The sequence below is a fragment of the Pristiophorus japonicus genome, chromosome 12, assembly GCF_044704955.1.
Source record: "Pristiophorus japonicus isolate sPriJap1 chromosome 12, sPriJap1.hap1, whole genome shotgun sequence".
Lineage (NCBI taxonomy): Eukaryota > Metazoa > Chordata > Chondrichthyes > Pristiophoridae > Pristiophorus > Pristiophorus japonicus.
The window spans coordinates 191,025,988-191,098,076 of record NC_091988.1 but is presented as its reverse complement, the minus strand read 5'-3'; positions in this window follow the sequence as shown (position 1 = coordinate 191,098,076).

Below are 72,089 nucleotides of genomic sequence, written 5' to 3'. Positions count from 1 at the left end.
CACAACATCAACACAACATTACAACATCTTCAGCACAACAGCTGCACAACATCACCACAAATAAATGAAAGATAAATCAGCTACAGAAAATAGAGCAGTCCTACCTTGCCGACTGCAGAACACACCGGCTAGCCCTCCCGCCAGGGCTAGGGGCGGCAGGCACACATGACTGTAGGGGTGAGGGATTTTTATTTTTTACAGTTGACCCTAAATGTTGTGTGGTCCTAATGGAGGATGATTCAGTCTTGATGCAAAATATCTTTTATTGTGAATTTTACAGTGTACTTCAACGATATAAACAACAACAACAGCCACAACAGGAAAGAAAGTCTGCACCCATCCCTCACCCACGTCTCGGAGAAAGTGCACTTCCTTATAGGGTCGGTGATGGTGGTGTGGGGGTTGGGGGCCCGGCTTGGGTCCGACCAGTGGCTGGTGCGTGGAGTGAAGTGGGAGTGACATTTGAGTCTCCGGCCTTTGTGCCTTTATTGCAGAAGCCAACTCCCTCATGGCATCTGCCATCATCTGCACACCCTCTGAAATGCCCACCCTGATTTCCCGTTTTAGTGCAGAGATTTCACCCGATAGTGTGGCGACCTCATCACGTACCCCACTGACAGCCACCACGAGTGATCTTGTGAGGGAATTGGTCTCCTCACCCAATGAAAAAAACCTGATTAACTTCTGCTGAGGGCTGCCACTCAGGAGAGACTGGTCGGCTTCTCCTTCCCCTCGCCGTGGGTCTACCTAGTGGCACCCCTCCAGTGTGAGGTGCAGGCTGGGGCAGTGGGGGACTGGGTGTCCCAAAGATGCATTTCCCGACTGCCACTTGGACCCGTGACCTCGGAAGGTGTGAACCCATGGAAGGTTGCCGAGGAACTAATGGAGGGTTCTGGCTGTGTGATGTCCTATGATATGTCGTGATTGATATCGCGGTCAGCATTCTCTTGAGCACACATTTCCATGGACCCGCCTTGGTCTGGGGCACATGCATCTGGATCCTCAGGATCTTGAGGAGTGTCGTCTTCTTCTGCAAAAGACAACACAACAGTCAAATGGTTAGCAGCACAGGAGGGGGCAGGATGGGTGGCATGAGTAGTCTCACGCATAGCAGGCCAGTCAGCAGGTTGATTTGAAGGGCCACTATGCATTTTAATGACTCACACTCACCCTCGCGTGTGGGTCCAGCTTGTGCAGAGCTGATTCTTTTTCTGCCGGTGCAAGTCAGCAAGGCAGAAACCCTCTGTTCCAGGGGTGATAGTTGGTGCAGATTTGGCAGACCTCCTCCTATTCTAGTTCTCTCCCTCTTGTCGTGGGCCAATTTCTTCTGCAAAGATGAAAATATTAATTGTCAGACATGGTGCGCTTCTAATGGGTGGGACACATACAGATGCTCACATTTTCCACTGCAACTCAATTTAAAGATGAAGATATTACTTACATTCACTACTTGACCAATGTCCTGCCATTTCTTTGTGCACTGGCTTCCAGATCTTGCGGTGTTGACCCCAGCGGGGAATTCTTCGGCAACAAGGTTTCATCTTTTTCTCATTTCCTTGGGGGAGACTTTTGACAGACCACTCTTGCTGATATCCAGCTCTAGCTCCATTTCTCCTCAATAACTGTCACTAATTTCTCCATTTCCTCATGGAGGAAATTCTTGGTTCTTCTTGCACGCTCTTGCGCCATTCGTATATTGGACTCAAACGCAGGTAATGTTCAAAGATCACAGTTACACCTCTCTTACACCTATCCAGCACTCCTTTCCACTCCCTCGGCCATACAAAAATCAATATTTAGACCTCACCTTTATATATGCTCCATAGCCACTTATTCTGAAGACGCTCTCCCTTTAATTGGCCGATTGACAAGCTTCCTGTTATACTGCGCATGCGCATAGACTGAACCACTCATTGCACATGCGCGCACACTCAAACGGTCATGTGTGCCCCTGCCGGCACTGCACGACACGCTGGACCCAAGCCCCGCCCCCTGCCGGCCGTGCTGAGCAAGTGCGGCCGAAGCTCCGCCCCCCATAGACACTGCTGCGCGATGCCAATCGATCAGGATGATGAGGGAGCAGCCAAATTCAGAGGTAGATTTTTGGCGCTTTTTTTCATCCAGGAAGTTGGCGCACCACATTGAGATACGTCACTCTAAGCGGCTGGGGAAATTTGGGGCCCTAGGTGTTGCGCATGGGAGAGTGGAGAGCTACTATGTTGCAGCATTCTTTTTCATTCAATTTATGAAATAAAATTGGGCATTCTGCATTTCATTAGAAAAATGTGTAGTGCCAGAGGATTGGCGGTTAGCTAACGTTATAATTATATTTAAGAAGGGGGATAGAACATGTCTAGGGAACTATAGACCAGTCAGCTTAACGGCGGTGGTAAGAAAAATAATGGAATCACTACTGAAGGAGAAAATAGGAAAACATCTAGAAACCAAAAATACAGTAATGAATACTCAACTTTTATTTCAAAACATCATTAAATTCTTTGAAGAGGTAACAGAGAGAATAAACAAGGCAATGCAGTAGATATTTACGAAAGGATATACTTGCTTTGGAGGCAGTTCAGAGAAGGTTCACTAGGTTGATTCCAGGGATGAGGGGGTTGACTTATGAGAAAGGTTAAGTAGGTTGGGCCTCTAGTCATTGGAATTCAGAAGAATGAGAGGTGATCTTATTGAAATGTATAAGATTATGAGGGGGCTTGACAAGGTGGATGCAGAGAGGATGTTTCTACTGATGGGGGAGACTAGAACTAGAGGGCATGATCTTAGAATAAGGGGCCGCCCATTTAAAATAGAGATGAGGAGAAATTTCCTCTCAGAGGGTTGTTAATCTGTGGAATTCGCTGCCTCAGAGAGCTGTGGAAGCTGGGACATTGAATAAATTTAAGACGGAAATAGACAGTTTCTTAAACGATAAGGGGATAAGGGGTTATGGGGAGGGGGCGGGGAAGTGGAGCTGAGTCCATGATCAGATCAGCCATGATCTTATTGAATAGCGGAGCAGGCTCGAGGGGCCGTATGACCTACTCCTGTTCCTATTTCTTATGTTCTTATTATGTAATATGTCTAGATTTCCAAAAGGCCTTCGATAAGGTACCACATAATAGAATAATGAATAAGGTCAGAGCATGCGGAGTCAGGGGACAATTAGCAGAATGAATAGGGAGCAGGCTGAGAGACAGGAAGCAGAGAGTGGGGTGAAGGGTAGATAATGAGAGCGGCGGAAGATGGATAGTGGGATCTCACGAGGATCAATGCTGAGACCACTGTTATTCACAATGTATGTTGGCCCTGAAATTCCGGTCGGAAGCTTCCTTCGGACGAATGCCTGCGACCAGAGAATTTTTCCGAAAGTACCTGGTGGTCCCGGAGGAGCGTGGGATTGCGGTGAGGAGGCCTTCTCTTCCCGTGCTGCGAAGCGCACTCCCGTCCTCCAGGTTCCCACGCAGAAGGTGCAGTCACGGGTGACTGCTCAGCCAATCAGGTACAGTATCCTCAATTAATAGCAGTGGGAATTCCGTATCTGCGAGTTCTCATTGAGAAAAAAAAACAAACACAATAACACCAATTAAAAAAATAAAAAACACACCTCACATAATTAAAATGAATTGAAATTAAAGTTAATAAATATCTTACAGAAAAAAAATTCTGAATTTTAAAAAGTTTTTTTAATTATGGTTTAAAATAAATTTAACGTAGTGGGCAGGGTTTAAAAACATAAAATGTGTTTTTTAATGTAATTTTTTTATGTTTTAAATATGTTTTAAAACTCTTATGTCTTACGGCTGGAGTTTGACAGATCGGAAAAGCCGGTTTTCAGCACGTGCGCATTGTGCGCTGAAAACTGCCTTTTGCGATGCCTTCCCAGGTCCGTACACACTCCATACGGACCCAGGGAGGCCAGAATTTCTGGGCCATTAACTTTGGAATCAAAAACACAATTTCTAAATTTGCGAATGACACCAAATTACGAAGGATCGTCAATACTGAGGAGGCCTGCAACAAATTGCAAGACGACATTAACAAACTTGCAGAATGGGCATATAATTGGCAAATGAATTTCAACACAGATAAGTTTGATGTATTACATTCAGGTAAGAAAAATGAGGTGGTCGCATGTTACTTAAAAACGAAGAATCTAAAACTAGTACAAATCAGTGAAAGTAGTGACACATCCAACAAGGCCATCGCAAAAGCCATCCAAGCACTAGGGTTTATTTCTAGAGGGATAGAATTGCAAAATAGAGAAGTTATACTAAACTGGTATCGAACCTTGGAGTACTGCATACAATTCTGGTCACCATATTATACAAAAGATATAAAGATACTGGAGAGGGTTCAAAAACGATTGACAAGGATGATGCCAGAAATGCGAGGTTATACCTATCAGGAAAGGGTCTCTTTTCTCTTAAAAAGAGAAGGCTGAGGGGTGTCCTAATAGAGGTCTTTAAAATTATGAAAGGTTTTGATAGAGTGGACACAGAGAGAATGTTTCCACTTGTGGGGAAGAGCATAACTAGAGGCCATCAATGTAAGATAGTCACCAAGAAAACCAATAGGGAATTCAGAAGGAACTTCTTTGTCCAGAGAGTGGTGAGAATGTGGAACTCGCTACCACAGGGAGTGGTTGAAGCAAATAGTTTAGATACATGTAAAGGGAGGCTAGACAAACGTATAAGGGAGAAGGGGATAGAGGGTTATGCTGATAGTTAGGAGAATGACTAGGAGGACGATCGAGTGGAGCGTAAACGTCAGCATGGACTGGTTAGGCCGAATGGCCTGTTTCTGGGATGTATTTTCTATAGTGGAGAAAAGGAGGACACTGGATACAGAAGTGATAAGAATAAACTATTTAATTCAATAACTACGTAAAAGTTTGCAGGCAAATAGAATATTTAAATAATTCACATTGTTAAAAATAATTAATTTCACTATGATGCTTTTCAAATAATTTTTATACGATTAAGATTGTTTAAAAGTAGTTAGTTTTTCCCTGAAGGAAAGTCCGGTATAAATACACCCTCATATATTCTAGGTGAATGAAGCATAACAACAACAACCTGCATTTATATAAGAAAGACTTGTATTTATATAGCGCCTTTCACGACAACCAGAAGTCTCAAAACGCTTTACAGCCAATGAAGCTCTTTTTGAAATGTAGTCGCTGTTGTAATGTAGAAAATACAGCGGCCAATTTGCGCACCAGCAAGCTCCCACAACTAGCAATATGATAATGACCAGATAATCTGTTTTTTTTGCTATGTTGATTGAGGGATAAATTTTGGCCAGGGCACCGGGGATAACTCCCCTGCTCTTTTTCGAAATAGTGCCATGGGATCTTTTACGTCCACTTGAGAGAGCAGACAGGGCCTCGGTTTAATATCTCATCTGAACGAGAGCACCTCCAACAGTGCAGCGCTCCCTCAACACTGCACTGGAGTGTCAGCTTAGAATTTTTTGTGTTCGAATCCCTGGAGTGGGACATGAACCTTTTGTTTCAGAGGTAAGAGTGCTACCCACTAAGCCACAACTAACACAGAATATAGTGCCTTTAAAGTAGTAAAACATCCCAAGATGTTCTGCAGGAGCACAATCATTGACACCAAGCCAAAGATTAGGACAGGTGACCAAAAGCTTGGTCAAAGAGGTAGGTTTTAAAATGTTTTTCCATTCTCCCCCCAATTCCACAATCTAATCCCGGCCCGCCACTATCCATAGAAAACACTGGCCATCTCAACAGCATGTGTCATCTGCAGCATCTGGTTGGCTCAATACCTATTACCCTCATAATTTATCCAGCTCCTTTAGGGAGGAGTTCAAGTATAATTGCAATTTAAAAAATATATATTCGATCATGGGTAATGGGCGTCGCTGGCAAGGCCAGCATTTATTGCCCATCGAGAGCCACCTTCTTGAATTGCAGAGGGCAGTTAAAAGTTAACCACAATGCTGTCGGTCTGGAGTTACATATAGGCCAGTAGCTTTCCCTTCCCTAAAGGACATGAGTGAACCACTTGGGTTTTTACGACAATCTGGTGGTTACATGGTCACCATTACTGATATTAGTTTTTATTCCAGATTGATTTAATTAATTGAATTTAAATTCCCTCAGCTGCCATGGTGGGATTTGAACTCACGTCTCATGGAATATTTGGCCAGGCCTCAGGATTACTAGTCCAGTCAGAAAACCACTATGCTACCGTAACCCTGAATTTACCACAATTTACCAAGCTTCTCGGTAAGACCTATCTGTTCAAACTTACTCCAAGGGAAAGAAACTTCCTCAGTTGGAAATTCAGAGACACTGCAAGAACATTCCGACAGATGGATTTTACTGAAAAGCTCAGACGCCGGTAATTTCCGCATTCCGAAATCCTGCCATAACTTCAGTGGAAGATTGGCAGAAAACCTGGAGAAACGGCGTAAACAGTAATGGTGGGAGATTGGGGAAAGAGCCCCCAATCCTTCCCATGGAAATTCTACTCCAGAGAGTCGTTGCACAGTGTGTCGGTCTACAACTCGCTTCAACTGCTTTTGCTGAGAGTCTGTTTTTGCATAGCATTACTGTGGAATAACACTAGTCCATCATTTAATGCATCAGAGAATTGCAGATGGACAGCAGATCTTCCACAAGGCAGGGAGTGGAGCGCTAACTCAGGAACATAGGAACAGGATTAGGCCATTCAGCCCCTCGAGTCTGCTCCACCATTCAATTAGGTCATGGATGATCTATACCTCAACTCCGCCTACACGCCTTAGCTCCATCTCCCTTGCTACCCTCACTCAACAAAAATGTATTGATCTCAGTCTTGAAAGCTCTGATTGTCCCAGCATCCAAAGTCTTTTTCTGGGGTGAGAATTCCAGATTTCTACTGCCAGTTGTATGAATAAGTGCTTCCTGATTTCCCCCCTAAATGGCCTAGCTCTAATTTTAAGATTATGTCCACTTGTTCTTGAAGTACTTGGATGAGGAGTTAATGATGCTTAAACTAGTCCTCCGTGTTTATCTCAGGAACGCAAACTGCCTCAACTGCACCTCAACAATCTGTGCCCGTCCAAAAAGTACCACCAGAAATGTTTGTGGAAATCTCCTCTCAGACATGCCATCACCTGGAACTCTGTCAATTGTACACAGAAGTTCAAAAGCAGAGTTAACCATCACTTAGTGAAGTATGGTTATTGAGTCATGCTTTAGATTGTGAAAAAAATCTCTCTATTCGTTGATAGAATCATAGAATGGTTACAGCACAGGAGGAGGCCATTCGGCCCGTCGAGTCTGTGCCGGCTCTATGAAAGTGCCCTTCAGCCAGTCCCACTCCCCCACCCTTTCCTCATAGCCCTGAAAATGTTTTTCCTTCAGGTACTTATCCACTTCCCTTTTGAAAGCCACAATTGAATCTTTCTCCACCACCCTTTCAGGCAGTGCATTCCAGATCCTAACTCGCTGCGTAAAAATGTTGTTCCTCCTGTTGCCTTTGGTTCTTCTGCCAATCACCTTTAAACCTGCGTCCTCTGGTTCTCGACCCTTCCGCCAATGGGAACAGTTTCTCGCCACCTATCTGTCCAGACCCCTCATTATATTGAACACCTCCTCTCACTCTTCTCCGCTCTATGGAGAACAACCCCAGCTTCTCCAGTCTATCCACGTAACTGAAGTCCCTGGAATCATTCTTGTAAATCTTTTCTGCATCCTCTCTAAGGTCTTCACATCCTTCCTAAAGTGCAGTGCCCAGAATTGGACACAACATTCCAGTTGAAGCCTAACCAGTGTTTTAAACAGGTTCATCATAATTTCCACGCTTTTGTACTCTATCTGGAAATTTGGCGATTTTGCGACCGGGTTTTTGTGCTATTCCACCTTTTTTGGCGAAAACCCGGTCGGTGGAAAATTCGATAACGTTTTTCAGCAGCCATTTTCAAATACCGTTGGAGAGAGGAGCGCCGCCATGCAATATTGCCTTTGCCAAAAATTTGGCTCTGTGCATACCCGTATTTTGCGCAAGAAAGACCGGCAGGAAAAAGCTGCATTACAGCCCTTGGAGCAGGGTTAAGTATGAAGACCAGAAAAAAAGGCAAGTTAAAGTTTTTATTTTTAAATTCTTTTTGCAGTGATTCGCTAGATAAGTGTCTTGTAAATGTTTCGGGAATTTTTTTTTCCCAATTTATTTTTTGGTGTTTTTCCGCCCTCCCAAGGCCAACTCGCAGCGGTATCGGCCTAAAGTTGCCGAAATTCACGGTTTGCGCCGCGAATCCTCGTGCAATGTTGACTTTTGCCGCTGCGCAAATTAAACCTTGAATTTACAGCCTCACAGCGATAGCGATGCAACAGCGGTAATTTTTTGTGAAAAAACACCGTTATCGCTGGGAACCGAATTTCCAGATACCATATACTTCTATTCATGAAGTCCAGGATCCCGTAAGCTTTTTTAAAACCGCTTTCTCAACCTGCCCTGCCACCTTCAACAATTTGTGCACATATACCCCTAGGTCTCTCTGTTCAAGCACCCCCTCTACAATTTTGTTTAAGGTTTTCCATGGTGCCTATAACTCCCTTGGTCAAATTCAGGAAGTGTCTGTCCTTGGTTATGATGGTCTGAAGCTGTTCTGCCATTAATATTAAAGGCGCAGACTCCATCAAAACATATCACAGTCATGTGCTGTCACTCACTGTAAACTCTGAGACCAGTACCCTGTTACTCAAGTATAAACTGCAAACTGCTCTCCCCTAACCTCGTTTTATGAACAATGTATTTATGGCACTGGCTGCACTGTGTATAAAATGCGCAAAGTGTTAGATTGTGTTTAAACCAGTTATTGACATAGTGTTTGTGAGCATCCGGGAACTTGCTGACAGCTGCAAATTTTCTTCAGGTTTACACCCTGTCATCAGGTTTAAAACAGTAAAATATTTGCCTGTAAAATCTTGTGGAAACCAAGTTAATGCTTACGGAAAGGATCACAGACATATCAACAGGAAGATGAATGCTATTTCCACGCCATTTTAAACGGTTGCTCTACCTTTCGAAGAGGCTGGAGAAATTATTACCGGCTCCTTCATATGTCAGTTTCTGTGCTTTGGTCAGCAAACAATTTACCCAGTTTGCAGCATACAAATACGGGAGAGGAGGCTGAGACACTCACACGTTGCGCAGTACCAGATGGGGGTGAACTGTTAAAAATAATAACAGGAGATGTTAGAAATTCACGGCATTTCCATCTGCGTCTGAAAAAGATGAGAGGGGCTCGTTTATCATCCAGTCTCCAGTTCCAATAAAAAAAAAGAAAGACTTGCATTTTTATAGCGCCTTTCACCACCTCAGGATGTCCCAAAGAGCTTTGTAGCCAATGAACTGGTTTTGAATTGCAGTCACTGTTGTAACGTGGGCAACGCGGCAGCCAAAATGCGCACAGCAAGCTGCCACAAACAGTAATGTGATAATGCCCAGATAATGTTTTTTTAGTGCTGTTGAACAACCATCAAAATGTTGGCCTGTCTTCTGCAACGTCAGTGCTGACAGGCCTGCTAAGTTCAGTCACTAACTGCTTATACCAGGTGCATTGATGTTGCAGCGAGTAGCCCACTATAAGCGTAAGATGGTGTAGTGAGAGAGAACGGGAACAGAAAATGTCCGAGGCCGGGAGTGAAATGTCCTGCCATTACAGAAGCCGCTAAGTCTCAGGTTAATAAGGAGATTATTGGTGCTAAGATCATCCAGGCTAATGGAGGACTGAGAGCAGTGATCGGGGCGGGGCTCACTCGCTCTCGCAGACAGGGGCCCACTCCACAACAACAACTTGTAGTTATATAGCGCCTTTAACGTACTGAGACGTCCCAAGGCGTTTCACAGGAGTATTATGAGACAAAAAATTTGACACCGAGCCACATAAGGAGAAATTAGAGTTGGTGACCAAAAGCTTGATCAAAGAAGTAGGTGTTAAGAAGTGTCTTGAAGGAGGAAAGAGAGGTAGAGAGATAGAGAGGTTTAGGGAGGGAGTTCCAGAGCTTGGGGCCTAGGCAACAGAAGGCACGGCCACCGATGGTTGAGTGATTATAATCAGGGATGCTCAGGAGGGCAGAATTAGAGGAGCACAGGCATCTCGGGGAGTTGTGGGGCTGGAGGAGATTACAAAGGCAGGGATGGGCGAGGCCATGGAGGGATTTAAAAACAAGGATGAGAATTTTGAAATCGAGGCGTTGCTTAACCGGGAGCCAATGTAGGTCAGCGAGCACAGGGGTGATGGGTGAGCAGGACTTGGTGCAAGTTAGGACACAGGCAGCAGAGCTTTGGATCACCTCTAGTTTACGTAAGATAGAATGTGGGAGGTCAGCCAGGGGTGCGTTGGAATAGTCAAGTCTAGAGCCAACAAAGGCATGGATGAGGGCTTCAGCAGCCGATGAGCTGAGGCAGGGGCGGAGACGGGCGATACCCACCCGTTACAGGCTGTGCCACCATGTTTAAGGTGTGCCCACACATTTCACAAATTTGTCTCACCATCAGAAGGTGTATCCCTCCATAGCAGGTGAGATCCTCTTCAGCATGAGCGCACAGTGCCCTGTGTTTGACCACGTCCCTCCAGAATTGATCACTCTGTGCCTCTCCAACATCAGGGGGACACACCCACTCCTATATCTACCAGCTGTTGAATGAACTCTGCAACTCGGATGACACCAAATCTAAATTAATAAAGCGTCGTTCTGCGTTCAGTTCTGGGAACCACACCTCGGGACGGATATATTGGTCTAAGAGTGGGTGAAGCGTAGATTCACCAGAATGATATTGGGGCTCAAAGGGTTAAATTATGAGGACAGGTCGCATAGACTGAGCTTGTATTCCCTGGGTTATAGAAGATTAAGGGGTAATCTAATTTGAGGTGTTTAAGATGATTAAAGGAGTTGATCGGGTCGATAGAGAGAAACTATTGCCTCCGGTGGGGGAGTCCAGAGCATGGGGACATAACCCTAAAATTAGGCTGTTGAAGAGTGATGACAGGAAATACTTCTTCACACAAAGGGTAGTGGAAATCTGGAACTGTCTCCCCCAAAAAGCCGTTGAGGGTAAGTCAATTGAAAATTTAAAAACTGAGGTTGATAGATTGTTGTTAGGGGAGGCTGTTAGGATGACGGAACCAAGGCAGGTAGATTAAGACCAACCACGATCTAATTGAATGGCGGAACAGGCTCGAGGGGCTGAATGGTCTACTCCTGTACTTCTAAACCCCCCCCCAACAAACAGACACAGGCACAGAATGATCCATGGAGCGATTTAAATACACATATGATAACGAGGTGGGAAAAGCTTCTTGAACTGCCCCAAATAACAGTTAATGTTTTATCGGCGGTAGCTTATAATTGACGTCAGTGGAAATGACAAATAGTTAGCACTATTTGCCCAATATATAGGCGGCTGTCCATGATAAGCGGAGACGGAGTGAGTGATGGGGAGTGTATTATCAGCATTTGATTTTTATCATTTCAGATTTTCAGCGCTTGTAAGTTTATCCTTTTCATTTCCAGATTCAATTGTAAGCTTTTACCAGAGTGTATTGAATATCAACACAAGAGGTGAGACAAAGATGTGCATGGGCCACGTAGTACAGTACCAGAGAAAAGGTCATTGTTGGTTCTGCCAAATGCGTGTAAAACACATGCAGGAGCTGACACTGAGACATGCGTAAACTGTATCGTACCAGACAGGAATGAACGGTTCAGCTGGTGGGTACTGTGCAGGGCTGCCGGTGGCTGTGAAGGTCCTACTTCACAAGCAGAGTTTTTTTTTTAAACTTACCTATAAATTAACTCATGAACTGCTCTCGAATCAGAGAACATTAAGTTTAAAAAAGGAGCGGGGGTAACTTGTAGCTGTTGGAACGGGCTAACAACAGAACATAAATTCTTACGTCCTCATTTATTTCTACGCTTTCAGCAGTTGAGACAGAAACTGTGTCAGCACTCAAGATTAGATTGGCTAGGGGATGAAGGAAAATGGTCTGAAGGGATATGGGAGCGTGTCGGGTAAATGTGATTAGAATTATTTGCTCGCATGGAGGTTAAGGCTGACATGGACTAATTGGGCCGAAAGGCCTGTTTCCGTGTTGTAACTTTGATGTATTTCCATGTATAAAGGGCCAGCTACAGCAGGTAATAGTGAAGGATAGAGATGACGGGGCATACACTGCTTACAAGCCGATTGGTTCCTTTGTTTTTCAACCCTGCCTAAGTAATATAGTTACATTCCGGTCAACCAGTGTGTGAGATGGATGTTAGAGCCTTAGCCCAGACCATGCTGCCAAATGATATCTATAATATATTTAAAAAATCTTACAGCAGCTTGCAATTCCCGTTTGCAAAGCCTTACTTCCTGTTGTCACGTTTCATCATACCCTTGTGCCAGCCATGCCGTTATAAACTCCTATGTCCACAATGGAAACTCTCTCTGTAAACTTGTCCTGCTGTAATCATAGAAACATAAAAAATAGGTGCAGGAGTAGACCATTCGGCCCGTTGAGCCTGCACCACCATTCAATAAGATCATGGCTGATCATTCATCTCAGTACCCCTTTCCTGCTTTCTCTCCATACCCCTTGATCCCTTTAGCCGTAAGGGCCATATCTAACTCCCTCTTGAATATATCCAATGAACTGGCATCAACAACTCTCTGCGGCAGGGAATTCCACAGGTTAACAACTCTCTGAGTGAAGAAGTTTCTCCTCATCTCAGTCCTAAATGGCTTACCCCTTATCCTTAGACTGTGTCCCCTGGTTCTGGACTTCCCCATTATCGGGAACATTCTTCCTGCAACTAACCTGTCCAGTCCCGTCAGAATTTTATATATTTCTATGAGATCCCCTCTCATCCTTCTAAACTCCAGTGAATACAGGCCCAGTCGATCCAGTCTCTCCTAATATGTCAGTCCTGCCATCCCGGGAATCAGTCTGGTGAACCTTCGCTGCACTCCCTTAATAGCAAGAACGTCCTTCCTCAGATTAGGAGACCAAAACTGAACACAATATTCCAGGTGAGCCCTCACTAAGGCCGTGTACAACTGCAGTAAGATCTCCCTGCTCCTATACTCGAATGCCCTAGCTATGAAGGCCAACATACCATTTGCCTTCTTCACCACCTGCTGTATCTGCATGCCAACTTTCAATGACTGATGTAATTACACCCTCCTGCCTGCTGTGGCGCTGTAGTGCCTGAGTTTTGCATTGCCTAGTTTCTCAACTCCTCTGACTGAAGGAAAACTATCCCCAGCCAACTCTGCTTCTTAAATGGCTGTACGTTGTGCAATTTAGCTCTTAAAAAGTAATCTAAAATCAAAATCTCATCCTTGGGTTTGCTAAAAAGAAACACTTGCATTTATATAGCGCCTTTCATGACCTCAGGATATCCCAAAGCACTTTACAGCCAATGAAGTACTTTAAACAAACATTTCTTTTATGCTAATAAAATGTCTGAACATATAATTAGGTTGATCCACAGAGGCTTCACTTTTCCCCCATTACGAAGCAGATCTTTCTTTTCGTATCCTGTGTCAACAAAGTATAGGCTGCCATCTGTCTTTTCAGACACAATAATGTAATGTAATGTTGTAATGTAGGAGAACCGGCAGCCAATTTGAGCACAGCAAGCTCCCACAAACAGCAGTGTGATAATGACCAGACAATCTGTTTTTAGTGATGTTGATTGAATTATAAATATTGACCAGGACACCGGGGCTAACTCCCCTGCTCTTCTTCGAAATAGTGCCATGGGATCTTTTACGTCCGCCCGAGCGAGCAGACGGGGCCTCGGTTTAACGTCTTATCTGAAAGACGGCACCTCCGACAGTGCAGCACTCCCTCAGCACCACACTGGAGTGTCAGCCTAGATTTTTGTGCTCATGTCCCTGGAGTGGGACTGGAACCCACAACCTTCTGACTCCAGGATCATATTTAATGGGGAAGGTATGTCTTGGGCACATCTTGTTCAAAGTACTTGCCCCCTTTCAGTTCAAAAATGAATAGGGTAAATAAAATTATGCCTTGAGGTATTTTGTTCAAGCAAATGTTGAATATTTGACCTCAGATGAGCTTCCCCCCTCCCCCCTCCCCCCTCCATGTTGCAGCTCCCATAGGTCTGCTGGCAGAGAGGAGCCCCATGTGACCCAGAAGCACTCCATTGATTTGAAAGGCATTTTCAGCTTCTGATGGGCCTCGGCTCTGAGCTGGGTTAAAGCTGCCAAATTTGCTTGAATCAACAATGGGACTGCTTTTTAGTTGAAAATCCAACATTCCAGCATTGTAAGTACTCAAAAGAATTTTAAAAATGTATTATGTGTGTCACTTTTGATTGTCTAGTAGGCACAGTAATTGGCACTGCACAGTGCAGTCCGTATTAAAATTGGATAAGAGAAAGTATCTGTTACTGGGATCAGCCATAACCATGTTGCAGGGGGAGCCACACTAATCAGATATTAGAAGAGATGTCAGTCACTTTGGTAATTAGAGAGAAAGTATATTTCTCTAATCGGAGGAGGATGTAGCCATCAGAAATTTGTCACCGTGGAATTTTCTCACAACATGCACATTTTTCATGTCCTCTCATCTTTCCAAAGATTTACTTTAAAACATAAATCAGACATTTTACGGGTGAGATGTCGAACTGAAATTTTACTCATCGTCTTCAATTTGCAATAAATGCCTTGCCCAATTACAAAGAAAGGGTGCTTGGCTGATATACTCAGCAGATTATGAAAATCACTGTGCTCAGCACTGAGTTTATCTGCCTCTCTATCCGATTCCAGTTGATTGGTCCATTGCAGGCAACCAACGTTGCCTCCACTAGAACCCAGAAGAAAACAGGGGTGCAGCAGGCAAAATATGCACCTGCTCTGCATTCAGCATTAACCTCGGTTAAGAATTCTCATCCTGGTTTTCAAATCCCTCTGTGGCCTCGCCCCTCCCTATCTCTATAACCTCCTCCAGCCACACAACCCGCCGAGATCTCTGCCCTCCTCCAATTCTGGCCTTTTGTTCATTCCCCTTTTCTTCACCCCACCATTGACAGCTGTGCCTTCTGCCATCTAGGTCCCAAGCTCTGGAATTCCCATCCTAAAACTCTCCTCTTTGAAGATGCTCCTTCAATACCATCTCTATGGCCAAGCTTTGGGTTATCTGTCCTAATATCTCCTAATTTGGCTCCGTGTAAACCTTTTGTCTGATTACGCTCCTGTGAAATGCCTTGCGACGTTTCACTACTTTAAAGGTGCTTTCTAAATGCAAATTGTTATTAAAACTACCACACGGCGTTTGGGGAGAAAGAAGTATCCCTAAAAACTCGGAGTTACAGTAGAACCAGGGCAGCAAACACGGCTGGAGGAGATTGTTAGCACTCTAAAAATTAACAAAAGCATATTTAGAATTAAGCCTGGTTGAGAGTGAGTGAGTGTTAAATCTGTAATTTACTTTTAAGATTCAGATGGCAAATCCACGAGAGCAAAGCTCAAATAGTTTATGGGTGTTATGTGGACCTAGAGATTCAATTATAACCTTAAACGCAGTATCTGCCATCTATAATTTTAGATAACGTGCGTTACAGGCTCAGTAAAATGAAAGCTATGCTAAACACAGTTAACAGTAGGATTGAAATTATACCGAAGCCTATGAGAGGCTATCATGGTACAATCGCTGAAGAATGTAATAGCCACATCATCTACAACAACAACAATTTGGGTTTATATAGCACTTTTAACGAAGTGAAACATCCCAAGGCGCTTCACAGGAGTATTATGAGATAAAGATATTTGACACCGAGCCGTATAAGTAGATATTAGCGCAGGTGACCAAAAGCTTAGAGGTATGTTTCAAGGAACGTTTTGAAGGGGGAAAGAGAGGTGGAGAGGTGAAGAGGTTTAGGCAGGGAGTTCCAGAGCTTGGGGCCTAGGCAACAGAAGGCACGGCCATCAATGGTTGAGCGATTATAATCAGGAATGCTCAAGAGGGCAGAATTAGAGGAGCACAGACACATCGGGGGGTATGGGGCTGGAGGAGATTACAGAGATAAGGAGGGGAGAGGCCATGGAGGGATTTGAAAATAAGGATGAGAATTTTGAAATCGAGATGTTGTTTAACCAGAAGCCAATGTAGGTCAGCGAGCACAGGGGTGGTGGATGAGCAGGACTTGGTGCGAGTTAGGACATGGGCAGCCGAGTTTTGGATGACCTCTAGTTTACGTAGGGTAGAATGTGGGAGGCCAGCCAGGAGTGCGTTGGAATAGTCAAGTGGAATAGTGAATATTAAACCTATTTAGCTCATTTATATTACAATAAGCAAACGTTTGTGCTATTCCTTGGGGAGATTTTGTTTTATTGAATGTCAGTGCTGAGGAGTGTAACATTTTCCACCCTTTACTTTCCAGTGTCAGTATCGAGCATTACTTAGATTATACATAGTACGGGTTGGCTGCATCGTCAGCCCCTCTACTCTGACCTATTTACCCTCAACCCGAGAACACTGACTTCCACCACACAGCATCCCTGTGGCTTCATGAGAATGATATTAACAACTAGTGCCAATCTGTGCTAAACTACTGTCTCTTAAAAACAAGGCTGAGACAGCCCCACCTCATTTTACATGGAATCCTTAAAGCTGAACGATGAAAGGAGACCTTTGCCCTCTCGGCATAGGATTGATTTAAATCCAGGACTCAGATCAACCTTCTAACCGACTGCCACGCTAGTCGCTTAAACGATTATAAGAGGATGTACGTTATACTCTAACACTTTAAATCCTGAAGTTAAAGAATAAGGTTTCCTGACACCACACCATGGCCATTGGCAGGGCCTCGCATGATGCTCAGTCATTGAGTATCTTCAAGACTGAGATCGAAGATCAGCCATGATCGTATTGAATGGCGGAGCAGGCTCGAGGGGCTGCATGGCCTACTCTTGCTCCTATTTCTTATGTTTCTTATCTCTTTATGTGGGGTGGAGTTGGGGACAGGGTGAAAGGAAAGATGGATACCAAGTTTTCAGTGCATGTTTGTTTTAAGTTAGTGTTTCTGAACAGTTTGAAATATACAACGCCATCTCTAAAAATTGTTCAAACACATCCCGAAAGGCAGCACGCACCAGACTACTGATTCTATCGTCATCCAGGATTAATCTACAGTTATGTTTCTCTCTATTTCTTAGCATTTAAAAGGTGCTTTGTCATTATGGAGGAGGAGGAGGAAGGCCATCCTGTATTTCCTCTTGATGAATTTTTGATCAAAAAAGGCACCAACAAAATTCACACTGCCACATCATTGCGAATATTTAAACTGCACTTAAGAGAGGAACAGTTTGTCTTGTGAGATTTTCTGATTGGCGGATGCACATTAGCCGCAGAGCACCAGATGGAGAATTGAAACACACAAACTATTATCTTTATGAATAAAAGCAGGATAATTGCCCCGTTACGATGAAACATGGAGAAGATGTCTGGGCCATTGGTATGAACGTGCTCAGGACTTTTATGAAAGTACTAGAAAGCATCAGATCATAGAATCATAGAATGCTCCAGCCCAGAAGCAGGCCATTCTTCCCACTGTACCTGTGCTGGCTCTCTGATAGAGCTATCCAATTAGTCCTACTCCCCTGAGCTTTCGCCATAGCCCGACAATTTGTTATCCTTCAAGCATATAATCCCCAAAGATTAAATTGATAAATAGCAAGAGCTTCCTCCATTGAATTAATGGATAAATGCCTGGTGTTATGCAACCGAGGAATGTCCCTCGTTCAATCACTAGTCTGTGCTGAGTTCGGGAATCTCGGCCTTGACATCAGTAGGGGCACTGTCCACGGGCAAGGTAGGGGGACAAAATCAACCAGTGCTCCCGATTTCTGATACCCATTTCATACCCAGTAATTCCATCCAGCAACTGCATGAGCGTACATTCTTGATAAGGATTGAGCTCGACTATGTGCTCCCATGGTCAAGTAACCTGCCACATGTTGTCAGCTGTGGCTTAGTGGGTAGCACTCTCGCCTCTGAGTCAGAGATTGTGGGTTCAAGTCCTACTCCAGAGACTCCAGAACACAAATCTAAGCTGACACTCCAGTGCAGTGCTGAGGCAGCGCAGCACTGTCAGAGATGCCATCTTTCAGCTGAGGTCCTCAGGTGGACATTAAAGATCTCTCAGCACTTTTTCCAAGAAGAGCAGCAGAGTTGTTGCTGGTGTCCTAGCCAATATTTATCCCTCAACCAACTTCATGAAAACAGATTATCTGGTCGCCCATTTAAAACAGAAATGAGGAGGAATTTCTTCTCTGAGGGTCGTGAATATTTGGAATTCTCTACCCCAGAGAGCTATGGAGGCTGGGTCACTGAATATATTCAAGGCGGAGATAGAGAGATTTTTGAACTATAGGGGAGTCAAGGGTTATGGGGAGCAGGCAGGAAAGTGGAGTTGAGGCCAAGATCAGATCAGCCATGATCTTATTGAATGGCAGAGCAAGCTCGAGGGGCCACATGGCCTACTCCTGCTCCTATTTCTTATGTTGTTATGTTCTTTTTATCACATTGCTGACGTTGGAAGCTTGCTGTGTGCAAATTGGCGGCCGTGTTTCCTACATTACAAAAGTGACTGCACTCCAAAAAGCACCTCATTGGCTGTAAAGTGCTTTGGGACACCCTGAAGTCGTGAAAGGCGCTACGCAAGTGCAAGGTCTTTCTCTAACACTGTCTGGACTCATGCATGAGGAACACCGATCGGACTGAGAGAGTGAGTGGCCAGTGAAAATGTTCCCTCATCCGAGTCGCCATCTCCGGGGAGATCAGGGGTATAAAAATTGGAAGGGGTGAGAAGTGAAAAGAAGGAATAAATTGAAGCAAAGATCGCTCGATGCATGTGAGCACACGGTACCATCACGCTCATCTGCAATTTCAATGTGTTGCAAAGCCAGCTGCTGCATTAGTTTGGATAATTCTGTCAGTGTAACTTTGCACTCTCTGCATGCCTGCTAAATTTGTTAAAGAATACCCAGGGCTAATGCATCATTACATTCCCAAAGTCATCTATCTTTTAGTTCATATTAATTCTTTTTGTTTGCTACTCCCATAAATCCTTGTGCACTTAATTAATTTCAGTTACACTGTAAGGTCCTTAATACAGAATTGTTCAACCAAATACAAAATTAATTATTCTATTTACAGCCTTCTCATTGAAAGGAGCTTTTCATCTTTCATAATTACATTTTGGAAAGTCCAATTATGAATTCAGGCTAATGCTGTTTAGGATTGCATTCCTCTACACGTTGTATTTTTAAATAGAGTTAGTGCTCCATGTATTGCATTAGGTATGGCTTTAACAGAGGTGGAGCTATCTTTATAGATGCATATGTCAAATAATGTTCCCACTCAGCGGCGGAGAAAGTTCATAATTAAATAGAAACGCTTTAATTTCTGGAATAGCATAACGCAGTGTGTAACTGAGGAGCTGCTGGAAAGACAAGATAAAAATGTGCTGAGAGCTTTGAAAACCATCCTTTTCAGTGTAAAATATTGCAATATATTTGAACAATAGTAGGAGACTCATACAGGCACCATAACGCTAAAGATTCTGCTCTCCTTTTGGAGTCCATGCCATCTCTGCCAGACAAATTTGTCAAGCGCGATCCACCTGCTCGGAAACAAGGTGTGTGTGTGAGATGTCGCTGATGTGCGATGATGTCACAATACTACTTAGGCCACAGCTTGAGTACTGCGTGCAGTTCTGGTCACCACATTACAGGAAGGATGTGATTGCACTAGAAAGGGTGCAGAGGAGATTTACGAGGATGTTGCCAAGACTGGAAAACTTTAGCTATGAAGAAAGATTGGATAGGCTGGGGTTGTGTTCCCGGGAACAGAGGGGGCTGAGGGGGATTTAATTGAGGTGTATAAAATTATGAGGGACGTAGAGGGAGTAAGGATCTATTTCCCTTAGCAGAGGGGTCAATAACCAGGGGGGATAGATTTAAAGTAGTTGGTAGAAGGATTAGAGGGGAGATGAGGAAAGATTTCTTCACCCAGAGGGTGGTGGGGGTCTGGAACTCACTGCCTGAAAGGGTGGTAGAGACAGAAACCCTCATCACATTTAAAAAGTACTTGTATGTGCACTTAAAAAGCCGTAACCTACAGGGCTATGGACCTAGTGCTGGAAGATGGGATTATGCTGGGTAACTCTTTTTCGACCAGCACAGACACGATCGGCCAAATGGCCTCCTTCTGTGTCGTAATATTCTATGATTCTATGATATCATTGCACGTGCATTGGGAGAGGTCCCAGATTCGTGAGCTTGGAAGAGGAGTTATTTTGAGTGGAGCTCGACGGTGGTGGGGAGGAGGGGTGAACTGGAAACTTTCACCCTACAGAAGACAGGAATCTGTTAATATGGAACCATTGCATCTGTCGCGGAGTGAGCTTTACCCTGGAGGCAGTCGCAGCAGGATGACGTTGGCTGTTCCTGACTGTTTCAGGAACGGAGCCTAACTGTAAAAGGTGTCCCAAGCGATGCAGTCCTTTCAATCTGGTTCCTCATCCATCAGTTTGGTTATAAATGAATTCCCGAATCCAAACTTCACATTCCCAATCACACTGCCTTTTTCACTCTACATTGACTGGGGCTCCACACAACAAACGCTGCTAATTTGTCAATGAGAGTGGAAATTGCACTTGCCCGTTTCATTTGCGTGTGGCAAGTGATCTGAGGCTAATATTTTAGTTGCAAAAAAATTTGGTCATCACCAATATTGGCTTGGCGTCTTAATTCAGAAATAAGACTTGCATTTATATAGCACCTTTCACAACCAGCGGACGTCCAAAAGCGCTTTACAGCCAATGAAGTACTTTTTGAAGTGTAGTCATTGTTGTAATGTGGGAAACGCAGCAGCCAATTTGAGCACAGCAAGCTCCCATAAACAGCAATGTGATAATGACCAGACAATCTGTTTTTGTTATGTTGATTGAGGGATAAATATTGGCCAGGACACCGGAGATAACTCCACTGCTCTTCTTCAAAATAGCACCAAGCACCTTGGGATCTTTTGCATCTGCCTGAGAGAGCAGACAGTGTTAAATTTAGTGTTTCATCTGAAAGACCGCATCTCTGATAGTGCAGCAGAGATTTATGTGCTTAAGTCTCTGGAGCGGGATTTGAACCCACAACCTTCTGACCCAAAAGCAAGGGTGCTGCCCACGGAGCCACTGCTGACCTAACAGTGTGGATTTGTGAAGCACAATGGGTGAGTTGTGGCTAACTCCCCTGGCGAACAAGCTTCAAATGGTGCCTGCTGTTATTCCCAAATTAGCCAAACATAACTATCCGTAATATATACATATCCAGGAAGTTAAATATCCATGACACATACACAGTAAGCCGTTTTGTCAGCTATTCCTGCCACCTAGTTTTACCCTTGTGGTGGTTTGTGTTCACAAAAGCTGGAATTCCAGTAACCTGTTATTAATCTCTTCACACTTTTGGCCACTTAGACATTCAAGAACGAAAACAAGTCAACAGCAGATCAGTTACAAGATAAGACCATTGCGTAAATAGAACAGAAATGTGCCTACTTTCAATATATGCTATTATCTCGGCCACATCTAACAATAAGAAGAATAAAACTGGACTGACCACCCGGCATCAATCTCGACACCGGCTACGAACACGGCAATGGCACACCCAGCCCAGTCGACCCTGTAAAATTCTCCTCATCAACATCTGGAGACATGCCAAAATTGGGAGAGCTGTCTCACAGACTCATCAAGCAACAGCCTGATATAGCCATACTCACAGAATCATACCTTTCAGCCAATGTCCCAGACTCCTCCATCACCATCCCTGGGTATGTTCTGTCCCGTCGGCAGGACAGATCCACCAGGAGTGGCTGCACAATGGTATACAGTCAGGAGGGAGTGGCCCTGGGAGTCCTCAACATTGACTTCAGACCCCATGAAGTCTCATGGTTTCAGGTCAAGCATGGGCAAGGAAACCTCCAGCTGATTACCCCCTACTGCCCTCCCTCAGCTGATGAATCAGTACTCCGTCATGTTGAACACCACTTGGAAGAAGAACTGAGAGTAGCAAGGACGCAGAATGTACTCTGGGTGGGGGACTTCAATTTCCATCACCAAGAGTAGCTCGGGCGCATCACTATTGACCGGGCTGGCCGAGTCCTGAAGGACATAGCTGCCAGACTGGACCTGTGGCAGGTGGTGAGAGAACCAACATGAGGGAAAAATCTACTTGACCTCGTCCTCATCAATCTACCTGTCGCAGATGCATCTGTCCATGACAGCATTGGTAGAAGTCACCACCACACAGTCATTGTGGAGACAAAGTCCCGTCTTCACACTGAGGACACCCTCCATCGTGTTGTGTGGCACTACCTCTGTACTAAATGGGATAGATTCAGAACAGATCTAGCAGCTCAAAACTGGGCATCCATGAGGCGCTGTGGGCCATCAGCAGCAGCAGATTTGTATTCCACCACAATCTGTAACCTCATGGCCCAGCAAATCCCTCACTCTACTATTACCATCAAATTTGGGGGCCAACCCTGATTCAATGAGGAGTGTAGAAGAGCATGCCAGGAGCAACACCAGGCATACCTAAAAATGAGGTGCCAACCTGGGGAATCTGCAACACAGGACTATATGCATGCTAAATAGTGGAAGCAGCATGCCATAGGCAGAACTAAGCAATCCCACAATCAACGAATCAGATCAAAGCTCTGCAGTCCTGCCACATCCAGTCATTAAACAACTAATGGGAGGAGGAGACTCCATGAATATCCCCATACTCAATGATGGCAGAGCCCAGCACTCGAAAGACTGCAAAAGATAAGGCTGAAGCGTTTGCAACCATCTTCAGCCAGAAGAGTCGAGTGGATGTTCCATATCGGACTCCTCCTGAGGTCCCCACCATCACAGTAGCCAGTCTTCAGCCAATTTGTTTCACTCCACGTGATATCAAGCAACGGCTGAGCGCACTGGATACAGCAAAAGCTATGGGCCCCGACAACATCCTGGCTGTCGTGCTGAAGACGTGCTCCAGAACTAGCCCTGCATCTAGCCAAGCGGTTCCAGTACGGCTACAACACTGGCATCTATCCGACAATGTGTAAAACTGCCCAGGTATATCCTGTCCACAAAAAGCAGGGTAAATCCAATCCAGCCAATTACCATCCCATCAGTCTACTCTCAATCATCGGCAAAGTAATGGAAGGTGTCGTTGACAGTGCTATCAAGCGGCACTTACTCACCGATAACCTGTTCACCAGTGTTCAGTTTGGGTTCCGCCAGGACCACTCGGCTCCAGATCTCATTACAACTTTGTTCCAAACATGGACAAAAGAGCTGAATTCCAGAGGTGAGGTGAGAGTGACTGCCCTTGACATCAAAGCAGCATTTGACTGAGTGTGGCATCAAGGAGCCCGAGTAAAACTGAAGTCAATGGGAACCGGGGGGTAAACTCTCCACTGGCTGGAGTCATATCGAGCACAAAGGAAGATGATTGTGGTGGTTGGAGGTCAATCATCACAGACCCAGGACATCACTGCAAGAGTTCCTTAGGACAGTGTCCTAGGCCCAATCATCTTCAGTTAAGTCATCAATGACCTACCCTCCATCATAAGGTCAGAATTGGGGTCGTTCGCTGATGACTGCATAGTGTTCAGTTCCATTTGCAACTCCTCAGATAATGGAGCAGTCCATGCCCACATGCAGCACGACCGGGACAACATTCAGGCTTGGGCTGATAACAGGCAAGTAACATTCATGCCACACAAGTGCCAGACAATGACTATCTCCAATAAGCGAGAGTCTGACCACCGCCTCTTGATATTCAATGGCATTACCATCGCAATTCCTCCACCGTCAACATCCTGGGGATCAACATTGCCCAGAAACTTGACTGGACCAGCCACATAAATACTGTGGCAACAAGAGCAGGTCAGATGCTGGGTATTCTGCAGCGAGTGTCTCACTTCCTGACTCCCCAAAGCCTTTCCACCATCTACAAGTCAGGAGTGTGATGGAATACTCTTCAGTTGCCTGGAAGAGTGCAGCTCTAACAATACTCAAGAAGCTCGACGCCATCCAGGACAAAGCAGCCCTTTTGATTGGCATCTCATCCACCACCTTAAACATTCATTCCCTCCGCCGTACCGTGGCTGCAGTGTGTAACATGCACTGCAGCAACTCACCAAGGCTTCTTCGGCAGCCGAAACCCGAGACCTCTACTACCTAGAAGGACAAGGGTAGCAGGGGCATGGGAACACGATGACCACCACCACGACCCCTAAGTCACACACCATCCTGACTTGGAGGTATATCACCATTCCTTCATCATCGCTGGGTTAAAACCCTGGAACTCCCTCCCTAACAGCACTGTGGGAGCACCTTCACCACATGGACTGCAGCGGGTCAAGAAGGTGGCTCACCACAACCTTCTCGAGGGCACTTAGGGATGGACAATAAACGCTGGATTTTCAAGCGACGCCCACATCCCATGAACAAATAAAAAATATCTGGCTCTGGATCTGACGAAAAGTCATCGACCTGAAACGTTAACTCTGCTTCGCTCTCTGTAGATGCTGCCTGACCTGCTAAGTATTTCCAGCATTTTCTGTTTTTATTTCAGTATTTTGCTTTTGTTTGACTGCAGTTTTTATCTGAAATTCTTCGACAATCTCCAGTTTATTATTTCTTTAATCGACAATAAGGCTGAGTGGTGACCTAATTCGAGGTCTTTAAAATTATGAAGGGGTTTCAAAGAGTGAGCATAGAAAAGATATTTCCATCGGTTGGGGATTCCAAAACTAGGGGCCATAAATATAAGATAGCCACTAATAAATCCAATAAGGAATTCAGGAGAACCTTATTCGACCAGTGAGTGGTTAGAATGTGGAACTCGCTACTACAGGGAGTAGTTGAAGTGAATAGCATAGATGCATTTGGGAAGCTGGATAAGTACATGAAGGAGAATGGAATCGAAGGATATGCTGATAGGGTGAGATGAAGTAAGGTGGTAGGAGGCTCGTGTGGAACATAACTATCGCCTTAGGCCAGTTGGCCCGAATGGCCTATTGTTGTAAATTCTATGTAAATTTTATCTATGAGGAAAGATTGGATAGGTTGGCTTTGTTTTCTTTAGAACAGAGGAGGCTGAGGGGACGTATAAGATTATGAGGCGGCTAAATGGTTCGGGATAAATGGTTCATTCTCTGGTTGGCAACCAGTAACTAGTGGGGTGCCACAGGGATCAGTGCCCAACTATTTACAATCTATACTAACGACTTAGAAGAAGGGGCTGAGTGTAACGTAGCCAAGTTTGCTGACAATACAAAGATGGGAGGAAAAGCAATGTGTGAGGAGGACACAAAAAATCTGCAAAAGGACATAGACAGGCTAAGTGAGTGGGCAAAAATTTGTCAGATGGAGTATAATGTCGGAAAGTGTGAGGTCTTGCGCTTTGGCAGAAAAAAAATCAAAGAGCAAGTTATTATTTAAATAGAGAAAGATTGCAAAGTGCCGCAGTACAGCGGGACCTGGGGGTACTTGTGCATGAAATATGCAGGTACAGCAAGTGATCAGGAAGGCCAATGGTATCTTGGCCTTTATTGCAAAGGGGATGGAGTATAAAAGCAGGGAAGTCTTGCTGCAGCTATATAAGATATTGGTGAGGCCACACCTGGAATACTGCGTGCAGTTTTGGTTTCCATATTTCCGAAAGGGTATACTTGCTTTGGAGGCAGTTCAGAGAAGGTTCACTAGGTTGATTCCGGGGATGAGGGGGTTGACATGAGGAAAGGTTGAGTAGGTTGGGCCTCTACTCATTGGAATTCAGAAGAATGAGAGGTGATCTTATTGAAACGTATAAGATTATGAGGGGGTTTGACAAGGTGGATGCAGAGACGATATTTCCACTGATGGGGGAGACTAGAACTAGAGGGCATGATCTTAGAATAAGGGGCCACCCATTTAAAACAGAGATGAGGAGAAATTTCTTCTCTCAGAGGGTTATGAATCTGTGGAATTCGCTGCCTCAGAGTGCTGTGGAAGCTGGGACATTGAATGGATTTAAGACAGAGATAGACGGTTTCTTAACTGATAAGGGAATAAGGGGTTATGGGAAGTGGGCAGGGAAGTGGACCTGAGTCCATGATCGGATCAGCCATGATCGTATTAAATGGCAGAGCAGGCTCGAGGGGCCGCATGGCCTACACCTGCTCCTATTTCTTATGTTCTTATGAGACCTTATTGAGGTGTATAAAATTGAGTGGCCTAGATAGAATGGATAGGAAGAACCTATTTCCCTTAGCAGAGCGGTCAACAACCAAGGGGCATAGATTTAAAGTAATTGATAGTAGGTTTAGAGGGGATTTGAGGGGAAATTTCTTCACCCAGAGGGTGGTGTGGGTCTGGAACTCACTGCCTGAAAGGGTTGTAGAGGCAGAGACCCTCACCACATTTAAAAAGTGCTTGGATGTGCACATGAAGTGCAGTAATTTTCTGTTTTTATTTCAGATTCCAGCATTCGCAGTATTTTGCTTTTGTTTGACTGGAAAGTGGAATTAGGCTGGATAGCTCTTTGGTGGCCGGCTGGCCTCCTTCCTTGCTGATTCTAAAAAAAAAAGCACTCTAAATTGAAAATGTAAAATGCCTTGGTTTATTTGGTGCTGGTTGCCATGTGTAAAGGGTAAAATTAAAATACAGAATAAAGTTCAGGATTAAAAGACACAGTAAATAATCTGATTGAAAAAAATGATTCCAGGTCAGAAATAAGAAACAATACAAAACTGAACAACTGCCAGAGGGCCAACTTGTAAATAGTTTGGCATCAAAAGGGTGATTGCTGAGGCTAGCTTCGGAATTGCGCTGTCCACTGCAATAGTTTATTTCGCTCCATATTATGCTTTGCCACGGTGGCTTTGTACACTATGACAGCTAACACATGAGGTCAAAGCTGCCAATTCACCCTTGCATGGTACTGTTACAGCTGAGTTTAGTCTCAGTGATGACTTTTGCACATTTACAGTACAGCCGAGTAAAGAAATTAACAATCGGCTCATAACTGGTCCTGTGCAGCTCATGCCTGTCTCAATGTCAACTGGTCATCATCATCAGCATCACAGACTTGCTGCCACTCTAAAAGTGAGTTCTCAGGTGACTGTACAGTCCAATGCGGGAATTACAGTCTCTGTCGCAGGTGGGACAGACAGTGGTTGAAGGGAAGTGGTGGGTGGGGAGTCTGGTTTGCCGCACGCTCTTTCCGCTGTCTGCGCTTGATTTCTGCATGCGCTTGATTTCTGCATGCTCTTGGCGACGAGATGCGAGGTGCTCAGCGCCCTCCTGGATGCTCTTCCTCCATTTTGGGCGGTCTTGGGCCAGGGATTCCCAGGTGCCTGTGGGGATGTTGCACTTTATCAAGGTACAACTGGTACAACAACAACAACTTGCATTTATATAGCGCCTTTAAGGTAGTGAAATGTTCCAATGCGCTTCACAGGACCGTTATAAGGCAACATTTGACACCGAGTCACATAAAGAGGTATTAGGGCACAGTGACCAAAAGCTTGGTCAAAGAGGTAGATTTTAAAGGAGTGTCTTAAAGGATGAGAGAGGTAGAGAGGCTTAGGGAGGGAATTCCAAAGTTTAGGGCCTAGATAGTTGAACGCACCAGCATGATGGGGTCAGAGAGATAGGGAAGGGCAAGGCCATGGAAGCATTTGAAGAGAATGATCATTTTTAAAAGCTAGGCTGATGGGAGCCAATGAAATTCAGCGAGCAGCAGGGTGATGGGTAACATAAGAACATAAGAACATAAGAATTAGGAACTGGAGTAGGCCATCTAGCCCCTCGAGCCTGCTCCGCCATTCAACAAGATCATGGCTGATTTGGCTGTGGACTCAGCTCCACTTACCCGCCCGCTCCCCGTAACCCTTAATTCCCTTATCGGTTAAAAATCTATCTATCTGTGACTTGAATACATTCAATGAGCTGGCCTCAACTGCTTCCTTGGGCAGAGAATTCCACAGATTCACAACCCTCTGGGAGAAGAAATTCCTTCTCAACTCAGTTTTAAATTGGCTCCCCCGTATTTTGAGGCTGTGCCCCCTAGTTCTAGTCTCCCCTACCAGTGGAAACAACCTCTCTGCCTCTATCCTGTCTATCCCTTTCATTATTTTAAATGTTTCTATAAGATCACCCCTCATCCTTCTGAACTCCAACAAGTAAAGACCCAGTCTACTCAATCTATCATCATAAGGTAACCCCCTCATCTCCGAAATCAGCCTAGTGAATCGTCTCTGTACCCCCTCCAAAGCCAGTATATCCTTCCTTAAGTAAGGTGACCAAAACTGCACGCAGTATTCCAGGTGCGGCCTCACCAATACCCTATACAGTTGCAGAAGGACCTCCCTGCTTTTGTACTCCATCCCTCTCGCAATGAAGGCCAACATTCCATTCGCCTTCCTGATTACCTGCTGCACCTGCAAACTAACTTTTTTGGATTCATGCACAAGGACCCCCAGGTCCCTCTGCACCGCAGCATGTTGTAATTTCTCCCCATTCAAATAATATTCCCTTTTACGTTTTTTTTTTCCAAGGTGGCGAACAGGACTTGGTGCGAGCTGGGGTACAGGGAGCAGAGTTTTGGATCAACCCAAGTTTATGGAAGGTGGAAGATGGTACTATATGTACTGTCATGTATGTACTTTCTGTTTGTAGCCACCAGATGGCTTCATTGTTGGAGGCCATTGAGCAGCACGCACATGGTGCTGCTCAGGTATAAAAGGCCAGCCATTTTGAGAGTCAGGCACTTTGGGCCTAAATAAAGCAGAAGCAATGTTGTACCTTTTTTAGTTAAACAGTACTTAATTTGAACTTTTATTGCATACATAACATGTACGATATGTTAAAAGGTAGCAATTCATTCATGTCTTGTACTGTATGTCCCCTGTGTGCTTTAAGGTCACTTCCGATGAATACCTTTTCGAAGTACTGATATGTTCTAAGCACAATATTAAACACCTGATTGAATGATCAGTGTGCTAGCAGAAGCAGCTTCTCTGGGCTGAGCTGCACATTCTCAGGACTCCGCATGAATTCTAATAGCAAATTGCAGAAAATAATGTTTCAACCCGTCTGTTGTTTCAGCAGCCTCAAAATAACTGGCTCACAGAAATGCCTCGCTCCCATGTACTTTCTCCTTCTGTCTGTCTCCACCTCTCATCTCTCTACCCAGTGAAATAGAAAACAGAGGGGCACTTGTGCCAATGTCTTTTTATCCTATTTTCCTGGTCAATGGTTAAAGTCTGAGTATGGAATTGCTGCCTGAGATGGGAAAAAGGCAGGGGAAAAAAATGGAAACAGAATATTTGAGTGTAATAATGAAACATAAAATGGATGTGTTGCCATTATCAGGTCAAAATGACTCTCTGTCATTTTATCAAAGGTAGCATCATCATCACCACCATCATCATAGGCAGTCCCGCGAAATCGAGGAAGACTTGCTTCCATTCTAAAAGTGAGTTCTCAGGTGACTGTACAGTCCAATACGGGAATTACAGTCTCTGTCACAGGTGGGACAGAAGTGGTTGAAGGAAAGGGAGGGTGGGGAGTCTGGTTTGCCGCTCGCTCCTTCTGCTGCCTGCGTTTGTTTTTTGCATGCTCTCGGCGACGAGACTTGAGGTACTCAGCGCCCTCCCGGATGCTCTTCCTCCACTCAGGGTGGTCGTGGGCCAGGGATTCCCAGGTGCCGGTGGGGATGTTGCACTTTATCAAGGAGGCTTTGAGGATGTCCGTGAAATGTTTCCTCTGCCCACCTGGGGCTCGCTTGCTGTGTAGGAGTTCCGAGTAGAGCGCTTGCTTTGGGAGTCTCGTGTCAGGCATGCGGACGATGTGGCCCGCCCAACGGAGCTGGTCGAGTGTGGTCAGTGCTCCGATACTGGGAATGTTGGCCTGATCGAGAACACTGACGTTGGTGCATCTCATCTCCCAGTGGATTTGCAGGATCTTGCGGAGGCAGCATTGGTGGTATTTCTCCAGCGCTTTGAGGTATCCGCTGTATATGGTCCGCGATGTTGGACCTCGTCGTCGATGTCTGCCCCTGCTGATAGTAAGCTCCTGAGGTATGGAAAATGGTCCACGTTGTCCAGGGTCACACCATGGATTTTGATGACCAGCCAGTAGATGCAACTGATGACTGATAGTGACCCATCGCTAATTTTATCTGCAACAGGTCTTAAAACGATAGGTAACCCACATCACAATAGTTGGCACTACAGCAGATCTAGTACATATTGTAGCAGAAAGATAGCCCCAACATAGATTCCTTCCCCTCTCGTAGGACAAGACCCTTTTACATATGTTTTTCTTTTATCAGGTCGGTATCTTAAAAAAACTGAAGCAAAACTGAAGGTACACAAACTATTCAGTTCATTATGCTGATTCTGATTTGACATTCTTCTTAAATTTTATTTCCGAAGATCGATTCAGATGAAGAAGGCCCTTCAGTCCATTCAATTCACCTTTCCAGAATGCTAACCCTGCCATCTGCCAATTACAGCTTCAAGCTGTTTCCTAAATGTCTTCCAGTGTCTTGGCCATGACTACTCTTCCTGGCAGCCCTTTCCAACTATTGATCACCTGTGTGCTTCCTACATCTGTTCTAAGCTTAACCTTCACAATCGCAAGCTTGTAACTTAGTGTTCTGCTGCTCTGGTGCATCTTAAAGTACTGCCTCAGACTTATTTTCTCTATCCTGTTGAGTCTCTTGTATGCGTGCTTAAGTCCCCTCTGAAATATCTCTTTTCAAGTCTGAAGAAAGAAGCACTTGGATTTATATAGCGTCTTTCACTACCACCGGATGTCTCAAAGCGCTTTACAGCCAATGAAGTACTTTTGATGTGTAGTTTCCCCAGTAGTTTCCCATCGCTCATTCCTTTAATACCTGGGATCAGCTTTATTTCCCTGTTTTACATAGTCTCTAGGCTAGCCATCCCCTTTTATTTTGGAGATCAGAACAGTAATTTATATCAATCTGAATGAGATTAGCTTTTCAAGGACTGTGTTTACTGTTGTGAGTTTGAAAGCTTGTGCCTACCTTGAAAACGAGAACAGTACTCCCAATAAATGGAGTTCACCCCATGCCACAGAGTCATGAATGATTGGCAAGCTGTCTTACAAACTCCGTGATCTCTGCGCTCCTACAACTCTGGTCCCTTGTGCCCCCCTATTTTCCTTCACCCCACCATTGGCGGCCGTGCTTTCAGCAGCCTGGGCCCTAAGTTCTGGAGCTCTCTCCCTGAACCTCTCCGCCTCTCTACCTCTCTCTTTTCATAAGAACATAAGAATTTGGAACAGGAGTAGGCCATCTAGCCCCTCGAGCCTGCTCCGCCATTCAATAAGATCATGGCTGATCTGGCCGTGGACTCAGCTCCACTTACCCGCCCGCTCCCCGTAACCCTTAATTCCCTTATTGGTTAAAAATCTATCTATCTGTGACTTGAATACATTCAATGAGCCAGCCTCAACTGCTTCCTTGGGCAGAGAATTCCACAGATTCACAACCTTCTGGGAGAAGAAATTCCTTCTCAACTCGGTTTTAAATTGGCTCCCCCGTATTTTGAGGCTGTGCCCGCTAGTCCTAGCCTCCCCTACCAGTGGAAACAACCTCTCTGCCTCTATCTTGTCTATCCCTTTCATGATTTTAAATGTTTCTATAAGATCACCCCTCATCTTTCTGAACTCCAACGAGTAAAGACCCAGTCTACTCAATCTATCATCATAAGGTAAGCCCCCTCATCTCCGGAATCAGCCTAGTGAATCGTCTCTGTACCCCCTCCAAAGCCAGTATGTCCTTCCTTAAATAAGATGACCAAAACTACACACAGTACTCCAGGTGCAGCCTTACCAATACCCTATACAGTTGCAGCAGGACCTCCCTGCTTTTGTACTCCATCCCTCTCGCAATGAAGGCCAACATTCCATTCGCCTTCCTGATTACCTGCTGCACCTGCAAACTAACTTTTTGCGATTCATGCACAAGGACCCCCAGGTCCCTCTGCATCTCAGCATGTTGTAATTTCTCCCCATTCAAATAATATTCCTTTTTACTGTTTTTTTTCCCCAAGGTGGACGACCTCACACTTTCCGACATTGTATTCCATCTGCCAAACCTTCGCCCATTCGCTTAACCTATCTAAATCTCTTTGCAGCCTCTCTGTTTCCTCTACACAACCCGCTTTCCCACTAATCTTTGTGTCATCTGCAAATTTTGTTACACTACACTCTGTCCCCTCTTCCCGGTCATCTATCTATATTGTAAACAGTTGTGGTCCCAGCACCGATCCCTGTGGCACACCACTAACCACCGATTTCCAACCCAAAAAGGACCCATTTATCCCGACTCTCTGCTTTCTGTTCGCCAGCCAATTCTCTATCCATGCTAATACATTTCCTCTGACTCCGCGTACCTCTATCTTCTGCAGTAACCTTTTGTGTGGCACCTTATCGAATGCCTTTTGGAAATCTAAATACACCACATCCATCGGTACACCTCTATCCACCATGCTCGCTATATCCTCAAAGAATTCTAGTAAATTAGTTAAACATGATTTCCCCTTCATGAATCCATGCTGCGTCTGCTTGATTGCACTATTCCTATCTAGATGTCCCGCTATTTCTTCCTTAATGATAGTTTCAAGCATTTTCCCCACTACAGATATTAAACTAACCGGCCTATAGTTACCTGCCTTTTGTCTGCCCCCTTTTTTAAACAGAGGCGTTACATTAGCTGCTTTCCAATCCGCTGGTACCTCCCCAGAGTCCAGAGAATTTTGGTAGATTATAACGAATGCATCTGCTATAACTTCCACCATCTCTTTTAATACCCTGGGATGCATTTCATCAGGACCAGGGGACTTGTCTACCTCGAGTCCCATTAGCCTGTCCAGCACTACCCCCCTAGTGATAGTGATTGTCTCAAGGTCCTCCCTTTCCACATTCCCGTGACCAGCAATTTTTGGCATGTTTTTGTGTCTTCCACTGTGAAGACCGAAGCAAAATAATTGTTTAAGGTCTCAGCCATTTCCACATTTCCCATTATTAAATCCCCCTTCTCATCTTCTAAGTTTTATATATCTGTAAAAGCTTTCACTATCTATTTTTATGTTTTGCGCAAGTTTACCTTCGAAATCTATCTTTCCTTTCCTTATTGCTTTTTTAGTCTTTCTTTGCTGTTGTTTAAAATTTTCCTAATCCTCTAGTTTCCCACTAACCTTGGCCACCTTATACGCATTGGTCTTTGATTTGATATTCTCCTTTATTTCCTTACCGCCCTTCTTTTTTACTGGAATATATTTTTGTTGCGCACTATGAAAGAGCTCCTTAAAAGTCCTCCACTGTTCCTCAATTGTGCCACCGTTTAGTCTGTGTTTCCAGTCTACTTTAGCCAACTCTGCCCTCATCCCACTGTAGTCCCCTTTGTTTAAGCATAGTACGCTCGTTTCTGACACAACTTCCTCGCCCTCAATCTGTATTACAAATTCAACCATACTGTGATCACTCATTCCGAGAGGATCTTTTACGAGGAGATCGTTTATTTTTCCTGTCTCATTACACAGGACCAGATCTAAGATAGCTTGCTCCCTTGTAGGTTCTGTTACATACTTTAAGGCGCTCCTCAAAAGCTTTGACCAAGCTTTTGGTCACCTGTCCTAATATCTCTTTATGTGGTTTGATTTCAAACTTTGTTTGATAATGGTCCTGCGATGCGCCTTGCGAGGTTTTACCATATTAAAGGTGCAAGTTGCTGTTGGAAGAGAGGGGGAGGAAGCATGGACCATTTTATTTGCAAACACTGGACCTTTACAGATTGTTGAAACAACAAATCGGAATAGATTTAAATCACCATTGTCCAGTAATATTTTTAATCAGCCTCTCCTCACCAGTTTTCCTCGTTGATGACTTTTGTAATAAAGTTTCATAAGATCATAAGAATTCGGAGCAGGCTCCTCGAGCCTCTTCCATCATTCAATAAGATCATAGCTGCTCTTCAACCTCAACTCCACTTTCCTGCCCGATCACCATAGCCCTCAAATCTTCTAGCGTCCAAAAATCTATCTATCTCAGCCTTGAATATACTCAAGATTCAACATCCACAGCCTTTTGGGATAGAGAATTCCATGGCCGACCCCTTATCCTGAGTCTATGCCCCTTAGTTTTAAGACTCTCCAGCCAGGAGAAACAACCTCTCAGCATCTACCCTGACAATCCCCCTCAGAATCTCATGTTTCAATGAGATCACTTCTCATTCTTCTAAACTGGAGAGAGTATAGGCCCATTCTACTCAATCTTTTATATGGATTATATCTTTAGTCATCCAATATAAATTATGATGGGTAGGTGGTTTAAATTGTCCAAAAGCTGTCTTTATTCAACCTTAAATTTCCGAAATAAACTTTTGGCCTTTAATGAAGAGCTGGAAGTGCAGTGCTTGAAGAGATATCACTCTGCTCCAGTTAAGAGTTACTATTTATTTATTTTGAAATGGAATGTCGGAGTTTAAATGTTTGTGGTGGTAAACACATTGCTGAACTATTGAGCTCGATAAGGTATAAAGGGCTAAGGAACCCATAGTGACAAAATGAAAACTTGGCTCGGGCCTAGAGTTTCATTCCACAATCAGGAAAATAATCAATCCTTATCTGAGATGGTGGCTAGTGCCAGACAGCGAGCAATCTGTTCTGTCAGACAGCTCCTGTTTGGATGAACACTGGTTCAGTCCCTGGATTTACACTCCTTCCTTCCTTACCTCCAATGTATCATAAGAGATGCCAGTCAGTGTTTGAAAGAGCTCTCATTTATTCAACAACAAAGGTTATTAAGGGCAACGGAGTGAGGTGCAGGTGTTGAAAGCTCCTCATGTTTTCCCATGGCCTTACGCCATGAACAGTGGTATTTATAACACAGGTGTTGCCACAATAAACAGTCCAGAGAAATAGTCAGTAACATCTGTGCATTCCAGTCATTTAGGAACACTTTGTACAATAAAATATGATCCCACTGTCAAAATCCGTAACCTTGTGTGTGACACCCAGTGTTGTCATGTTGACATGCTCTGTCATCAGATGAGGAAGATGGACCATTTTTAAACTCAAGGGAAATGCAGCTCCCGTGCAGCTATGATTTGATAACAACTCTGGCTGTAAAAAGTCTTTTGACTAAAATGCTCCCACATCATCACTGTCCAGGATGACGGGATGAAAAAGCAATTGTAGATGGGTGATCAGAAATCAGGTCGTGCAGATGCAATTCTGTCCTCCCCTGCCCCTCCCCCTCCCCCTCCACATGATCCTTATACTCCAAGCCATTCTAAGAATGCATCGTACAGAAAATGAGTGTGATCATGAAGACATTCTTAACAAGTGCAATGATCTTGACACTTAGCTATTATACCGCTTCAGAGCAAGATTATTTAATGCAAATCCATATCATAGAATCACAGAAATTTACAGCATGGAAGGAGGCCATTTCAGCCCATTGTGGCGACATGGAGCTATCCAGCCTAATCCCACTTTCCAGCTCTTGGTCCGTAGCCTTGTAGATTATAGCACTTCAAGTGCAATATCTAAGTACTTTTTAAATGTGGTGAGGGTTTCTGCCTCTAACACCCTATCAGGCAGTGAGTTCCAGACCTCCATCACCTTCTAGGTGAAAATAATTCCCTTCAAATCACCTCTAAAGCTCCTACCATTTACTTTAAATCTATGCTCCCTGGTTGTTGACCTCTCTGCTAAGGGAAACAGGTCCTTCCTATCCACTCTATATAGGCCCCTCATAATTTTATCCACCTCAATAAGGTCTCCCCTCAGCCTCCTCTGTTCCAAACAAAATAAACCCAGCCTATCCAATCTTTCCTCATAGCCAAAATTCTCCAGTCCAGGCAACATCTTCGTAAACCTCCTCTATACCCTCTCTAGTGCAATTACATCTCTCCTGTAATGTGGTGACCAGAATTGCACGCAGTACTTCAGCTGTGGCCTAACTAGACTTTTATACAGTTCAAGCATAACCTCCCTGCTCCCATATACTGCCTGTTACTGTTCCAAACCTTAACCGAAAGTAAATTAAATTGTGATCCAGGGTATTATGGTTTTAGAGTTTAGTGTATTGTTATTATGGATCATGTGTATCCTCTTTTCTACCAGACAGTTCTCTTCCCTGGGCAACTCAAGCTCTCTATAAGCTGGGAAGTACCACTGGTGATAATATTTTGGACAGCTTAATGTCTCCATTAGAATAGTGGACAGAGGAGTGTCATAGGAAAATATTAAGTGTTTGTCCTCTAATGTCACCAATCATCATTGTTAGCCTAATAAAGCCTAAGCCCAAAGACCTGATCATCTTTTCTTAGTGATGTTGGTTGAGGCATAAATATTAGACAGGACACCGGGGATAACTCCACTCTTGTTCTCCAAAATAGTGCCATGCGATCTTTTACGTCCAACGAAAAGGCAGACGGGACCTCGATTTTACGCCTCATCCGAAAGACCGCACCTCTGACAGTGCAGCGCTCCTTCAGTACTGCACTGGAGTGTCAGCTTAGTTAATGTGCCCAAGTCTCTGCAATGGGACTTGAATCCTCAACCTGCTGACTAGGTGAAGAGATGAGAGCGCTACCACTGAGCCAAAGCTGACACTTTAAGACCTTCTTTTCCTAAACTCAAGACAATGTAACCCCTTATCTCCCTCAAGTCTTCCTATCTTCCTCCAATCTATTGGCTTTTAAAAGCCAAGCTCGGCACCACCTAGCCACCGCTTCTTGATTTATTAGCTCTTCTCTACTATTCTCTGCAAGCTTAGTGCTGTCCTCAACGACTCTGAAACCGTGAAAAATAGACGTCCATATGTGGGGACAACTTGCTTAAGGTAGGAAAGCTTGTGAAGGTACCTTCTACCATGAGGTCCGTCTCATTGCTGGTGCTGAACTTAAATGTCAGCTGAGGAAATCTCTCCTGACAAAATGAAGATCCCCAACCTGGGGTATCGAGATCCATCGTTCAATCTGTGCACGCTCATTCCGAGCCAAAATCGGTCTCATCAGTCATCAAAGAACTCACTACAGACAATGAAATGTTACTCGGGACTGTCTTCTTTGATGTGGAAAGAGGAACTAATTAATTCTGTCCTGTACTATGGCCCTTTGAATAGATTACTCAATTTTATTTTTATTGCCATGTTGCAAGAAGGGTTTTAGCAAGGCTCAGTTGTTATAACACCCATAAAGAGTCCATTATAGTGGAGCACCAAATGCTATTATGGTGACCACCAGGGTACAAAAGTACAAGAAGATCTCTTGCCCTCCCCCCTCAACAATGTTTCAAGTTTCCCCAGGATGTGCTCCATTTCAATTGCCCACATAATCATAATGTTAGAATGAAACATCTCAAAGCACTTGGGATCATCTCCTTACACAGTAATTATTGAGTCTTACTTGTAATAAACCCATAACAGTCAGCCATCTTGATTTTATACTTACGATTAAGTGTGGCAGTGTTGCACCTTTTGCTCATGCGCAAGCTACTACTTTATGTGCTTTAGTCAAAATCTAAGCCTATAATAAATATGAAGGTGAGTTGTACATGTGGTATATGAAGGAACTCTAAACAATAAATCCACCCTTCTCTAATTTTAGCAAACGAGTAGATTTGAGGACGATGTTCCATTTCACCCCTTTTCGGTTATGGGTACGGTAGCATCGTGGTTATGTTACTGGACTAGTCATCCTGAGGCCTGGACTAATGATCTAGAGACATGAGTTCAAATCCCACCACAGCAGCTGGGAAATTTAAATTCAGTTAATTAAACAAATCTTGAATTAAAAAGCTGGTATCAGTAATGGTCACCAGGAATTGTTGTAAAAATCCATTTGGTTCACTAATGTCCTTTAGGGAAGGAAATCTGCTGGCCTATATGTGGCTCCAAACCCAGAGTAATGTGATTGACTCTTAACTGCCTTCTGAAATGGCCTAGCAAGCAGTTGTACCAAACTGCTACAACAAAGTCATCACTATGGACTGAAGCGGTTCAAGGAGACAGATCACCAGCACCTTCTCAAGGGCAATAAATGCCGGCCATGCCGTCGATGGCCACATCCTGTGAACGAAAAAGTCGTATCTGTCTTTTTTAACAAGGCTCTCAGACATGATGGGATGCACTCTGAAATCTCCAAGAAAATAAGTTAAGAAAAATAGGTAAGATTCCAGTGAACACATTCAGGAACTGCATAACTAGAGAAAGCTAAATATTCCGAGCCTGTACCAGTGGCAAGATAACTCACCGCTAGTGCGAACTCAGAAAATTGACCTCAGTGTTTCTACTTGAGGGTTGGAGATTTAATCCTGTACTGAACAAAATGGATTGAGACGTGAACCTAAGAATTACAGACCAGATAGACTTGCATCGGCAATGGGGAGAATCTTGCTGTCAATGTTCAGCTGAAAACTGAAGAGACCACCGGGATAGTTGACATGTTTTGGAATCAGCAGGCCATGCCTCATGAATCTAATGGAATTCTTTGAGGGGGTAACTAAATTGTCAGACAAGAGCTATCCAGTGCAGATACTTTTTTCTGTATCTCAGAAACCATTTGTTATAGATCGGCACTTAAGGCATTTAATGTAGAGAAAGTCACAATGATTTAAGTAGCTAGCTAGATTGAAAATTGGCTGGGAAATAGAAAACAGAAAGCAATGATAAGGATAAATGGCTGTGACTGAGAGAGAGTGGAGGGGGGGCGGGCAATGAATAGTGGATTACCATCAGGGCTTCTTCTGAAGCCCTCTCCTATTCACAATATTCAGAACTAGTCTGAAGGCAGATACTTCAAGTAATGTCATCAGATTTACTCATGATAACAAGCTATGTGGCCATTCAATAAGTGTGGGGCTTAGGACTACTCAAAGGGATCTGGGCAAATTAGGAAGATGGGTTAAGGAATGGCAGATGGAGTTTAATGTGGAATTAAGCTGATTCACATCAGTAACGAAAATGTGGAACATGCACATACGGACCTGTATATGATTATCAATGATTGACTAATAATTTCCAGTCAATGTAAGTCTGTTGTTAATGAGATAAATCATCACAACTTGAGGGCATCATAACTTAAAACAGATCATTTTAACCCTTTATAACTCACTGGTAAGTACATATAAGGAATATTTTGTCGGACCCTACCCTTTTATCTTCAAAGAGACATTGAAGCATCGGAAAGGGTTCATAGAAAAGTAATAGACAATTCTGGGACTCCAAATGTCAAGTTATAAAAATAGTAACACATTTGGGAAAAAAAGAAGATTGAGAGAGGACCCAATCCTTGTCTTTCAATGGTCTCCATTGCCATGGAGGAAGAGCTGCTCATCACTACTTTCTTTTGTGATATGTTGATTCATTTCAATGTGATTTATGTCATTGTATTAAATGTTTAGGAAACAGAAACATTTGTCAATCACTTCTACATAAAGACAGTGCCCCATTTGAAATGTTGAAAGGCACGGATAACCCGTCTGGAATCAGATTATTTACCTTAAACAGTGATTATAGAACTTGTAAAAAAAAATGAGTGACCCCTGAACATGAGCGCTGCTTAGAAGATTTTTTTTCCTCATAAAGTTGTGGATATAATTCTGCTAAAGGGAATAATGTTCACAGGACTAACTTGGATGAGGAAAGCCATTCAGCCCATCTCAATTAATCCTTCTCAGGAAAGCCTACAGTATCCCCATCGTAGCATTTAGCTGTCTCTTAAATTTTTTTTGCCTCCACTAGCCTATTCCAAGTTCATTCCAAGTGTTGATCACTCTTTGTCGTAGATGAACTTCTTAGCATCAGTCCAAAAATTTCCTTTAATGAAGCTGGAAAGATATCTGGCACTGAAAGGGGTTGAAGGTTGCATTGGTAAGTACAGACCGAGCTGACCGAATAATGTACAGAGCACGACTTTCTGACCAGTGGATTGTCACCTGCGGAGTGCAACCACTCAGATTTGAGTAATGTTCCAGTGGCGCTGTGGGCCGTTTCATCCCGGTTTCTTTGGAGTCAGGTCGGAATTTTCCAGAGTTTTCTTTTTTTTTCGGAAGTGATTTCTGTGGTTATTTGCCTCTCTCAGGAGATTCAATAAATTAGGGAAAGACTATTGCACACAAATTGCCCATGGTCCATTGGCTTTTCTCATTTCATGTTTTCTTATGTTCTTATTCAACCCGTGCTGTACTTGACCTTGGAATGTTTCACGGAGGGGAATAGAAGGAGCGATGCCTACCTCCTAAGCAGAGCTTTACTTGATTTGGGATAGTCACATTTTATTTTTTAAATAACATATTTTAGGAGGTTTTTTTCCTGAGTGGGTCGTTCCCATGCAGGCCTGTGAGCTGTTCGTTTTGCAGCTTGAGGTGCTAAGTGCACAGAAGTATCCATAGCTCCCAAGTAGGTTTAATGCTCCCATTAAATTGACAATGTAATGAAAATGTTTACTAAGGAGCAGTAACAGGCATTGTAGAAATGGGAATGAATCTATTAAGGATGAATGAGCCCACTTAGCTTCGCATTCTGAGCTTGGGCTATTTCTAATCAAGCCCCCTGACTAGAATCTAGTTTTCTTGCGCTGAATGCCACTGAAGCTATCAAAGGAGAGGGGAAAGTAACAATTTGTTTTTAATGGCTGTGCCGTTAATAAATTCAGGCCTTAGGATGTTGGAGAATTACTGTAGCATTTAGAGAGAAAATGCTTTCCATTTTCAGATTATAGCGATGCTCGTAAAAATAAAATAACATATGTATCGTGTTTAATTAACGGAAGGGCAACCCAGTGGAGGAAAGCCAGCCTTAATAATTTTAGGCGCATTCTCTCTCCGAGAATTGAACCTCAAAACACATCAATCATCCCAGGTTTCTGAATTTGTTATAAAGATTTAATTTTCTATAGTTTCAGCAAACATCATAAAACAAGTCGTAAGATCCTAATATGAGAAATGACTCTGAGAGGAAAGGCAAAGTTCAGAACTTGTTTAAGTAATTTATCATTTTGTAAAGAACAGAGTGGAATAATAATCATGTTCCTGTCCCGCTCAACTACAAACAACACTAGTGGCAGGAATCCATTACTGCAGGTAAAGCATCAGTGTAAGTACAAGTAATTGCAGCTATTGGATATGCCCCAGAGTTGGACCAGATCTCCTAATGGGTTTTAAACTTTTCTATATAAATGACTGCCTTCTCAACAAACATTCTCAGGGACATTCCCCCTCCCCCCCCCCCCCCCCGCCCACCCCACTCCCACCTCTCCCAAATACTCATGGGGACCCCTGCAAATATTGACATTGTTCCAGGAACTCTCTAACGTCCAGAAGACAGTGTCAGTTATCGAAAGTGAAGCAGTTCTATCCTTGCAGAAACCATGATTTACTTCACAGTGTTGTCCCCATATGTCAACAATTGTAAAAGTTTGCCGAAATTTTATTTGCAGTCTCAGCTGTGGCTCAGTGGGTAGCACTCTCGCCCCTGAGTCAGAAGTTGTGAGTGCAGGTCCCACTCCAGGGACTTGAGCACAAAAATCTAGACTGACACTGCTGAGGGAGTGCTGCTCTGATGGAGGTGTCGTCTTTCGGATGAAATGTTAAACCGAGGCCCTGTCTGCTCTCAGGTGGACGTTAAAGATCCCATGGCACTATTTTGAAGAAGAGCATGGGAGTTATCCCCGGTGTCCTGGCCAATATTTATCCTTCAATCAACATCACTAAAACAGATAATTTGTTCATTATCACATTGATATCTGTGTTTTGCTGTGCGCAAATTGGCTGCTGCTTTTCCCACATTACAACAGTGACTACACTCCATTGGCTGTAAAGCGCTTTGAGACATCCGGTGGTTGTGAGAAGTGCGATATAAATGTAAGTCTTTCTTACAACTGGAAGGAAATCTGCTAATCCTCTGGGATCACCCTTGCTTGGGGTTTGTTCAGAACAATAGATTGTTTGTACAACTGTGTCAGACAAGATCTGTCAAACACCAACTTTGCTATAAGTGTTTGCAGTGAGGACAATGTGAAGGCCCTCATTTAGAATTTCATGAATCAGTCAAGGTTTGGAAGTCTAGTTTCGGTTGCCTTGAAACTTCTGCCAGCATGGTGCAGGTGATATCACGTGAGAAAAAGGATCAGAAGCAGGAGAACTGAGCCTAAAGCTTCACGGCTAATATCGCATGCAGAACTTTTTAATAAGAACATAAGAACATAAGAAATAGGAGCAGGAGTAGGCCATATGGCCCCTCGAGCCTGCTCCGCCATTCAATAAGATCATAGCTGATCTGATCATGGACTCAGCTCCACTTCCTCGCCCGCTGCTCATAACCCCTTATCCCCTTATCGTTTAAGAAACTGTCTATTTCTGTCTTAAATTTATTCAATGTCCCAGCTTCCACAGCTCTCTGAGGCAGCAAATTCCACAGATTTACAACCCTCAGAGAAGAAATTTCTCCTCATCTCTGTTTGCAATCTTTCTCCATTTAAATAATAACTTGCTCTTTGATTTTTTTTCTGCCAAAGTGCATGACCTCACACTTTCAGACATTATACTCCATCTGCCAAATTTTTGCCCACTCACTCACTCAGCCTGTCTATGTCCTTTTGCAGATTTTTTGTGTCCTCCTCACACATTGCTTTTCCTCCCATCTTTGTATCGTCAGCAAACTTGGCTACGTTACACTCGGTCCCTTCTTCCAAGTCGTTAATATAGATTGTAAATTTTTGAATTGATACAGATGGCTATGATGTAACTATCGTAGATCCTGCTTTAAAGGCATAAACCTGGAGTTTAGGCTAAAGCAATAACAACAGTCGTGACGTTGTTCCCCAACTTGTAGAAGAACAACAACACAGCCCCATAACTCTGTTGTTGTAAGTGATGGGCGGTGGCATGAACTAGGCCATCCTCATCCACTGGGCTTAGTTGCAATGGACTGAGCTGAGCCCAGATGCAAGGAGTGGGTTTCCTTTGCAGCCGACTCACCAGGACTACAGCGTTTCATCGCTAGGTAATTAATTATGTCAAAATAATCTTCTCCTTCTTCTTAGGCAGTCCCTCAGAGTCAAGGATGACTTGCTTCCACAATTAGATGAGTTCTAAGGTGACTGATGAGATCAATGCGGGATCTACAGTCTCTGTCACAGGTGGGGCAGACTATGGTTGGAGGGATGGGTAGAGGGGATGCTTAATTTGTCGTATGCTGCTTCCAATGTTTGTACTTGGCTTCCACGTGCTCCCGGCGAAGAGACTCGAAGTGTTCGCCGCCTTCTCGGATGCTCCTCCTTCACTTTGAGCGTTCTTGGGCCAGGGATTCCCAAGAGTCGGTGGGGATCTTGCATTTTTTTCAAGGTGCCTTTGAGAGTGTCCTTGAAGTATTTTCTCTGCCCTCCTGCGACTCGTCTGTTGTGACGTAGCTCGGAGTGGAGCGCTTGTTTCAGGAGTCTAGCATCGGGCATGCGGACAATATGGCTCGCCCACCGGAGCTGGTCGAGCATGATCAATGCCTCGATGCTGGGGATGTTGGCCTGAGTGAGACCGCTGATGTTGGTGCACCTATCTTGCCAATGAATTCGCAGGATTTTGCGGAGGCAGCGTTGGTGGTACTTCTCCAGTGCTTTGAGGTGCCTGCTGTACATAGTCCATGAATCATAGAACGATGAAACACAGAAGGAGGTCATTCGGTCCATTGTGCCTGTGCCTGTGCCAGCACAGACTGCCTTTCTGTGTGGTCATTGGCTGTTTCTCTCTCTGCATTGAAGGTAACAAAGCATTTGTTACCCTACTGGACCATTCTGTCTACGGCTGCCTATAATTATTCTATCACTTCTTGTCTTTCGGAAGGGAAGTTAACTACTTTGTCAATGGTATTGTTGACACATAGCTTGTGGCATAGTACACCAGTTCCAAAACACCACACCGCTGGGCAGAAGAATGTAGCTTTGAGGCTGCAATTCCATCACTCATGAGTTCTAAATATCTGGGCAACACAGGGTGGAATTCCCGGCTGACTGGTGTTGACAGAGGCCTCTGACCAAATTGCTTGAGAGCTTTCTGCTTGTGGACTTGGTAGCACAAGAATGCTTAAAGAGAAAGGAAAAGGGGGGAGACATGAAAATAACTTGACCAGAAATACTAAAGAATATTAGGCTAGAAATGGCTTAAAATGCTTAATGTAATCATATGACAGTCTTTGGCTATTTTAACCCATTTAGCCCATACAGAGAGCAGTGGCATAATGAACTAGTAATCCAGAGGTCTGGACCAATGACCTAGAGCTATAAGTTCAAGTCCCACCATGACAGCTGGGGTGCTTAAATTCAGTTAATTAAATAAATTTAGAATTTAAAAAGCTAGTATTAGTAAAAGGTGAGCACGAAACTATCAGATTGTTGTAAAAACCCATTTGGTTCGCTAATATCCTTCAGGGAAAGAAATCTGCCATCCTTACCCGGTCTGGCCTATTTGTGACTCCAGACCCACAGCGATGTGATTGACTCTTAACTGCCCTCTGAAATGGCCTAGAAGGCGGCTCACCACCATCTTCTCAAGGGCAATTAAGGATGGGCAATAAATGTTGGCTTTGCCACAGACACCCACATCTTGTGCATTAACTTAAAAAAAATGTTTTCAGCACTGATCTGCCTATACTCTGGAGTTTAGAAGAATGAGAGGTGATCTCATGGAAACATATAAGATTCTGAAGTGGATTGACTGGGTAGATGCTGACTGGAAAGTCCAGAACTAGGGGGCATAGTCTCAGGACAAGGGGTGGGCCATTTAAGACAGAGATGAGGAGGAATTTCTTCACTTAGAGTAAAGCTTTGGAATTCTCTACCCCAAAGGGCTGTGGATACTTAATTGTTGAGTGGGACTGCCTAATATATACTACTATATTCAAGGCTGGGATAGATAGATTTTTGGACTCGAGGGGAATCAAGGGATATGGGGATAGGGCAGGAAAGTGGAGTTGAGGTCGAAGATCAGCTGCGACCTTATTAAATGGCGGAGCAGGCTCGAGGGGTCATATCTTATGTTCTTATGTTCGTATGCTATCACTTACTGTATACAATTACTTACAGGCTTTAAGGACCAGGATAGATATCTTGCTTCAGGTAGTATGGCAGTCTAAGATGAACCAGCTTCTTCAAATGCCACATTATCCAAAGGATCAAGCCTGCCTTCCTTCCACCCCCCTTACAACACTGCAACTTAGTCAGGACAAAATGATATTCTCTGCAATCTTTACGCAGTACATGTATCTGAGACTAACACGACAATTAATGTCTTAAAGTAACATAAGGTTCGATGAGGGGATTGTTAAGAGGGTGGTGAAAAATAGCAGCCTTACTGAAGGATGCTTGCTACCGAAAGCAGCTAGCGTGGGTGGGCATCAACAGAAATGAAACTACGCACACAGTACCTCAGAATTACCTCGTCGTAAATAGAACCTTGTTGTGCTTTTACCAGGGCATTAGCTTCTGTAAGTAATTAAGTGAAAGCTGCTACTAGCAATAGGAAGCCAACAGTTATACCCATATTTACGGTTTACATAATTCTGCTGTGAATATTTCACGCACAAGTGAATTTACTGAGGACCGACTGCTGTTCCTGATGAGGCAGTCTGGGCTTTATTGCCAAATACTCTGCGTGGTTCCACCAATGAACTGTATGACTAATGGCAGGGCACTTAACCCTTTCCATAATGAAGCCTGGCGTATGCTTGCAGCACAGCTAGGTTCTGTTATTTACAGGCGCACATTCAGCATGAAGTCAAAAAAAAAAACCCTGTGGGGTGGATAGGAGGGAAGGGAGAATCGCAATGCGTTATGAACTCTTTTTTTTTCCAGTTTACAATAATCTCCATCAAAGTCAGTAGAAGGCCTTTCTGCGAACACTGTTGTATTATATATCATGGGTGTCACGCGGAAAAAAACTTCCAGACAGTTTTCCTTCTTATTGATTAGCTCCACACACAAAAAGTGGTGACATTTTCTGTCAAGAAAAAATAATTTGACTAGTTTTTTTTTTATCTCGCTCTCAATAGATGTAGAGGATACAGATGTGCAGTAACACAGCCCAGCCCATTCTAATTAGCAATCCCCACCATCTCCCCACTTACTCTAATTAGTAGTCCCAGCCCCCACTTACTGTAATTTAGTGTTATGTAAATTAGAACTACGTAGAACATAAAGGGGTTTCTTTGCATTAGATGAAAAAATAAAATCCAAGTAATGTTAAAATCTACACATCAGAAGAGGGAGAGCGCACTTCTCTGGGAAAATTACATGTCAAATAGACCACATGCATTTTTCTCTTTCTCTCTTTCATCCCCCCTCTCTCTTTATTCCCCTCTCTCCATCTATCTCTGAATCAATAAATATAACTTACTACAGGTCGTACTTTTTAGTCACCCATTCCCACAATTATTAGTTGGCATGTTGCTTTGTGCAACTCAACATTAGTAATGTGGACGTGGCCAAATAAAGGTACGTTGTAATATTGTCGGCTAAATGTTAAATGTGATTGTGAACTGAGTTATTCACATCCACGGTTCAATGTTTCGACACCAAAGTGATTTGAAGACATTCGTCACTTTAAGATGTTTGGGAGCAGCTCAGCATTTAAACAATCTTCTACGGTGCCCGTGATATGAGAAGACAATAGTCCTTGACTCAGTACGATATTATGAAATCTGGTATCTGTGTGGCAGTGGATCCCACATGGGCAGGCAGTGTTCCTGTACATTGTCATCAGACTTGCTCGATCCAGCATCTGTAGCAGCTGGTAGTGATCCTGCTGTGAAGAATGTGCTTTCTGTGGCAGTGCCGCCAAGCTCTGTAGGACATTGTCTCTGTCATGCTAATGCTACATCTTCAACCATATGACAACCCAGCTTGGAAGGAGCAGCTGACAAAAGGGCAGTCGCTACGCGTGGTGACAGCACAGACAATCGTAATGAAGACATCTTTAAGCTGTGTTGGGCAAGCAGGTGGATTCTTTTGAGAACAGGATAATTCAAGCTCATTCATTGTAGTGACTTTAGCCACCATTCACTGACATGTAACTCTCATGTCCTATTACCACCCTTTCTTCTTCAATATCTCCTCATCCCTCAGGCTAGGTGTTTGGTGACACAGCTTTCAGACTCGGGTGAAATATAACACTCCGGGGAGTAAATGTTTTGAGGCCATTTCTGTTCGATATTTTAGACTCCGGAATCATGCTCTTAATGCGTAATTTACTATAACTTCATACTTCTTGGGATATAATATTATTGACAATGTAAGTTGTTTCTCAAACTATCCTTCAGTTCAAAAAATTTAGGGCTACAAATTGTGTTTGGGGCGATAACTTTTGTGGGAGCGCAGAAGTATCGCCTAACACTACCCAATTCCAGTAGACGTGAACTTCTAGATTAGTGCTCCAGGAGGGAATTGCAACACTAAATCAAGCGCTATATTCCCCTGGAAAGAAAGAAAGACTTGCATTTATATAGCGCCTTTCACGCCCACCAGATGTCTCAAAGCACGTTACAGCCAATGAAGTACTTTTGGAGTGTAGTCACTGTTGTAATGTGTGAAATGCAGTGGTCAACTTGCGCACAGCAAGCTCCCACAAACAGCAATGTGATACTGACCAGATAATCTGTTTTTGTTATGTTGATTGAGGGATAAATATTACCCAGGGCACTGGGGATAACTCCCCTGCTCTTCTTCAAAATAGTGCCATGGGATCTTTTACTTCCACATGAGAAGGCAGACGGGGCCTCGGTTTAACGTCTCATCCAAAAGGCGGCACCTCCGACAGTGCAGCGCTCCCTCAGCACAGCACTGCACTGTCAGCCTAGGTTCATGTGCTCAAGTCTCTGGAGGGGGACTTGAACCCACAACCTTTTGGCTCAGAGGCGAGAGTGCTACCCATTGAGCCGCAACTGGAGCGCTAAACCAGGCAAGAGGGGCGGTAGCAGCAGAGCGCTGCACAATGTCCCGTGCAGCACTGCCGGTATCAGAGGCTCCTTCCCTCCCTTAAAGGGAAGGGCCATTGCTGCAGGCTCTGCAAGGAATCGAATCCCCTGCTTGCTGACGGCAGCTGCGATCCGCAACGATCAAACTCAAGCAGTCCAAGGAGTGCAGGGCTGATCAATCGCGGCTGAAGAAAATTTGAAAAGAAATTACCTGAGGGCTGAAAAAACAATTACCCCTACCGTTCTACCACTCCGCTCCCCAAGCGGCCGGACTACCTTACAATGCCTCCTGCAGCCGCCGGTGTTCTCGCCCGGCGATGCTGCAGGGGGCGGAACCGAAGTTTGCATCCGACGTCCCAATCTCCAGGGCGCAGGAGATCAAGGCGTTAAGGTTTATGGCTGCCACTAACCTGCAAGGGAAGCTCACGGGTGTCGGTACAATCGCCGAGCCCGGTCACAGAGCCGGTAGCACCCCCTGGAGGCACTAACAGGAGGGGCAAAGAAGGCCAATTTCTCCCCGTAAAGTTTATACTATATATAAGTGCTTTCTGGGAGCGTTTTATGAAGCTGCAGGAGGCCCACGCAGCTTTAATTTTTATAGAATAAGTTTTCCTGATGGGAGGACTGAAAAATTATGATTCTATGAAATTTAAAGGGATGCATACAGTCTAAGGATAAGGGGTAATCCATTTAGGACTGAGATGAAGAGAAACTTCTTCACCCAGAGAGTGGTGAACCTGTGGAATTCTCTACCACAGAAAGTTGTTGAGGCCAATTCACTAAATATATTCAAAAAGGAGTTCGATGTAGTCCTTACTACTAGGGGGATCAAGGGGTATGGCGAGAAAGCAGGAATGGGGTACTGAGGTTGCATGTTCAGCCACGAACTCATTGAATGGCGGTGCAGGCTCGAAGGGCCGAATGGCCTATTCCTGCACCTATTTTCTATGTTTCTATGTTTCTAAAAGCTAGTGGCACAGAGGTGGACTGGCTCCCTTGATAGGATTCTTCAGTATTCTCGCAGAGAAAGGGGGTGCCGATAATCCGGCACTATGGAACCAATCATTCAGGACACTCGGGAAATGGAGCACTGGCACACAATAATCCTCTGACAAAGCAAGGCATGTGCACTCTGTCTATAGACGGATGCGTGAGGGAATGAGCAAGTCACAGGTGTGGTCACAGCACACCTCTGGTGTAAGCTAACCAGCCTGGAATCCCTCCAATAGCCCTTTCTCCAAAAAGCACACGTATGAGGAGTCCCATGGGGAAACCCATTGTGGCACTATGTTGGCATTGGCAAGGAATTATTGTGCCACAATAACTGGTACAATGTATCCTGACTCGACCTCGATCAAAATGGCAGAAAAATAAATTTTTTTTAAATAACCTTAAAATGCTTCAGGCAGGGTTCATGACAACAACGTACTTATATCGTGCCTATAACATAGTAAAACATCCCAAGGTGCTTCATGGGAGGGTAATCAGACAAACATCGACAAGGAGATATTAGGGGACCAAGCCCTGAAATTCCGGCCTCACGGGGCCTGTGCGGGATACGTACGGACCCAGCGAGGCCTCGCAAAAGCTGATTTTTTAGCGCGCAATGCGCGTGCGCCGAAAACCGGCTTTTCCGATCTGTCAAGATGCTTGACAGAGCCTCCACGAGAAGGACATCCGCGTGGGTGAGATTGGGCTATTTGCCCATCTCTTGCCCAGCGAATGTCCTTGAAACTTTTACACCTGGTAAAAGCAGGTGCGTAGTTTTAAAACATAAAATAAAATTGAAATACACATTTTTATTGTAAAAACCCCATCCACTAAGTTAAGTTTATTTTAAACCCTATTAAAACACATTAAAAAAAAAATCCCTAAAATACTTTTTTTTCTACAACATTTAATGAACTTTAATTTCAATTAATTTTAAATATGTGTGGTGTTTTTTAAATGTATTATGTTGTGTTTGGATGTTTTCGGGGGTTATTCTCATTGATAGTATCCCATTACTATCAATGAGAATACTGCACAGTGATTGGTGGTCCAGACCCACGTGACTCCAGCTTCACTGTCCATATCTAGAAGACCTGGACGCGCTGCAAAGCGCGTGGAAAGAAGGCCTCCGACCGGGATCCAAGATGCCTCTGGGACCACCAGGTACATTCATCGAGAAATTTCGGGTCAGAGGCGGTCGTCCGAAGGAAGCTTCCAACCGGAATTTCAGGATCTTAGACAAGGAAGTAGATTTTAAGCAGCGTCTTAAAGGAGGAAAGACAGGTGGAGAGGCAGAGAGGTTTGGGGAGGGAATTCCAGAGCTTGGGGCCTAGGCAGCTGAAGGCACGGACACAATGGTGGGGTGAAGAAAGTGGGGGATGCACAAGAGGCCAGAGTTGGAGTTCACAGAGGGTGTCCATATCCGTCAGTGCCTAACAATCTCGATAAAATTGTGCTCCAGTACAAATTATATCATGGAGACTACATTCCAATCTTAAAATTAATCACTTGTCCATGTTACCTGGAAAAAGAAATGTGCTTCTCTCAAGTGGACGTGAAAGATCCCATGGCACTATTTCGAAGAAGAGCAGAGGACCGACAGGGCCTCCGACAGTGCAGCACTCCCTCAGTACTGCACTGGAATGTCAGCCTAGATTTTTGTGTTGAAATCTCTGGAGTGGGACTTGAACCCACAACCTCCTGACTCTGGAGGTAAGTCTACCAAATGATCCACACCTGACACTCATAAACACTGCCCTAATATAATAGTAGGTCTCCCTTGGTGTAGTTCATAGTGAGTGGGAGGATGTGCTGTTTTATAGCGTGGTTCACTAAGTCTCAACAGCCCCTGTCGGCATCCAGCAGAGGTGGAGCTGCCCCCACACACATGCCCATTGAATTAATTTACATCAGATGCTTACATCTGGCCTTTAAATGCGGCAGGTCAGTTGACTGGATATTGATCATACAAAAATAGGAGCAGAAGTAGGCCATTCGACCCTTCACTATGGAGGGCGTGTGTACCTGAAATCTAGGCTGAATCAAAGGACTGGTCGAGTGTGTTGTGGTGTATGTGGAAAAGGAGAAATTATTGGTGCCAAATTTTGAGTAGGTTTGAGATCTTGTTTTGAATCTTCAACATGTTATTTGTTAAATGTTATTCTTGGGGTTGTCTAGTGGGGTGGTTGAAGAACTACCATGAAGTCCGAATCACCTCATGAATTTTTTTTGTTGGAGTATGTTCAGTGGGACGGTGATTGGTGCAAATGTGCCTTCGGAGGAACGTGATTGGGTAGAATTTTTTTGTGTGGTATACGATTGGAGAGAAAATTGAAATTGGGGAGCGTGACGAATAAACAAAAGTAGAAAATTAATAACTAGAAATGAGGAAAGCACAGACATTTAAACACTTAACCAATAAGGAAGAGGAAAGTTGGTAGAGTAGTGACTTGATGGTTCAACGGTTACTATATAGATGAGACGCAACGTACACAATGACACAAGAATTTTTTTTAAAGATTAGATCCCATTATAATGCTGCCTTTGGGACCTATGCAATAACATATTATAAACTGGAGGAGGAGAGGAGTTATATGGGCTGTGTATTCATGAGGGAGCTATTATATCCAGATGTTGTGCCATATCAGAGCGCCTTATATAGGGTTTGCTGCGTGACTTTCACCCTAATGGACTATTAACTATTTATCACAAATGACTGCATAGATGAGTTACTAGTCTGTGATGTACTTTAGGAGCAGTCTGGAAACATCTCCAAAATAAACTTTACGTACACGCAACAAAGGGAGACTTCCACCAACAACACTCAAAGATAGGGGAGAGAAAAAAACAACAAGCCTGACCCTGCTGGGAACCTGCAACGACCACGGAAACTGCTGAAAAAGTGGTGCAGTCACAGCTGATGATGGATTTCCAGCTGAAACGCTGACCCTTTGAGAAACTCGCTCGTCCTTTCTATCTTCGGATGCTGACAGGCCTGCTGTGTATTTCCAGCATTCCCTGCTTTTGTTTCATTTAGACAGGGTATCGATATTTTGTCCAATCAAGAGTGAGACTGGAAAGCAAGTGGGTAAGACCAGTTAGTCTAGAGCTCACTTATTACATGACGCTGACTGCGGATAAAGGGGAACATGTTTGATCCCCATTTGAGTCTCAAATGTAAAGTTGAATTAACAGTGTGTGTATATTTGTAAATAAGGCTCCGCCACATTCCTTTTAATTAGGTTACCCTTTTCAGCACTCACTCACTGCACTTTAGATAACCTTTACTGCTCAGAACTCTGTATACACCTTGTAATGCAGCAGCATGTTATGGCGATTTAACCCTTCAGGTCTCATGCAAAATTCCCCATTGATTCAGAGAGCGAGCAACCATTTTCAATCTTTTCTAATCTCCCCACAGAGTAAGTGATTTGCCTATCTTCCTTCTCCTCTCCCTACCTTTCCACTAACGCGATATGTTGAAAATCGTCTTATAATGGAGGCAATTTGTTGTCAAAATAGCATGGTAATGTTGCAGGTCCGATATCATCAATTCAATACACCTTCAGGTCCTACAGCATAAATCCAATAGCTTTTCAGGTACGGTGTCATAAAATCTATATTCCTGCAGGTCCTAAGTCGCGCAAGATTTTGAAATAGGGACGGAACTGGAACTGTGGCACCACAACACATTTAAAAATTGAAGAAAATTCACTCCTGCTTAATATACTGATGGACTAGAGAAAACAATCTCCTGTAATTCAGCACTACTATGATAAGTGTGCGACTTTATACCGCCCGTCCTCGTATCTCTGCTTTAAAAATATCAATCCTGTTTCGTTGTGACTTTCAAGCTTATTATAGCATCGCTACATTACTCAAAGGTGAACCGGTTGTTGGGTTGCTGCTGCTGGCGATGTGATCGATCGGATCGCCGAGAGCTCAGGGTGTGACTGTGGGACTTAGTCGTCTCAGCAGGGAGCTATCTCAAATGATGGTAAAATGGAAAACAGCCGGGGGGCGGGGGGGGGTGGAAGTAAAGACAACCAAGGAAATGAGAATAAGAGCGACTGACTGGAAGAAAGATAGGTGTGTGGGAGGGGAATAACACAAAGCAGTCAGAAGAGAAACAAGAAGAATGAGGACGATCACTTTATGAATATTTTTTAGATACAGCCTTTTACTCCCTCTCTGGTGATAGCCTGTTTCCCTTTACTATTGATGCAGAATGACATCAGATGTTGCACTATCACACTACCACATTGTAGTTATGAAAAGGATAACCTTTCACACCAACATACCAATTATATTTTCTCATTTGCTTTCCCTTACCTTAACCTACAAATCCCCAATAAATCAATCAATCAATCAATACCTTTCTTTGACATTTCTGTCAATAGTGGCCCTGCAAGCAAATGGCTGCCAATCCAGAATTGGTCTAAGGCAATATTCTGCCAATGAAGCTGGGATTTTAGTGAGAATATGTCATCCTATCTGCCTGAAATACCTGCACACATCACATTTTCTTTATTAGTGATTACCAAAACACTAGTGAAGAAAATTGTGAATAAGATTGTGGCGGGGGTTCAGGGGGAGGTGGTGGAGCTTCAAACCTTCTCAAAGACTCGAACAGATAGACTGATAAAGCACAACCCAAGCAGATGGTACTCTGAGGAAAGAAAAATAACAGCAAGACTGAATTGAGGGAGATGCAAACCCTGATGAGCATCTGTGCGCCTCAGTAATGAAGATTTTTTTAACAGCATACAAGTTTGCTGAAATTAATAGAAACACAATGCTCACCCCAGCTCGTGTTCGTTGACATGGCTCTTATTATAATAATTCACAGTGCGCAGAAACAGGAGGCGATAGATTACATCTAAGCAGCAATAGACTCTGGTACCAAACTGATATACTCAGGATAGGCCATTCACAGCCGCCTCTTTCTCACCTGAAAAATGGGCAACAATCGAAAATGTGGACAGCACCAACAACTACGCCATTGGCACCCAAGGCCCTCTGGTTGCAATTTTAATGGGCAAGCAGCCTGCCCGCCTGAAACAGGACCAAGGCTACTGAAATGGGTAAACTGGATACACTAGTATAGTGGTTATGTTACTGGACTAGTAATCCAGAGGCCTGTACTAATGATTCAGAGACATGAGTTCAAATCCCTCCACGGCAGCTAGGGTATTTAAATTCAATTTTTAAAAATCTGGCTAAAAAGTTAGTATCTGTAATGGTGACCATGAAACTGCCGTAAAAATCCCATCTGGTTCACTAATGTCCTTTTAGGGAAGGAAATCTGCCGTCCTTACCCGGTCTGGGCTATATGTGACTCCAGACCCACAGCAATGTTGTTGACTCTTAACTGCCCTCTGACGTGGCCCAGCCAAGCCACTTAGTTGTATTCAAGAAGGTGTCCCACCACCGCTGTCTCGAGGGCAGTTAGGGAATGGCAAATAAATGTTGGCCTTGCCAGCGAAGTCCTCATCCCATGAATGAATTTTTTAAAAATATGGTGTAAAACGGGCAATAGCAAATTAGCTGCCTGTTACACACCATGACCAGTTGTCCTTTCCGTTAACATCGATTTTACACTCTCGTCCAAAGTTCAAATTACACCACCACCCACACCCAGGTCTCAAATTGTATCGAGGTGTGCAAGATAATCCTCCAGAGCCAGTCCTTGTATACAATGAATGATACGAAACACAAAGACTGGCAGATAGTTTCCTCTGTGAATAAAATATATAGAAAATATATCTTACGAAACTGTCATTATAAAGCCGGAGCACTTTAGGACAATAATTTTTCTTTACGTTTGCTCAGAGGAAACATATACTGAAAGTGAAAGAACAGGAGAGCGCCAGGGAGTCAGGTAACGAGATGTGGAGCAAGAGATTGGAATGAAAGAGCATTAATATTACAGAAATTAACTTCTGCATCGACAAATATAATGAAAGAAGGTGGGAGGGAATATGGGAGAGAGTGAGTGAGTGACAGTGAGCAAGAGAGTACACAAAGACAGAGGCAGTCAGCGGAGGAAGCAATTGCAGCCTGGTAAAGAAGTGTTACTGCAAGAGCTTGTTTAGTTTATGTCCCTGATCTACTCAATGAAGTGGTACAGAGAATGGATGTAACTACTTAAACTGTCTAATAAGCAGTAAAAAAAAAACTAATTCCCAGTCAATGTACAAAGGCTGGATTAGGAATAGACTGCTTTAGGAAAATAGGATTTGCTTTTAACCTCTCGCGCCCAGCGAGAATGGTGCGTGGGAGGGGGTTAAGATCAGGCCGAGTCCACTTGCTGGCCTGAGGTCACTCCGTTCCCGCAAGACATCTCATCTTCACCGACTTTGAATTCGGCCGTGGCTCCCGACGCAGGCCAGCAAGGGTCGAATTTAAATATAAAGGTCACGGTCCGATTACATCATCAGTGCCGCGATTTGATTTTTATGAAGACCAAAGGAGAGGCCCACCCAGTGTTGAAGCCGCCAGAAGAGACCAAGGTAAGTAATCTTCGGAGGAGCAGGTCGAAGTCCTCGGGCCACCTCCCTCTCCCTCTCCCTCCCCTCACTGACATCTGTTTGGTGACCAAACCCCGCTCCCCACCCCCAGCACTTGCCTGAATGCCCTGGCCCATTCTCTTGGGTTCCCGGCAGTGGCTGGCTCCCGCCTCAATTCCCACTCCCACCCGCTAGCGTTTGACAACATTCCTGCCAGCTTCGAGTATTCAAATGTGGGCCCTTAAGTTAAGGCCAGCTGGGTTGCATTCACTTTATAATTGCCAAGTAAGCCTACCGTTTCGGGCCTTCCATTTCAGACCTTCCATTTCAGGTCTTCTGCTTTGGGCCTTCCACTTTGGGCCTTCCACTTTGGGCCTTCCACTTTGGGCCTTCCGCTTCGGGCCTTCCGTTTCAGGCCTTCCACATCCCATGTCCCCTCCTCGCCCCTCCCTCCCCCACACTCGCTTAAAATCTGGGCCATAAAATCTGAAGTGTTATTTTATGTGATTATTTGTGAAATTTTACTGGTGAGGTATAGCCCTTATATCAGGCATAAACAGCACTGACATAGAAGGGCTTACAATCGTTTCTGGATTGTACACTGCCATTTCTTTAATAATGTAAACAATACAAGAACATTCCCTGGAGAAATTCATGATTTATTGAATGTTTGAGGATTATTCAATAGCACTCACTATGACTGTGTCCAGGAGCTGTAAAATTTTTCATTTGTATTAGTTACATTTGATTTGTTTATTTTTACGTCCAGTACTTAAAGCTGTAGTCCCCTTTCTCTTGGGTTGAATTGTCCTCTATAGTTATGTTACCCACAGATGAAATATCATCGAGGTCCCATTGGAAATCCTGCTACTTCTGCTCATAGTACATCCACCCAGAAATGGGCAGTTGCATTAAAAGAGAATATATACAGTATATGATATATTTCTCTCAATCACATCCCTTGGCAGCACTGGCCATAAAGGACACCTGTGACTCCTGGGCATCCTGCGTTGCTAGGGCTGTAAAGGATGGGAAAGGGGGAGGAAGAGAAGTTTCCCACATCAAAGACTAGGTTTGAAAATGCCGAATCAAAAGCATAATACTGCGGATGCTGGAAATCTGAAATCAAAACAGAAGACGCGGGTCATAATCAGATAGACAGATTTTTGAATGATAAGGGAGTCAAGGATTATGGGGAGCGGGCAGGGAAGTGGAGTTGAGGTCGCGATCATACATAGAACATAAGAACATAAGAAATAGGAGCAGGATTAGGCCATTCTGCTCATCGAGCCTGCTCCGCCATTCAATAAGATCATGGCTGACCTGATCATGGATTCAGTTCCATTTCCCTGCCCGCTCCCCATAACCCTTCACTCTCTTATCGCTCAAAAATCTGTCTATCTCTGCCTTAAATATATTCAAAGACCCAGCCTCCACAACTCTCTGGTGCAGAGAATTCCATAGATTTGCAACCATCTGACAGAAGAAATTCCTCCTCATCTCAGTTTTAAATGGGTGGCCCCTTATTCTGAGACTATGTCCCCTAGTTTTAGTTTCCCCCATGAGTGGAAATATCCTCTCTGCATCCACCTTGTCAAGCCCCCTCATAATCTTGTACGTTTCGATAAGATCACCTCTCATTCTTCTGAACTCCAATGTGTATAGGCCCAACCTACTCAACCTATCTTCATAAGTCAACCCCCCTACTCTCCGGAATCAACCTAGTGAACCTTCACTGAACAGCCTCCAATGCAAGTATATCCTTTCTGAAATACGGAGACCAAAACTGCACGCAGTACTCCAGGTGTGGCCGCACCAAACCCTGAGATCAGATCAGTCATGATCATATTGAATGGTGGAGCAGGCTCGAGGGGCCAAAAGGCCGACTCCTGCTCCTATTTCTTATGTTCTCAGCAGATCAGGAAGCATCAATGGAGAGAGAAACAGAGTTCATGTTTCAGGTCAATGACATTTCGTCAAAACTTGCGGAAACTGTCAGAAGAAGGAACTGGACAATTTGAATTATCTTTGCCCTCCTTTGCAAAGACTTGTGGGTCCCAAACACTGCAACAAGGTGCACAGCGCAAAATTCCTCCCTCCACTCACTTAGCCAGGCACTGAGAGCAGTGAGGTCCTTAACCACGAAATGTTTAAATTGGCCTGATCCCAGGATTATGAATTGTCACTAAGCAGGTAAAAGTTCTGCCGCACAACAGATGGCACTAGACCCTGCAACACCGCCCCCCCCCCGCCAACCCCAACCCCAAAGTCTCCCCAGGAATTTTGAGGCCATTATCTTTCTTTAGTCTCACTGACACGATCAGCGCTGAAGATGGGATGACCCCTTTGGGCGCATCCTCCCACTGTGTCTGGTCTTCCCTTTGCCAAACAAAATGGAGAGTATTTTGCAATGCTGTTACAGCAGTTGCCCCAAAGTGTAGCACTAATGCCATAATGCCCTGTAGACCAGCAGCCAGTGTTCGTTTGTCTGATGCTGACCAAATTTCAGACTAATGGTTATGACTTAATTACTGCAAAGTTCTCAAGTGAGAAGCATCAATTGATTAGTGCTTAATAATGCAGCTGGCATACATTATATAATGCGGTCAGTATACTTTATTTAGTACAGCCTGTATGCATTATTTAATAATACAGTTAGTGTATATTATATAATACAGTCAGTGTACATTAAATAATGCAGCTGCCATACATTGGGCCAAAAATTGCGATGGGAAGCAACCCGCAGGTGGCTGCCTCCGACTGAAATGTTGTTACGAAAGTACCTGGTGGTCCTGGAGGAACGAGCACTTCCTGTCCGAGGCCTAGATGCGCAGCCCAACGCAGAGGCCCACGCATCCCAGGAACGTAAGCGCATCATGGGATCACGTGAGTCTGGACCATCAATCACGATATAGTATTCACATTGATACTAATGGTGAGTTCCGTTTGTACGCGCTCATTACTATCAATGAGAATACCCCCCAAAACACAGAAACACAACACAATAAATTTTTTAAAGATCCTCCCATGTTTAAAATTAATTGAAATTGAATTAAATTAAATGTTTTAGGAAAAAAAATTATTTATTTGAAAATGTTTTTAAAATGTTTTCAAAGGGTTAAAAATAAACTTGCCTTACAGGGACAGGGTTGTTAATATAAAAATTTGTGATCAAATTTAATTTTTCTTATTTTTAAAACTCTTACGGCGGTAAAAGCAGTATAAGAGTTTTAAGGACATTCGCTGGGCCAGAGTTGGGCAAATCTCCACCCGCGAAGGCCCTTCTCCCGGGGATGCGTGCGATCTGTTTGACAGATCACAAGTGCTGGTTTTCGGGCCATGCGCTTCGCGGGCCTAAACCCAGAACTTGCGGGGGCCTCTTTGGGCATCTGCACACGTCGTACACACCCGGACAGGCCGCAATCTCAGGGCCATTATATACTACAGCTAGTTTATGTTATATGATAACATAGCTAGTATACACCATATGAAAGTGTCTAATGAGAGTGGGCAACTTAAAGTCATTAATATTATTAAAGACTGGAGAAATTAATGGGACTGAAAGCCAACAACATTCCCTAGACCTGATGGCTTACATCCTAGAGTTTTAAAAGTGGTGGTTGCAGAGGTAGTGATTGCATTAGTTTTGATCTTTCAGACTTCCCTAGATTCTAGAACAGGCCCTGAGAATTGGAAAATCGAAAATGTGGCCCCACTGTTCATGAAAGGAGCGAGAGAGAAAACAGGGAACTGCAGGCTAGTTAGCCTGACATCAGCAGTACAGAAAATGCTAGAATCTATTATTAAGTACGTGGTAACAGGGCACTTGGAAAATAACAATATGATTGGACAGTGTCAACAGGGTTTTATGGAAGGTAAATCGTCAATAGTGAAGATTTTGACAAATCCATTGGAGTTTTTGAGGTTGTAACTAGCAGGGTAAATAAGGGAGAACCAGTGGATGTAGTATATTTAGATTTTCAGAAGGCATTTGATAAGGTGCCACCCAAGAGGCTGTTACACAAGATTAGTGCTCATGAGATTAGGGCTAATGTATTAGCATGGATTGAAGATTGGTTAACGGGCAGAAAAGAGAGTTGGAATAACTGGGTCATTTTTGGGATGGCAAGGTATAACTAGTGGAGAGCCGCAAGGATTTTGCTTGGGCTCAACTATTTACAATTTATATCAATTACTTAGATGAGGGGACTGAGTGTAATATATCCAAGTTTGCTGATGATACAAAGCGAGGTGGGAAAGTAAGCTGTGCGAATTACACAAAGAGGCTGCGAAGGGATATAGACAGGCGAAGTGATTGAGCAAGAAGTTGGCAGATGGAGTATAATGTGGGGAAATCTGAAATTATCTACTTTGGTAGGATGGATGGAAAAGCATTATATTTTTTAAAAGGTGAGAGACTAATAAATGTTGATATCCAGAGAGGTTTGGCTGCCCTCACAGAAGGTTAACATGTCGGCACAGGAAGACAAATGGTATGTTAGCTTTTATTGCAAGGGGGTTGGAGTATAAGAGTAAGGAAGTCTTGCTGCAATTATATAGGGCTTTAGTGAGACCACATCTGGAGTACTATTTATAGTTTTGCTCTCCTTAGCTAAGGAAGGATATACTTGTCAGAGGGGAAACAATTGATTCCTGGGATGAGAGGGCTGTCCTATGAGGAGAAATTGAGTAGAATGAGCCTGTACTCTCTGGAGTTTAGAAGAATGAGAGGTGATCTCATTGAAAAGTATACCATTCTTAGAGGGCTTGACAGGGTAGATGCTGAGAGATTGTTTCCCCTGGCTGGAGAATCTAAAACTATGGGTCACAGTCTCAGGATAAGGGGTCAGCAATCTAGCACTGAGATGAGAATTGTCTTCACTCAGAGAGTTGTGAATCTTTGGAACTCCCTACCCCAGAGGGCTGTGGATGCTCAGTCAATGACTATATTCAAGACTGAGATCGATAGATATTGGGGCACTGAAAGAAAGACTTAGATTTAAATCACCTTTCATGACCACCAGATGTCTCAAAGCACTTTACAGCCAATGAAGCACTTTTGGAATGTATTTGTTGTAATGTAAGAGATGTGGCAGCCAATTTGCACACAGCAAGCTCCCACAAACAGCAATGACCAGATAACCTAGGTTTTTTTTTTGCTATGTTGATTGAAGGATAAATACATCCCAGGCACCAGGCATAACTTCCCTGCTCTTCTTCGAAATACTGCCATAGGATCTTTTATGTCCACTTGAGAGAGCAGACAGGGCCTCAGTTTAACGTCTCATCCAAAAGACAGCACCAAACTGGATTATCAGGCTAGAATTTTTGGTGCTGAAGTCCTTGGAGTGGGATTGGAACCCACAACCTTCTGACTCATGAGGCGAGAGTGCTACCCACTGAGCCACAGCTGACACTGAGATTCACTAAGGGAATCAAATTGATATGGGGAATGGGCAGGAAAGTGGCGTGGATGTGGAGTATATATCATCATCATCATAGGCAGTCCCTCGGGAGCGAGGATGACTTGCTTCCACACTAAAAATGAGTACTCAGGTGACTGATGAACTCATTTTAAATGATGGAAGATGCCTGTGCGTGAATTCTTTTAGCATGAGGTGGCCGTTGCACACCAGCCACCACATGGACTTGATGGAGAAAGGTATTGGTCCAATGGCAAGGGGATCCAAGATGACTGGAGACCAGGCTTAGCTGTATGTGCCAATACACACACACACACAAACTCAAACATACTCCTACTGTCCTCCTTCCTTCCTCCTTCCCACAGAACCTCTCTCTACCTGAAATTCATAGTATGCAGTGTGGAACCTCATGACCTCACAGCCTCGCTATTGGTCCGTGCTGCGCCTTCCATTAACTTGTCCACGTGCTCCACCTCTGGGCTTCGACCTCTCCGCTCCTCCATGCCGCTTCCGATCTCCGGACCTCGCTGGTCCCGACCGAGTAATTACAGGCCAGTCAGCCTAACCTCCATGCTGGGAAAATTATTGGAAAAAATCCTGAGGGACAGGATAAATCTTCATTTGGAAAGACATGGATTAATCAAGGATAGTCGGCATGGATTTGTTAAGGGAAGGTCGTGTCAGACTAACTTGATAGAATTTTTCGAGGAGGTAACTAGGAGGGTCGATGAGGGCAGTGCGTATGATGTAGTGTATATGGATTTTAGCAAAGCTTTCGATAAGGTCCCACATGGCAGGCTGATCACAAAAGTAAAAGCCTAGTGGCAAGTTGGATCCAAAATTGGCTCAGAGGCAGGAAGGAAAGGGTAATGGTTGATGGGTGTTTGTGTGACTGGAAGGTTGTATCCAGTGGGGTTCTGCAGGTCTCAGTGCTGGGACCCTTGCTTTTTGTGGTATATATCAGTGATTTGGACTTGAATGTTGGGGTTGTATATATACTTATACAGCTGCTGTATATTTTAAAATAATACAGAATATGTACATTATATAATATAGCTGACACATGTTTTATAATTATACAGTGATCTTTATATATCGTATACAATAATGCAACCACCATACATTATATAATTCTGAAGCTGCAATATATTATGTCGCAATTCTGACAGTGTATGCATCATATAATGATGCAGCCAGCATATTTATACGTGTTTGTTCTGTATTACAGCAGGTTTAGGTTTTAAGGCTTTAACTGTGCAAGATATCCTGCTGATCGCTTTACCAGAAACAAATGAAGTGTTACAGAAAACATTCCTGCTGACTTACAAATCCAACAGCTTAGTCTCTTTATGTTCTTGAAAGCGCACAAGTGTAGAAGCACAATGATGTATTTAAGGTAATTAGTCTGAAAGACAAGATAAATGAATGCCGAAGATTGCCATGTTACAGAGGACAGATGATTAGACATTACTGACGCTTTGCTGCCAGAGCATAACAGGTTCTTTGAAGCTAATAATTAAACCACAACTTGTAGAACAATGCTGCAATTTTAGCATTGTATTAAATATGAATTAAAATTCAGACTGCTTTGCTCATTTCCTCCCTCCCTATTGGAATACAGCCAGTGTTATTGGGTGTGTCTTACTTCAGATCAGCGAGCGGCTATATTCCTTTATTTTGTCTTCAATAAAGGCCTCTGAATGCTTTCTTTCTCCATGGGATTGCAAACTATGCAAAGTAATTAATTAAAATGCTAATCATTGAGCTCATAAATAAATCACGCTGCTTTTAAATGTACCAACTTATTACTACCCAAATTATTTTCCCGATCACTTCATCAAACATGGTGTCTTCTACTTAATCTTGTTAACTGTTTTGAAGAATGTAATAGACTGCAGATTTCTCACTCGCTTCTGATATCCAAGCTATCATGGGCACTGATCAGCAAGACTCCTATCGGAACAATACAATGGCAAATTTTATTTTCTATTCCCCATGCCACTGATCCTGCAATGGAATAGTTGTCCCTCATAACTCAACTAAGATCTGACAGTAGTTCTCTTGTTTACTGGTAGGTACGTTTGTGTGAAGAAGTGTTTCCTAACTTCTCTCCTGAATAGTCCTGGCTCTGATTTTAAGGTTATATCCCCTTGTCCTAGACTCTGCCCCCCCCCCACTCCCCCCCACCCCCCGCCCCGCCACCCCCACTCCCCACCAATGAAAATAGAAAGTTTATCTCTATCTACCCTATCAATTCCTTTCAAAATCCTAAAAACCTCAATCTTAACCTGCTAAATTCCTGGGAATACTAGCCTAGTTTATGTAATCGCTCCTCATAATTTAACCCTTGGAGCCCTGGTAACATTCTGGTGAATCTGCACTGCACTCCTTCCAAGATCTATATATCCTTCCTAAGAACATAAGAATTAGGAGCAGGAGTAGGCCATTCAGCCCCTCGAGCATGCTCCGCCATGCTCCTCAACTCCACTTTCCTGTACTATCCCCATATCCCTTGATTCCCTTAATATCCAAAAATCTATCGATCTCAGTCTTGAATATACTCAATGACTGAGCATCCATAGACCTTGGGGTAGAGAATTCCAAAGATTCACCATCCTCTGAGTGAGGAAACTTCTTCTCATCTCAGTACTGAATGGCCAACCCCTTATTCTGAGACTGTGACCCCTGGTTCTAGACTCCCCAGCCAGGGGAAACATCCTCCCTGCATCTACTCTGTCAAGCCCTGTAAGAATTTTGCATATTTCAATGAGATCACCTCTCATTCTTCTAAACTCTATAGGCCTAGTCTACTCAATCTCTCCTCACAGGACAATCCTCCCATCCCAGAAATCAGTCTGGTGAACCTTTGTTGTACTCCCTCTATGGCAAGTATATTATTGCTTAAGTAAGGAGACCGGAACTGCACACAGCACTCCAGATGTGGTCTAACCAGGGCTTTGTTTAGCTGTAGCAGTACTTCCTCCCCTTTATATTCTAACATTCCATTTACCTTTTTGATTTTTTTTCATACCTGACCACTACGTTTTAGTGATCTGTGCACATGAACTCCTCTTTGGGCCTACACTGTTCCTAGCTTTTCACCACTTAAAAAATACGATCCTTTTTTGTTTCAAAATGGATGACCTCACACTTACCAGCATTGAAATCCATCTGCCATAGTTTTGCCCACTCACTTAATCCAACAAAGTCTCTTTGTAATTTTATGTTCCCATCTACACTACTTACAATGACACTAATCTTTGTCTTATCGGCAAACTTGGATATAAGCTCTCAATTGTGTTATCTAAGTCATTAATAAACATAGTGAATAGTTGAGACCCTAGCACAGATCCTTTTGGAACACCACTAGTCACTTCCTTCCAATTCAAGTACAGACCCTTTATCCCTATTCTCTGTCTTCTGCCGCTTAAACAATCTGCTAAGCAGGTCAGTAATTTGCCTTCAATTCCATGAGCTTTAATTTTAGCTAACAGTCTCTTGTGTGGAACCTTATCTGGAAGTCCATAAAAACTACATCCATAGACATTCCCCTGCCCACTACTTTAGTTACTTCCTCAAAAAACTCAATTAAGTTATGTATTAATCTACATAACTTCTAAAGCCTTCCTAAAATAATATTCGGATGTAATTGTGTCTGAATCCCTGGGGCATGGATTTTTGCATGGAAATCCATTTTTAAACAGGCCATCTTATTTTTAATTCTGAGATTGAAAGGTGAGTGTTGGATAAGGGCAGCATCTTACCTACCTCTTACTGGCCTAGAAACTTGGGCATGCTTCTTGTCGGACAAAGCACAGGAAATCAGCTTTCCTCCAGATAGGATGTTACTTCATTCTTTGCTGTCCAGTTCACAACGGAGTCAATCCAAAATCTACTAAATTCAGGAGTACGGCTGGTAAATTCTACTTGTCAACTCGCCTGGGGCCATTCCTGTCTCAATGAGTTGAAAAACAAAGAAATAAGTCAGCTTCAATGTAATAACACAAGCACCCCTTCAATTTCAATCCTGCATAGCTTATTTCTCTCCTTATTTTGCAGCATCTGTTCCACTGCAGCTTAACCATCTCTTCCCAACTCCACGGCCTAGTTCATCCATATCCTGTGCAATGTTCCTTTCTTCTCATTAAAGTTCAGGTTACAAATTCTTTTTTTTTCTATTTTAGCGAGTGAAGCATTGATTTTGTTCCACACACGAATTGTACCTGTGATCGTGTTTTTATGAGTGAGTAACCTAGCCAAAAGCCAAGAGCCCCAAAGTGAGGGCCATGACAACGGTGGGGGAGAAAGTGAGATAAATCAGGAAGCAGTGCCGAGGTGAGGTCACTCTGGGGATTTAAAAAGTGTAGGTTGTCGAAGCGAGGAAAGACAGAGCGAGGTAAGAGGAGTTCCACGGTTTGGAGCTCCTGGGAAAGAATGGGTTAGCGTAGGTGACATCCACATGAGGATTAAAAAAACGGCTAAACTGTGAAAACTCTTACACAACTTTGCCAGTTTTGCTGAGCACATGACTGTTTACTGCTAGTTGCCGCTAATACTGCATAGCAACCACGTAAATACCACGTTATTTAACAACTTGGACTATTCGTGCCTATTCAGCTAATATCTAGATCTGTGACTGAGTTTTATAAAAGGATCTTTCATCAACAGTGAACTGGCAGCCAGGCCTAGTACATGTGTAATTAATTGACTGTTTACTTGACACCTTCTTGCATTAGACTATAAAGCAAAGTACTCAAAGGGCTAATAAAAGATAATCCCTAAACAGATCAATGAAACAGCAAAGAACATGATGAATAAATGTGACTATAAAACTTTTCATTTCAGGGGAGAAAAAGAAAGTAATCCCTTCATTCATGCTTGTGATGCTATTAATGTATCCGTTTTGATATTCTTGCAGATTTGATAGTAAAGAAATGAAATGCTATGAGCTGTCAGTTCCTGTGTTTGAGCTTTTCGAGCTGTTAAATCATAAAAGCAAATGGATTCGTGCCTGTGACACTCGCTGTGATATGTAGAGAGGGATTAGCCTAGGTTGGCGATGCTTCAGAGCTTTATGCTTGTGCAGTCTTCGATTCCTCACAAGTTATTACATTCCCTACAGCAGAGAGTTGTGAGATCGTACCATTTGTTAAATTGATTAAAATAATTAAGCAGTAATGTATGAAAATTGCAATCGATTCAGTGAGCTGAAAAAATGGAATCTTCTGTTCAGTTTGGCCTCTGAGTAATATTTTGCAGTTAAAGCATCTTTGATTGAAAAATCTCAGAATCAATATTATGAGATTTTGTAAATTAACTACTGTCCAAGACACAGTGAATGTTACAGCTAAAAGCTTAAGGAAACACTAAACTAAAGCAGAGCTGAGGAACCAGAGATGTAGCCAACGTGTAACCATACAGGCCATGCCCACACATTGGGGAGTTCTACCTCATCGATGTGGAAGATACTTCTGTTTATTATTTAACGAGCAGCAGCTCGACAGTAAATGTTGTGAGGCTATTTTTAATTTAAAAAAAATGTGATCTCTGCAATCTTTATTACCCAATTGATTTTCACCATTTTTTTTCCATTTATCTTTTCCCGGTTAGACCTCTTACCACGATGCAAGCTCAGTCATCGACAAGGGTAGGATGATCTGTCTGGACTAGTTACATTATCCAGCTGGGTAGGTTAGTATGGTATGGTTCATTCACTATCGTCCACCATTCTCCTGCCAGGATGCCCTGGATTCCACACCGTTGAGCATCGTTGTCCTACTTGGAAGCCATCTTTTGCTGGGGCGAGCAGAATTCCCAGGCTGCTCATCTCCTAGTATCTAAATTCAGATGGGCGGGTGGAATAGTCTGAAGTAGTTGAGTGACACGTTTCTTTATGCATGCTACCAAGTACAGTTGTGGTGTTCCCTGCATTAGACTGCCATTCATCTCCATCCAGCCTAAAACAATATGTACATTCTCCATCATACTGTATCGCCACAACCCAATTCCTCAGGATTCCCTCCATGTTTTCTCCTTGAACACCACACACACACACACATGTGCCACCTATCTCTCCCATCTCTTAACCTTCTTGCATTCTGTCAGGAATCACTGCAGTTCAATATGCCAAACCAATCCAATGTACCAGCCCTCGTGTGTCTCTTTTCTCTTGGAAAAAGAAGGCTCAGGAGTGAACTCATAGAAGTCTTTACAATTATGAAAGGTTTTGATAGAGTGGATACAGGGAGAATGTTTCCACTTGTGGGGAAGAGCATAACAAGAGGCCATTAATATAAGATAGTCACCAAGAAATCCTATAGGGAATTCAGAAGAAACTTATTTATCGAAGAGTGGTGAGAATGTGGAACTCGCTACCACAGGGAATGGCTGAAGTGAATAGTATAGATGCATTTAAGGGGAAGCTAGACAAGCATATGAGGGAGAAGGGAATAGAGGGTTATGCTGATAGAGTTAGATGAGGAAAGACAAAGGAGGAGGCTTGAGTGGAGCATAAACACTGGCATGGACTGGTTGGGCCGAATGGCCTGTTTCTATGCCATATATCCTATATAATCCTATGTAATCATCAGTCCTGCCTAATCTTTATAACTTCCACTTTTGTCACACGATCTGTTCATCTGTACCTAGGATCTCACAAGCCCACAATTTTCTGGCAAGAGGTGTGCTCCAGCAGGAGGGGCATGGTCGAGTGACCAGTTTTGTTTCTCTCCGAGATGAAGCGTTTTCTTTTCACTGGTATTCCACGCAGTCACTCAGCCAGAGATTGCCCAAGCTTGCCCGATGGAGGCAAACAACTTGAAGAAGGACATAAATAAATAAAATTGTTCATCAAAGCGGCAAACCATCCTTTCAGTTTCCAGATGAGCCACCTTAAACCAGTGTTGTTTTAACCAAACACTAACCGCACAGGCAATTCACTTGCATGCAGTAGATGCCTCTCTATTTGCCTGACTGAGCTGTTATGGTGGACCATCCTAGTGTAGGCAGAAAGGATTACTGTGACCCATCCAAGAAAGGAAAACATAAGGTGTGTTGATATTTCTGACAAAGTAATTAATGAATGCGTTAAAAAATATAAACTATGTCCAATAAATTTGGGCGCACTCTGCCTGTTTTTCGGCAATACTAAGCCCACAATATGGCAGGCAGGAAGTGGAAGTGCGTCACTCTCCTATTTAGCAAAGGAAAAAATATTGTTGTACCGTGCCCACAGGTGCACTGAGACACCTGAAACAGGTGTTAAGTCTTTTTCATGTGCAAATAAGAGGTTAAAATGGTGGTTTGAGGCCCCTATTTCAAGGTTGGTTTGCCCTAAGGAAGCTGCAGCAACTGTCAGCTGCTCTCAGTAAAACCAGGTCTTCGGACCATCTGCTACCAGGAAATTTACTTAGTGTCCTAAAGAATGCAGACTGCCGCTCTCCTTCCCTGGCCTCCCATCTCCTAACCGCCAACCTCCGATCCCACTTCCCGGATTTCCACTCCTGACCCCTGGCCTCCGATCCCCCTTCCTGGCTTCTGCTCCCCGCCTCCCCGGTATCCGTTCCCTCTCCCCGGCCTTTGGCCCCCCCTCCCCGACCTCTGACCCCCCACTCCCCGACCTCTGACCCCCCACTTGGCCGCCAAACCCCTGACTCCCGGCTCTCACGTACCTGAAGGTCATTGCAACACTAGCGGTGGCCCGATCTTTGCTTACTAGTCATCCTATGGTCATCCACGCCACGCCGGTATGATATCAATGAGGCCCCAGGCCCAATATCAGAGGCACCTCAGCGTCACTATTCAGGCACAGGGATTTAATCCTGTACCTCTGCGCGCCTAAAAATGGGTGCACCCGAATTTCTACCCCTATACTTTTTACGCAGTGTCTATGTTTTATAAGAATGGGCCATTTGCATTCATATGACAGCTATATCTGTAGATGCATGCTCCTAGGATGGTATGGTATGGCATTGCAGTGAGCATCGGTTTGGATATTATGGGTCTACAATGCTAGACTTTCCATCAATTTCAACTGTGGAATCAACCTTATAACCTTATCACATCAAACGTCTGAGTTAATTATTTTGACATGCAGTAAATATTATTGTGTAGGATAAGGACTGCTGGGAATTATGGAAAATGTCACAGCAGAAAGTTTTCCATCATTAGCTGTTCCTTTCTAGGACTCAATTTTCCTCAATGCCATTTTTTGGTGTAGTTCAAGCATTACGCTCATTTTTTAGGCCCTGACTACTCCAAAACAATAACTTGCAAGTTTCCCCGTTCTAATTTTTGAAATTGGCGCCGTGCATTCTGTCCTTCAGCTTCGGGGGGTGGAGCCTAATGTCTGCGCCGAAAAAAACAATGCTCCCGCTTCTGCGCATGCGCGAAAAAAAAAGACATTTTTTACGCGACTGCTTTGGACACACATGCCCAGTACACCTCCCGGTCTGCATTCAGCCATTTTTAAAGAGCCAGTTGTGTGTGAGAATTTTAAGTGCTGTGTGAGAACTTTAATTCTCAGTGGAAAAAACTGAAGCTGCAATATGCAAAGCGGCTCAAAGACCAAGAATTTCTCACAGGGTGAAGTGGAGGCACTACTTACTGTAATTGAGGGCAGATGGCACGAGCTGGACACCAACAGAGGTCACATAAAAATTCTATCAAAAGAAATGAAGAAACGCTGGAACCAACTTGCAGAAGATTACAGTGCAATGGTGACCACCCCGAGGTCTGGAGACCAGTGCAAAAAGAAGTGGCAGGACCTTGGTCAAGTAGTTAGTGTAAGTAATATTTTCATCTATTCACTGGAATTGCAATTGTAAATGTGACCATCTGTATATGTCCCACCCAGCAGAAAGACATCCTCTCTAAAGAGTTATGTTTTCATCTTTACAGAGGAAGGTAGCACACAACAAAAGGGAAAGAACTCGAGCAGAAGGAGGCCCAGCAAATCTGCATGCGCTGACACACTTGGAAGAGAGGAACATAAGAACATAAGAACATAAGAACATAAGAATTAGGAACAGGAGTAGGCCATCTAGCCCCTCAAGCCTGCTCCGTCATTCAATAAGATCATGGCTGATCTGGCCGTGGACTCAGCTCCACTTACCCGCCTTCTCCCCGTAACCCTTAATTCCCTTATTGGTTAAAAATCTATCTATCTGTGACATGAATACATTCAATGAGCTAGCCTCAACTGCTTCCTTGGGCAGAGAATTCCACAGATTCACAACCCTCTGGGAGAAGAAATTCCTTCTCAACTCGGTTTTAAATTGTCTCCCCCGTATTTTGAGGCTGTGCCCCCTAGTTCTAGTCTCCCCTACCAGTGGAACCAACCTCTCTGCCTCTATCTTGTCTATCCCTTTCATTATTTTAAATGTTTCTATAAGATCACCCCTCATCCTTATGAACTCCAACGAGTAAAGACCCAGTCTACTCAATCTATCATCATAAGGTAAACCCCTCATCTCCGGAATCAGCCTAGTGAATCGTCTCTGTACCCCCTCCAAAGCCAGTATATCCTTCCTTAAGTAAGGTGACCAAAACTGCACGCAGTACTCCAGGTGCGGCCTTACCAATACCCTATACAGTTGCAGCAGGACCTCCCTGCTTTTGTACTCCATCCCTCTCACAATGAAGGCCAACATTCCATTCGCCTTCCTGATTACCTGCTGCACCTGCAAACTAACTTTTTGGGATTTATGCACAAGGACCCCCAGGTCCCTCTGCACCTCAGCATGTTGTAATTTCTCCCCATTCAAATAATATTCCCTTTTACTGTTTTTTTCCCCCAAGGTGGATGACCTCACACTTTCCGACATTGTATTCCATCTGCCAAACCTTTGCCCATTCGCTTAACCTATCTAAATCTCTTTGCAGCCTCTGTGTGTCCTCTACACAACCCGCTTTCCCACTAATCTTAGAGGGTCGCTGCTTTGATGGATCCTGCTGGAGAAAAGCAACCACCACTGCACAAGCTGGGCCCACACTTGAGGGAGAGGGTAAGTCCTGCAAATTCCATAGTCTGGCTTTGCTAAAAGTCAAGTACCGGCAGGCTAGCCATGCTTTGGTTCAGGGGAATGTCTCCATCAGCTACGGGTCGGTTGACGCAATGTGCTATCATTCATCGTGGTCCATCGTGCTTCTTGTGTTGCGTGAGCCTACTCATGACACCCACCCTGCCCGCTCCTGTGCTGCGAACCACTTGTCTGTTCTGTTATATTTTACAGAATTTGAAGCCAACCCTGACGAGCCGAAGCTGATGCAGAAGAAGATTCAGACGTGGATGATTTTCCAATCTCAACTTCCAGACAAATAGCATGGGGGTGAGGGGAGCGGGGGGGAGGATGAAGCCCCCACTGTTGTACTCACTCTGGAGGAGGTGCAGATGCCGCCCATTGAGGAGCCAGCCCCTTTCCTGAGAGGTACGAGTGTTGGGACATTCCATGGTATCCCACAGTCCGAGGCTGCAGGTTCCAGTGGGATGCAGCGAGGCACACCCAGGGCCCCACCGTCCGAGGCTGCGGGTCCCAGTGGGATGTAGGGAGCCACACCCAGGGTGAGGAGGGGAAGGAGAGCTCGACAGCACTCTCCTGAGATGCAGGATCTAACACATGTAGTTCAGATGATGGCAATGAGTGCGGAGAGCATTGACCTTACACGATCACTCCTGGACACCATCAGTGGGATGGGTGATGAGGTATTGGGACTGTCGGGAGAAGTAACAACACTGTCACGAGAAATGGGAACACTGTCCGGGCATATTAGGGATGGAATGTCGCTGGTATGAGGGAGGAAATGCTGCAGGTAGTTGAGACACTGTCAGTGCACATGAGGGAGGGAATGTCAGAGTTAGCTACTGCAATAAGGGAACACGCCCAGACTCCGTAGCCATTGACGGAATTAACTGCCTCACCCACTCCAATCCCCAGACCAGCCTCTGAAGAGGCCCAAGCCGGGCCTTCCACATTACTGCCTGCCCACGCTCCCCATCAAGAAGTGTGCATTACCCGAGATGCTCAAAAGAATAAGCTTGGTACCAACCCAAGAAATGCTGCGCCTGTGGGCAGGGGTTAAGTCAACAAGACCAAGCACAGC